The sequence below is a fragment of the Dreissena polymorpha genome, chromosome 1, assembly GCF_020536995.1.
Source record: "Dreissena polymorpha isolate Duluth1 chromosome 1, UMN_Dpol_1.0, whole genome shotgun sequence".
NCBI lineage: Eukaryota > Metazoa > Mollusca > Bivalvia > Myida > Dreissenidae > Dreissena > Dreissena polymorpha.
In genome coordinates this window covers 181,783,737-181,855,825 of record NC_068355.1, presented here as the reverse complement: position 1 = coordinate 181,855,825, position 72,089 = coordinate 181,783,737, and the positions used below count along the sequence as shown (strand labels likewise).

At 36.1% G+C, this 72,089-nt stretch overlaps 1 protein-coding gene and 3 long non-coding RNA genes across 4 annotated transcripts; all 4 read right to left on the bottom strand.

Annotated features, from left to right (window-relative positions):
* Positions 1 to 6,029: 6,029 nt before the first annotated feature.
* Positions 6,030 to 9,195, bottom strand: LOC127864162 (uncharacterized). The gene is made up of 3 exons (XR_008041545.1): positions 9,158 to 9,195; positions 8,322 to 8,460; positions 6,030 to 7,662 (listed from the first exon to the last, which is right to left on the bottom strand). It is a non-coding gene; the product is annotated as an uncharacterized LOC127864162 (long non-coding RNA).
* A 67-nt stretch (positions 9,196 to 9,262) lies between these two features.
* On the bottom strand, positions 9,263 to 12,602 carry LOC127864160 (uncharacterized). Its single transcript, XR_008041543.1, has 5 exons — positions 12,015 to 12,602; positions 10,765 to 11,072; positions 10,520 to 10,667; positions 9,941 to 10,013; positions 9,263 to 9,578 (listed from the first exon to the last, which is right to left on the bottom strand). It is a non-coding gene; the product is annotated as an uncharacterized LOC127864160 (long non-coding RNA).
* Positions 12,603 to 28,998: 16,396 nt separating this feature from the next.
* LOC127864159 (uncharacterized) lies at positions 28,999 to 29,582 on the bottom strand. Its single transcript, XR_008041542.1, has 2 exons — positions 29,375 to 29,582; positions 28,999 to 29,212 (listed from the first exon to the last, which is right to left on the bottom strand). It is a non-coding gene; the product is annotated as an uncharacterized LOC127864159 (long non-coding RNA).
* A 9,216-nt stretch (positions 29,583 to 38,798) lies between these two features.
* LOC127864801 (myosin-11-like) lies at positions 38,799 to 68,324 on the bottom strand. The gene is made up of 11 exons (XM_052404679.1): positions 67,710 to 68,324; positions 62,829 to 62,887; positions 62,235 to 62,437; positions 59,567 to 59,620; positions 58,255 to 58,407; positions 51,915 to 52,064; positions 51,381 to 51,503; positions 49,988 to 50,073; positions 46,509 to 47,017; positions 45,250 to 45,437; positions 38,799 to 38,891 (listed from the first exon to the last, which is right to left on the bottom strand). Exons 1-11 carry the CDS (start codon positions 67,970 to 67,972, stop codon positions 38,799 to 38,801), a joined length of 1,881 nt encoding a protein of 626 aa, XP_052260639.1. The 5' UTR covers positions 67,973 to 68,324.
* Between the last annotated feature and the right edge of the window lie 3,765 nt (positions 68,325 to 72,089).

The window sequence follows — 72,089 nt, the reverse complement described above, 5'->3', positions numbered from 1 at the left end:
CTCATATGATTCATGCATCTTCCAATGCCTAGACTGTTGATGATTTTTCTAGCAACATCCGCTTAAACATAGTTTTCGCTCTTCAAAATACATGTACATACTTGTATCAGCATAAATGTTACAAGAAATGTGTAAACATTTTAGACCGGTATATGCATTCGTTAATTCCTCTTTTGGGCGTGTGCATTTCAACGGACTGGAAAAACGTTGTTAAATAAGAATTAAAAATTTAAAATTTAAATTAAAAAAAATAATAATTTGGAGTAATTTAATATGACGGAGTAGTGTTATATGATTTAAGTATATCAGCACCGATCATAAAATTGTTATTGAGGAGCTCTACTGAAAACATAAACATCAAATAATACACTTTACATCCATGTAAAACTTCAATATTTTGCATGTATCTGCTTTTCAGTGAACATCGTACTTACCAGGATCTCATGCGAATTCGAAATTAGAGATTGTGTTACACTGCTTCTTTCACGTTTCACAATGACCTGTGCTAATATCAACAAGAAAGGCAACCCAATCATACTTTTGGTAAAAATGCACTGTGATTACAACCCTTGCTATATTACATATACTTTCGTACATTTGCAATCTTCAAGATGAAAACATGCAATTTTTCATCGCTTCTTGTTTGGTCATTTATTAATCAAAACTAAATGTTTTCGCCTTAGCAGTGCAACCATAGTAAAGTCATGAAGAACAACAAGAAGTCTGCAAAAACGTGTCAATATTAATAATAATATAAATTAAATAATGTGAAATGACTCGTTACGTTTTAAACACATCAATACAAATATCTTCACAATACAGAATGTCTAATGACCATGCATAATTGTTCGATTTTCTATGACACTTCGACCATGTGTTGTTGGCGAAGTCTGAAATAGTCTTATTGTTGTGCCATGCCATATCTGAAAAAAGTGCTTAGATAGCACAAATACCATCCTCCTACGTATCACCAACATCAGCATCCCCACGTATCACCAACATCATCATCCGCACGCGATCACCGCCATCATCAGCATAAACATAATTGACGTCATCATCATAGCCCTCATCGTCGTTTTTGTCCTTATTATCATCATACATGTACATCATCTTGTATATCATCATCATGTTCCCGAGATTATAATAATCCGTTTGTGTCGGTACCGAGTAGAGCTAGTCGGTGTAGAGCTCATATTGATGTCTTCATTCGGTCATCTGACTTGCTCATGATGAAAAGATTGGTTGTGGTCCATAAAGAGAATTTCTGCAGATGAAACCTAAAGTACAGATGTCATGGTGTTTTTTTATTCGTTGATATTGGGGTCTTCATGTAAATCAGGATAGAAACATATCAATATTAACATGATACATATGTAAGTGTAAAGCATGTAAACTACGTTATGAAACATAGGCGATGCAATACATGTCATGCAGACATTTCACGGCTAGTTTAGTTCGTGAGGATAAATTGTGAAATAACGAATGCGTTACAACTTTCACATTAAAACATCTTAACTTTCATATTACTTAAACTTTTTCTTTACTTGTATTTTTGATTCCATATATACAAACTGGTTTTGCGATTGGCAAAGTCGGTGGTTTTCAAAGCCGCAAGTCATGCATTCACTCCAATCAACAGAAAAATAACCGTGTCTGCCACATTGCTTGTATAACATTTCGTCAATGTTGGTTCGATCAGTGAAATTCATAAAATTTCCCCTGCATATGCGTCAGCGCCCTTTCGTCTGTACGAAATGCCAGACAACGGAACAAACAGCTCACGCTACAAACATGTGACGAACACAATTCTATTTTGCCTATATTGTATATACATGTACAATTTTAGCGAACAACTTAAAATTTCAGTGGTGTAGTTGATCGGAGATCGTTCTTATTACTTTCCTAACAATACGTCTCTACACAGAAGTGTTACAATAACGTGGGGATTTCTTCACAGTTTACTAAACGGGTTCAAGTAAAAAATAATCATCATCTGTCATCTATTATAATGTGCTATCGTTTAATCTGTATATGTTGTATTTCATCCGTTTTTTTTTTCTCTTTCGTCTTGATCATAACCTTAAACTACTGCACTGGTTCAATATATAAATAAAACTATTTATAAAATTATTTTATATCTTTAAAGTATCTTTACGCTAATATTATTAACTAACAAATAATGGATATTGCTCTTGACATGTTTCCTCATTTGAAGAGCGAGCTAAGGTGTCATTGTTTTATAATTATTAATAATTAAATGCCACGACGTTTTGAAAATGTGTTAAAAACTTTTGCGACATCAAGTGGTTTAGTTGATGTGGTGTCTGCCTAGGGGTCAAGATGTTTTGAGTTCAACCCCTACCAATTTACATGTTTGCGGTGAGATAAAATTTCTCAAAAAGACGACTAGTTCTGGTTATTCTTGAACTTGAATGCGTCTCAATACACGCGCGCTTTTGACGCAGTCAATATTTAATAAATATTTTTATACTTTATTCTGCATGGCCTAGGCTTGAGAATTCCCAGTTATAAACACTCCCTTTTCCCGATGAGAGATAAGAGTAGAAAAAGCTCTAATTGTATAAAACATAATTCTGTTGTCCAATTAATACAGAACGTATTTTATCCACAACATATTTTCGAGCCTTAGCTAATATATGCGAAACTAATAATTATTTATTTAATTTTCATTTATCAGGATTCTGAGATGTCGCAGTGGTGTAATGGTGTCATCCATACGATATTGAGGTCGTGAGTTCGATCCATACGAAATTAAGCACTTGAAGGGTCTTTGTCAACACTTAGTTATTGTTTCACACAGAAAAGAAACCTCTTTCTTTTGGCTCAATCTATCGGTAGTCAGTGCGTTTACTCTTAAACTTACGGTTAATACTTGAGACGCTAGAAAGGACGTCATACTTTGGAAGTAAGCATAGATATAAAATCTTGAAAAAATTTATGTGGCACTTCAATAACGAAAAAAGTGTGTTCCAAATTTACCGGTATCCAGTAGCAATTGGCCTTGTTTCCGCAGCAATCGATTTTAAAGACGTACGCCGGCGAAGCGAGATACAGTCTGCACGAGATCCACTAGAACGGTCATATTGGCGACCAAAAATCTCAAAACGGACAAAAATGTCGATAGGAGACGGATCAAGTTTCTATTTTTAGATAGCTTCATTCATACATTTGGGGTTAAATAACAGATACATCAACAAGAACAGCATGTATCTGTATTTGCTCACTGTTAAACACACATATCTTTAAACACCGATATGCGGTCATACAATTTGTGAATGCCTGTGAAATAGAATCAGCTATATCAATTAGATCAAATATCGCGGATGATTGCTTTCCCTGCGCAGTTTTTAACTGCATAAAACCCATATCGAAGAGTCCTAAATAAAATGGTGAAGTTGATGGAATAATTGTAATTTAATCAATACCAAACGTTATCGCTCATTGCAGGGACTTTGTTTGTATAGGTCCCTGTTCATTGTAAACACATTAAGACTGTATTATGTAAAACGCCATGTTATTGGATACGACAAATATCTTTTTACAATAGATATATGGTCAAGAAATATTTAAAGTTTCGCCTTAACACGAAAGCGTTCAAATGACGATTTCCTAACAAGCTACCCCGCGCATTGATAGTGATTTCGTGCGTGATGCAATGCAATGCATTTAAAAAGAGATCATGATGGTATTGCTGAAATCACGGCTCATGTAAAACTCAATTCGTTACAGGAACTTATTCACAGAGCAGTGAGTGTTTTACGTGTTAGTCAATTCGCTCAATTGCTGACTTTTAAACACAGGACTGTAGAGCTACGTTTAAACGACACGAACATAATTTAAGAACAAAAAGACAGAATAAGATTGACCGTGGTGGGAACGAGAACATAATCAGTCACACTTATTACTCGTAACTATGGTTTCAAGTTTGTAAGGCTTTATAACTTTATCAATATTTATTGATTTATATTCATTAACGATGTTGTCGATGAGGCCTACCGACATTTGCCAGTTTGCTAAAAATAACACAGTATGACCTCAATTTTCTACCTAAAAGTATCGTTGTTTGATGTACAATTTACAAGACGCAATTATATTTTTAAAGACCTGCGTTTTGCAAACATGGGTCTTATGCACTATGCTGCATGCGTTGCTCCAGTTCAGCCTGTGCATAAGCACGGTCTTGTCAGGACATGCATACTGAATAGGCTACTCCAGAGATACCACGAAAACTTGTGTGTTTTATAGCGGAAAGCGTAGCCCCTGACCAGAATGCACAAGTAAACATGCTTGACTTGAGCTACGTTGGCTGCTCGTGCCTTATGACCAATATACGCATGACGCTGATGTAACAGTGTTATTTGAATGTATGGAAAAAAAACGATGTCTTAATCAATCATAAACATGTTTTGATTACAAAGGAATATATTTATAATTAACCGTGTGAGGACACATATGATGTGATCTCCTGTAGTACAATCTCTATCAACGAACACTGTTTTCTGATGTAATATACCTGCACTTCAAACATTTCATGCGGTGGATATGCAACTTTAAAGTGAATAGAAAACAAAAAAATACATAAACCTTTGTTTTTAATTAAATAACACACACACGTCAATTTTCTACCTGTATTTCAAAGTTAGGAAATATGCCGAATTTCTTTTCAAATGATGTCTTGTTTATCGATATAGTCTGAATGTACTTTTAAGTTTTGTTATAGACGTTTATTAAGCTTAAATTCCTATGCATACAACTACGTCATCCAATAAATGGTGTTGGCTGTTTAAGAGAAAAGAAATTGCAAAACTAAAATATTTATTATACTGTAACTTCTACGGACAAAACACTGGTTATAAAAATAGTGAACCAAAACAAACATGAGTAGTGGAAAGTGCTTTGTTTTTATCAAAACAACCACAATGCGACAATTTGCACAATATTTAATTTAATAAGCCGGACAATATAAACACATCTCAATAAATTAAACAGACACCCGGTTACAGTTTAACTATAAACATACCATTAACAATAATGTTACATATTGAATATATTTACAAAAGCAATTAAAATTCATTGGGGGCAGTTTCAATAGAGTTTATACAACCAATATCTGCTAATGAAAAATGTTTACTTAAAGTAGATGAACAAATCAATACGTGATTTAAACATTTCATCTTACAGTATCATATAGTCCAATACTCATATGCTTGTATGATAACATTTTTTGGGCTAAACATGCATACCAATTATTGCACATTTTGTATTTTGTTTTCTATGTATCAATTTGATATATCTAAAAATTAAACACAATGTACACATTTAAAGCTATCTTCAGTTGTTCAACAACAGAACAAACATGTTTTATGCATTCAATACAAATTCAAGATAAACAACCACACTGTTATGTAAATCTGGATTTAAGACATACGTGTATGCTGCAGTTTTAAATCAGAAGATTTACAGAAACTAGCCCCAGTGAATTCACTCCACTGACAGCTTATGTTGAACGGTCAACGTTACACAACTGGAATAAGACTAGTACAATTACACAATTATGTATCAGCAATACATCAAAACTATTCAAGTACTTTGCATACAAGTATACCATTATTATTGAAATATACACATTTCGTATAGAGGTATTTTTTGCAGAATATTCACTTATAATCGTCACAATTACAAAACTCAAAGCACTGAGTAGTCATGTAAATTTAAGGAATTTTAATAAATGTCATTACTGATGCATTTTGTTATTACACATTGTGTTTGTGTAACAATTAGTACCACATTTTACCTTAACTTTTACTTCATGAAACAAGCAAATAATTTGCAAATTGTTTATTCCACAAAATCCTTTTAGACTTTCACTTATTGCCGAGTATATTTTGCGAAATAATTTGGAATTCTGTATGTATTTACTCGTTATATCGAGTTGTAAACACAATTATTATCTAACAAAAAAGACATCTTAATTTGTATTGTTTAAGCAAATAATATTGCCTCCAATAGAGGCAATTGCTATGCCTGACAATTGTAAACATATGACATCACTCTCCCTTATTTTGTAATTGACTCATTTCTTATCTCAAGGTACTATCGTTGTATTTAGTAAAAATTAAAGAAGAAATAAATTCATTTTAATAGTTGCTCAAATTCATTCGATGAAAAGCATAGCATATTACAAGGTGTTTCTATTGCCGTAAATATCCTTTTCTCTTCAGAATATTGAATGCTGCATTATTTAACAGTTTTTATACATATATGTGCATTTACACAAGCAATGTTGTTTTATAACAATGGTGTGTACGAATAAATGTAAACAGTGAGTTTATGTTAAACAATAGCAACACTAAATGAATGATTTACATCGAAAATACAATCGCTTTGCAGTTGCTCTATGTATAAATGGCAAAATATACCTATAAACAGTTATCAAGAAATCTGGGTTAAATTACTCACTGATTTAAGAAGGTACAATCTGGTTGTGTAAATCTACATATGCATATATAAAGCATTATAAACTTTAACGTCCAAAATCGAATGTTAACACTTATGAGCATGTAAGTCTATGATCTTACAACACAAATTAACAAACATAAAATGTGCCATTTTTCATAAAACTTATCTATTTTTTTAAATATTGTTTTCAATTCCGAGTTTTATTAAAAGCTTTCCAAATAAAACAACAGTCATGCTTTAATTATTTAGCAAACCATAGCAATTGGAAATCAACAAAGTACTGGCGGTTAACAAAGAATCAATTCATTTAAGTAGATACAACACTTTTGCCCAGAATTAATTTATATTCCCTTGAAATAGTATGCAAGTTAACAAGATTTTGGATCAAATACCGACCCGAATGAGCAAATTGACAAGTATTGTGTTCAGAAAGATTGATATACAGAAAAGCTGAAGTTTCATAACTCTCAACCTCTTTGAAGAATTATTTTAATGAGCACATCTATATTACTGGTAAAACAGAAAACTGAAACATGGACAATACGCCAATATATTTTCAATTGTGTCCAAGTTACCATAAACGTTTAAACAGCTTTGACAATCTTAAAATAACTTTGTTATGATTGTATTTCCCTTAAATTTACCATATCCGGATCAAAATCTGAAGTGAAAGGTTCATAATACAGACACAGACATTGGATATACCTGCAATATGTGTGCTTCAAATAATACATTTTGTAACATACTATATTTAACTAAAACGTCCAACATAACATGACTGACAGCATCATAATTCCCATAAAAACATAAACTATTGCTTTTCATTAAATACAACATGGTTGGTCACAAGAAAATATAAAGTAAACTATTGTGTCTCTTTGAATACAACTTTGCTGGTCACATAACAAATGTGGCTGTTGATATGACTTTTTGGCATTTGAAATATGAATTGTTATTCTGAAAATTCGACTTGAACAAGGTCATTTATTTTCCACCAGTCAAACAATTATAAGATGAAACCTGTCAGAGTACGTGCTCAACATACCACAAGGTATGTAGAGAATAGAACACCATAAACAGTATTTATCTCTGAGCTTCTTTTGTTTGACTGGGGTCAATATGGTAATAACTGCTGCAACAGGATGTGTTTCTGATTGGATGGTTTGATTTCGTCATTGGCGTCTGAAAAACAAGAAAAATGCATACGAGTAAATTTTGGTTTTTCATATTATTTTTGATACCAATGACAAAAAGAACATGAACCGCACTGTCATAGAGTGTTACAACTTCTCTGATTTGAATCCACAGAGGAAATAATGGTCCTGAAACTATTGATGAAATAAGCATCGATAATACATATTAAAGGTGAAATATAACCTCTTTACCTACTAATACGTTTGGATTGGATTTAATAAAGATTCGTTTTTGGCATTGGAAAAGTAGTACCTAATGATTAATGAAAATAGGCAATGGTCGACTAGCTGATGGCCCGTTAAACATTCATTGGGCAAGAGTTTTTCTGAGAAAACTCATATCTCTTTGGTGAAGTAGGAAAATGTTGGTGACCATGGTCATGGATGCACCCACATTTTTCTTGTGTCACAAAACTCGACTGACGTCAAACAAAAATGAACCAAAATACACAGCAAGGCAAGTTCATATGATGGTACATATGTTTGGTTTCATCACACAAGAAGCAATAATTTTCGAGTTTACAGTAGACAAAACATACGAGAGTTGCAGCGAACAACATAAGGACGGACAAGGGTAAATCTATATTTACCCACCTAACACTCAAATTGGGGCCATGCAAAAAGCATGCGCATGACTCGTTAACTCACCGAAGGTTCCCTGTGTTCACAGACTGAGGGTCCTGCACCATAGAGATGATATAATCTGAAGACGATGACTGCAGCGGGTTCATGTGCTGTGTCTTCAAATGCTTCTGGAGCAGACTCTGCATATTGCAATCAGGGTTTTCTGGAAATAAAGTCAGTCATGTGTCAAACGAGACACATTTTTTAAGACAATTCTGGCTTGATTTTGACATTCTTCAAGACTCCCAGGAATGGTTCAACTTTTTCAACCAGTCACACGTGTGAGTCCCTTAATAAGTCATACACATAAAATAATCAGGCTTATCTAAAGCCTTTTGTCCACGATGTTCTAGAGTAGGAAGCCTCTTAAAACTTAACATACAGTCAATTATATCAAGACTTAATTTTATAAATAAGTATTTTATTTGTTGGTAATGACCAAATTGTCTGCAAAGTATTTATATAAAAACAATTTACAATTGCCGCAGACACAGGTTGAATATACTTTTTTGTGACAAAAGTTGTATACATAGTTGATGATTCACGAAATGCAACACAATTTGAAAAGTTGATTGACATAAGTTTGGGACAATCAAACAGAGGGGATAATTACTTGATAGTCAAGATGGTTGTGTCCGGGCTGAGTAATAGGCGTTATTTTGTATTAATACTCGCTCTATATCTCTACTCGCTACAAAATGTTTTAGCGGGGACACAACATTACAGATCATGCTAAACAAATTTGTAGAGAGTAAAGTCGAGATATATGTGTATATCAATACGAAACAAACGATCATCACTTTCTTACGGCATTTCAGAATTAATAAAAGTAATAATTAATATAAAACAGCAAACCATACCAGTCTCGTCATGGACGTCGCCTTCTTGACTTGCACGTATGCTTTTTGCATACATTTTGAGAAAGATTGAGCAATATTTAAAGGAAAATATTCAAAGATGTTCTTGTAAATGCCTGTTTTGTAGTAATTTTGTATATTGTTAATTTTACACATTTAAAGGGGAAAGTATGTAGATTTTCTTGTGATGCCCTGCATTGCAGTCATTTCGTTTATACATTTGGAACAATATTAAATAACTTGGTCATCGAGTTGGTCAACAAGTCCCTTTATGATCTTAAATTTTCTTACTACCATGGCCATATATGCTGATTAAACCTTATGTGACCTTTAACCTGACGCCCACGTGAGTACAATAACCAGGTCAAGTTGGTAGCAGAAAAAATCATCGCTAGGCACCAAGTGGTTTTGGGTGATCCTCGACCTGTTTAGGAGAAGAGAAATCATAGGGAAAATAAATCAAAGCGAAGTCTAAAACATCAATATGTTTAGATATATTTTGAAAGACATATTGTTTAGCTATATTTTGAAACAAACTTAATGTGTTCTTCATACATTTTTTGAAGAAAAATATAAAGAATGTATGTTTTGATTTTTGGCATTAATAATTCTATTAGTTATCATGCATATGCATTTGTGGTGTTGATGTATTGTGCTAAAAAACATTTCCATCTTACACGAAAATCAACAAATATTTCCATCACTACATTAGGTTTTATTTAAAACAATCCGTATTGAGCAAAAGACTGCGGCCCTTAGTACTCTTAAATGTTGAAGACAACTTACTTGACTGCTGTTATTGCTGCTTTGCTGACGTGGCTTGGTCATTAGAATACTGTTAGACACTGAACACGAACCGCTGAAAGAAAAATATATTCTGGTAAACGAGTCATAATAGTCATACTAATTCACAATGGTTCCTGCATTGACAATTTTTTATCTCAAGTGATTCTAGTGACTCTATGCTTCCTTTGTTTTAAACAAAGCTATTTACACAGTTCTGTGGTCAAAATGTTAGTTAATAACTCTGAATACAATATAAGTTACACAGCCTCTGAATTCCCATGTTTGGTGAGATACAGAGTCAGTACATTAATATTGTGCAAGAGACTGACTTGGCCAATGATAAGTTAGAGCTGTGTCACAAAATGATTACCATACCTCAACTCGCACTTCATGGGGTTCACACAATTGAAGATATAATAAAATCCCTTGAGAAATGTAGATTTGGTTTGAAACAAATATGTTGACATTTTATGCAGACAAAAAGCCCCTCTTACTGACCAACGTACAGACATTGACTCCAATAAACTATCTCCAAAACTTGGTGTGTGGGATTTAATTATCATTAGTTCTTATCCCCACCTTTCAGGTCATGTTGATCTACTGTTGCTGTGAGATTGAGAAGTTCAGGGTGCTTCATAAACCTGTCCCCCACGGCTGAGGCTGCTGCTAGAGGTCATGTTGATCTACTGTTGCTGTGAGATTGAGAAGTTCAGGGTGCTTCATAAACCTGTCCCCCATGGCTGAGGCTGCTGCTAGAGGTCATGCTTCATAAACCTGTCCCCCACGGCTGAGGCTGCTGCTGGAGCCCAGATTGCTTCATAAACCTGTCCCCCACGGCTGAGGCTGCTGCTGGAGCCCTGTTTCATAAACCTGTCCCCCACGGCTGAGGCTGCTGCTGGAGCCCAGATTGCTTCATAAACCTGTCCCCCACGGCTGAGGCTGCTGCTGGAGCCCAGATTGCTTCATAAACCTGTCCCCCACGGCTGAGGCTGCTGCTAGAGCCCAGATTGGCACCGATTAGATATTTGGCTAGGAATTCCATTCTCTGAAGGGTCACATATGGCGCAGTTGCACTGTTCATTAGCTCGGCGAGGTTTTCAGAGAAAGGTGCCTTGTTCATTGACATGTTGTCCTGTGAAATACAATATCAACAAATGTAACTTCAGTTGCATCAGCAGGAGATCATTCTATTTGTCACATCTACACAGTTTTAAGACAGTTCATACACCAAATAAACAAGAATGCCAACAATACACCTGCTAAAAAGACTGGGTTATATTTATCGCGAGTGAAATGGCAGACATGTTTAATTTGGTCAATTTTTCTTCATTAAACAAAAACATATGTTGGAGGTGCTACATGAGATCTGGTTGGTTACTAAATTTGGTCTAGATATTATGATCAAAAACATTATCAACATATTTCATGATGATCAGATGTTTTGAAATAGAGAGCAGACGCAATAGTGTGTGCAAACCTCTCGACAGCACACTTACAGCTGCCATAGTCTTAAGTTGGGCGCAAAACAATAATGTGCTATTGCAACAAGGAAATGGAACAATAACATTGATCAGTGAATTTGTAGATAAAGTGGGCTCATCAAGTTATGAAAAGGTCACATGGACAGCATATCAATGTTATATTTATAACAATTCACAAAATTGCGCCTCACTCTGTGAAAATGGTTAAATGTATGTGTTTAAAGTATCGTCTCAAATAGGCCTGTGAAGTCCTTGCAGGCTAATCGCTGACGACACTCCGCCTAAACTAGATTTTTTCCAAGAAGAGACTTTCTTTATACAAACATAAGAGCTGTGATTGTGAAACACAATGCCCCTTACTGTGCTTTGAAGCCGCACAGCAGCTATTTTAGAAACAAGGTTATATTCGATCCGGAGGCATAAAACACCATTTTAGCAGAAAGTGTCTTCCCAGATAAGCCTGCAAGGACAACACTTAAGGCACATGCCTTATCTCACAGCTAGGTTCAACTGTAATTACCCAGTAAAAGAATAAAGAAAACATTCAGCAAGCACAGGTGAGTCTCGATAATAAGTATTCTCAAGTCTCATACATTTAAAAGCGCTCGTCAATGGAACTGTTTATTGTTGAATTGTGAGTGTGTTGCTTCTGCCACTGCCGCTGCATTTCATATTGAAGCTGAAGCAGCAATGTGTGCATATTTTGCTATTTAAACATCTCGATCATTCTCCCGCCAACTGACAGATATCTTTGAAAATAGAATGAAAACATAACATGCATTTTAGTCTGAATTTAAATGCGATACACATGTAAGTATTTTAAGTACACTGAGCAAAAAAAACAATATTCCTTAAATGTAACGATTTTCTTTAAATACAATCTTTAAGTTCTTTAATTGAAAACAATGCAAAATATCGTTTTTTGAAAAATATCTGCATCCTGCTTATTGTAACAAAAGGGTCAGGATGGCCCTGAAGACTTAGTTCGACTTAAAACTTTGGTAGAAGACTTGCCCTTTTGACATAGTTGTTGACCGCACTTAAGCGAGTTTCGAAAATGGCATTGATTATAAGATGATATTGTCAAGATAAACATTATGCCCTATTTTAAACATGACTGAGTCATAAATGTGGCTTCTAGAGTGGTCTGAGATTTAACTTAAAGACCTAGTTTATGGAAAGATGTGACCGAATTTTAAAATTGGTCTAGACAAAATAAAAAAGATGAAGTTTTAACAAGATTGAGTCGTCAATGCAACCTCTAGAGCGGTAACATGATATTTAGAACATTTTACCTAGTTACCCAGTTTTTGAACGCACATGATGTGATTTCAATATGCAGCATTCAAGATCAACATTCTGACCAAGTTTGATCGATTTTCAGTGGGAAGAAAGATTGCACCTCATGACCTAGTTTTTGGGTACATGTGACATAGATTCAAACTCAGACTTGAAAATTGAAAGATAAGCATTTTTCATCAAATTGAGTCATAAATGTGGCATCTGGAGTGTTAAGAAGGCTTTTCTAACTGTTGACCTAAATTCCAAATTGGCTTAGACATTGTCAAGATAAGCATGCTTACTAAGTTTTTATAGAGATTGAGCCCCTATAGTGGCATGGGGTTTTGAAAGATTTGATCTGATGACATGGTTTCCTAGTTTTGGGCCAAGTTTCATGAAGATCTGATCAACAAATTAGGCATCTAGAGTGTTAATGACAAAAGTTGACCTCACGCACACAGCACATTGATTGACATAGGGTTATCACAATTTTTTACCAGAGCATTTTCTGCTCAAGTAAGCTTGAAAAAGATCTTTAAATGTGTAAATATGTACCACATATCACTAACAATTCTTCTGGGGGCTATAGCCATAAGGCACATTCCTGATGCAGTCAATACAACGCTTCTTATACTACTACTATCATTTACATATAATTACAATTACAATCACAGTATTGGTGATTAAAATTGCTATCCAGATCTCCGCAAATATATTGCTATCCAGATCTCTGCAAATATAACACCCATCTAACACAAAGGCACAAATAACATTGACCCCTTTGATATAGAAATGGCAGTTTCATTACGATCATTACATTTGATATAGAATGTGATTTTGGTAAAGTGTTAAAAAGTCAGTTTGGTTGGTACCTACATATAATTTGCATGCTATTGACATTTTTGAAATAAAGCTCTGGATGTTCAATATAACCCATAATTTGAGGGTTGAGCGTGAAGCTGTCTATCTTATTAACATTTGTATCGAAGATGCACTAGTTTCACTTTTAACCCTTAAATTAATAAGATATTCGTGTCAATTTATTGAAGAGCAGGAAACCCAGTTTTGTGTGCATTTTGGTTTAACCAATTTGTAAAAGCTTGATTGCATCAAAAGTCTCAGGCTTATAAAAGCCGCATTAAGGGAAAATTTGGCTTAATGCATGTGCACAGGCACAGGCTAATCAAGGAAATTTTTCCGACCAAGACAGGATTTTCATACAGAAGAGACTACCTTGGCATTTTAAGACAGGACATTGTGTTAGGTGCTCACAACTGTGCCACAGTGATCCCTTTTCCAATGATAAGGGAACTTACTTCAGTTTTATTTTTTTATTTTTAATATTTTGGGCTGTTGTTCGGTCCCATTCCAAATGTAACAAAATATCCATTTTTCCAAAATGACAGATTGAAATTAACAAGTGAAGGTTTCCAAAACAAAGAAAAATATATGCCATTTTCAGTTCAAGTTGAACCATAGTAAATGTAATATTGAACAAACTTTAATCCTCAATATTAAAGTATTTGTAAGCAAAAACAACCACAACACCTATTTCTCAATTTTACTTAAAACAAGCAAATTTGTTGAATTGATATCCCCCATCAAATAAATTTTGTTTATGGATGGGCGTAGAACAAAAAGAAAAGGTATAAATGAATTGTTGTGCCTTTTGTCAATTATTGTTTATAACTCATTTGTACCTGTGATGGGTTTGCAGACAATAAAATGCAGATAGCATATTTTTCATGAATCAATTTACTATGGAAAGTTATTAAAGAATTCGTTTAATGCATAGTAAAGGAATGACTAAATAATGAATAATTCATCAAATTTGTGACCTTTGACCTCAATGTATGACCTTGACCTTAACACCTAAGATTATGGGTGTTGAATGTGAAGCAACCCCAGATGATTGAGAACAACATGGCAAGTTTTATGGCTCTGGCTCATCTGTTAATGGAGATAAAGCTCTAAGCTTATATTAAAAAGCATTTTTTTAAGATACAAAGGGCCATAACTCCATTATTAACAGATGGTGTACAATGCCATTTTGCATGCATCATCATCTTATCCATATATATACTCATACCAAGTTTCAATGAAATCCACCAAAGCACTTCCAAGATATGGCTCCGGACATAAAAGTGCCGGCCGGACAGAAAGACGGACGGACTGACACCGCCAATCCCTTCGCCTATGGCAGGGGATAATAACAACACAGTTTTTTTGGCGTAGCTGTTTAACGTCACTTTTGACCTTACCTGACCTGACCGCAGCTATACACAAATTAATACACTTCATTTATTCTATTGGCTGATTTCAGCATACAACCAAAACATTGAAAACATGTCCGCGTCTTTTTAACACTGTTTTACTGCGTGTTCAGCATGAAACAACTGTATCTCTAATGAAAAGGCTTGATAAATAGAACAGTTTTACATTAAACTCTTGACATCAATACGGTTTGTGCGTGCACCTTTTATTTCCAGAGGATTGTCAGCCCCATAGCATTTGTTTTTTTAAAGGCTGCGTTCTCATATTTAGTTATTACTACCGTATTGCATTCTGTGATCACGTATATTTTAGATCATATAAATATTGTAATTCCATATCCTGATATTTGCTTTGACCAAAATATGTTAAATTGTTTTCGAAACAGCAAAAATAATATGAAAAAGTATAAAGCTGTAAACAAACCGTCATTCCAGCAGTGAAATCGTGACCTCACTTTAACGCATTGCATTCCATCTCACATGGTATAAAGTTCAGTTCGCGGTCAGTACAAGACTCATTATATAAACTCTATCGCATTAACCCGGTGAACATGACCGGAAATATCTTCATTGCAGATATTCGCGTTATATAATTATGGTATGTCAATAAAGGATTGTTTTTCAATAATTCCATGATATGTACTAGTTTTGATTAATTTAATAAGATTTATTCCACCATAGCAACCAATTTACTAAGCATGAGCACAATGATTCACGATACTATTAACAATCGAATCAAATAACTATGTCCGAAAAACCACTACAACAATACATGTCTGTTCGAAGAATGCGCGTATTAATATTTCAAATTTGTACGGTTGATCCGTGTTTGGCCATATACTCGTATATCATCATTTAATTTATATTCTTCTTGTATATTTTTGTTCTTTATCAATAGAATCGAGAGCTTTTATAAGCCTAAGGCTTTTGATGCAATCAAGCTAAAATAAATAGGTTTAAACTATGGATATATGGTCAACAATATCTAATAATGCAAAGTAAGCCACAAAATCTGGCGCAATTTTATTGATTTGCATGTGATGCTGCTAAGAACTGCTTAGAAAAAGGAATTTGCTGTCTCATTAATATAACTCTTTATCTTTTATCAACCACAACCACAATCAACGCCGTATATCTTTTTGAAAGATAGTTCTTGTTCGAAATACAAAGAGTCCAAGCCCCATTCTAAAAGTGGTGAAACAAACTATTACTGTTGAGATGTAGTGGCTGGGTGCAGTTGAGAAGCATGGTTTCCTGGGCCTGAACTTGTGAGGATAAGGACCCTATAAACATATAGAAATATCTTAACAAATCCCAAAATTATATTCAATGAATTCAGAAATGTCATCATTTACATGGACCAAATATGAACCATAGGGGCTTTGCTGTTAACACAATGTTTTTATGAAGGTTTTACCAGGATCAGTCAATGATCACTAGGACCAAGTTTATTAATAAAACAAACTGTGTAGGGGACCTCTACATTATGCTCCATATCAAATATAAAATCCTTGTAAAACTGGGAAATCCTGGGGGTAAGCCAGTTTTGACCAAAACACATTATTTGGAAACATTTGTTGATGACTCACTTTACACTGTTGCACAACAAACATTAAATCTCTTGGCTATGCAGTTTCAAACAAGAGATGTGTTCGTCAGAAACACAATGCTGCCTACTGCGCCGCTTTGAAATAAAATTTATATTTATCATTTGGCAGGTATAGAAATCATATCCCTTTAAAGCTTTTTACTTCCCTTGGATTTTGTCCAATCCAACCGGGGGGTGGGGGGGGGGGGCCTGTAGACTGTCACATATGACCAAGTCAGACATCACTGACAACCAAGGCTGTGTTTTATCAAAGAGACCATAGCCAGATTTCATCATGTATCTATGGACATAAGTCCACAGGTATGTAATGAACCATACCATTCACACATAAGTTCAGGAAAGACATGATAATTATATCATTTAAAAAAACTTTGACAAATCAATCATTTGAGTTATAAATAATCAAAATAAAAAATCTGTACAGTAACTGTGAAAAGAACTTAAATTGTTGGTAAGAAAATATATAATCTGACATTTACAATTATATAAATTACTTCCCTTGACATTAATTGTCTGAAACAAATCTCTATGTTTAGTAGCAAATAATTAAAAGCCATTACCATGACTGTAGATTCACCTCTCAAAATGTGCAGCTCCATGAGATACACATGTATGCCAAATATCAAGTTGCTATGTTCAATATTGAATAATTATCTCCCTTTAAACCTTATTACTCCCCTTGGATTTGTTTGTTTGACCTTAGACCTTGAAGAATGACCTTGACCTTTTACCACCATGTGTTTGCGCCGCTTTGATTTTTTTAACAAAAATATATAAATTGGCAGGTCAGATAATTATGTCCATTTAAAGCTTATTACTTTCTTGAATTTGTTTTTTCGACACCGTGACCTAGTTTTTGACCCTGCACGACCCATATTCGAACTTGGCCTAGATATTGTCTACCCTGCACGACCCATATTCGAACTTGGCCTAGATATTGTCTAGATACAACTTCTGACCAAGTTTGGTAAAGATCGGATGAAAACTATATAAATTAGAGAGCTGACAGGAAAAGTGTGACAGACTGACAGACGGACAGTGCTAAACCTATATACCCCTTTTTTTCTTCGAAAGGGGGCATAAAAAGATGAATAAATTGAACACCCAAGGAACATTCCTGTGAGGTTTCATTAAATTAAGTTCAGTGGTTCGGGAGGAAATGTCCTTTAACGAAAACGAACACGTCACCAACGGATGGACTGTGGATTCCAAAGTTTCCAAAATTCATCTAAAGTTTCAGGCCTCTAGTAGCGAAAAGTTTAAGTTAACCGCTACACGATTTAAAAAAGGGGGTTATCTCTCCAACTATGTCAGAAAAATCTAAGAAAAATATGAACTTTCACAAGTTCACATGCATTGTTAAATAAATGCAAAGATTGAATCCCTTTAGCACAATACGTTTTTAGTTAGGGCGGCCACACAAGAGTATGGGATAAAAGAACGGATGAAAGGATGGACACAATCACGAATAAGGGTAAATCGTTATACCCTCCTTACCTCATATAGTGGAAACATCAATATATCCGTAGTATACCAAAAATTATCTGAATGACTGTGAAACGTTTTGCATTACAACCTACCTTGTAGATGAGATAATCTCTGCCCCTGAGCAGGGAAGTGTGGAGCCCCAAGGTTAGATTGGCTGTACCCTGGGGGTAGGACTCGTTGAGCTTTGCCCCGAATTCCTGGCCCAAGAGCTTGACACCTGTACTCAGGAATCGTCCTTGGGCGTCCAGCTTCAGCTCACCAGAGAGCATGTAATTCAGCTGAGTACCAAACTGTGATTGTATGGGGTCCTGTAAGAACTAGAAAAATTAGATTCCAGTAATGTTATCAGTTTTTTATAGACCCCTACACATAAAAATACATTTCAGTCACAGTAATGGGGTCAGTTAGCTATTCTGTTCCTGGCTTATTTAAGCGCATATACTGATGCCGGCAAATGATAACTGCCGTACCAGAATAAGAGAGAGAATGGTCATATAATTTTTTTCATGACCATTCAATTAACAAGATATGTTCCAAAATATGGCTTTTTCAAAATTCTTAAAAGAAAACAACATCTTCTAATCCTATTAAAATAAATTGTAATTTACATATAACTGAAAATGCTTAATCATCTATAAAAAAGTGTAATTGCTGTCTAGTCAAACACGAATTTGTAACAATTGTGACGTAGAATATCCCCCAATGCTGCAAGTCAGAATATGTAGCATGATGTTATAGAATGTCTCAGTTTTGTAATTTTTAGTGTAGAATGATACAATGTACATTCACAACCTCATATGAGAAGGAACAATACCTGAAAGTTTGAAAGCTGAACGTTGAATTGTTAAGTGAACGCCCACAGACAGATGGAAAGACAGACAGATAGACGTCCGTCCAAGGGGATTCCTTTATACCCCAATTAACAGGGGGTATAATTAATAAATATCTTCAGGGCATATCATCACTCCAGTTGCATATTTGTATACTGAAAACCTGGACAGGTGGTAAAGTGTAGTTTATAGATATTCTTATTTAAAATAAATGCAGATAATTATTTCATATAATGTTTACTGCATTTCAATAATTGTTTAACTTATCTTAAACAACATTTAATAAGTATCATGTTTAATTTATGAAAAGGGATTATTTGTAATATACAAGTGAAAACAAAGAAACAACTTTTGGTTTAGAGGCTGAATTTTGGCACAAAAATGTATGAAAATATGCCCTGACCTTTTATGATCAAGATGTTCATGGGTGACATGCTGAATTGCTTGAGTGACTTGTAGTATTTGTGGGAGATGTTAATGGGTCACATGCTGAATTGCTTGATTGACTTGTAGTATTTGTGCAAGATGTTCATACCTGGCGTGCTGAATTTCTTGTGCGACTTGTAGTATTTGTGAGATGTTCATAGGTGACGTGCTGAATTTGTTGAAGACTTGTAGTATTTGTGGGGGATGATCATACATGGCGTGCTGAATTTCTTGAACACCTTGTATTATTTGTGGGAGATGTTCATAAGTGGCGTGCTGAATTTCTTGAGTGACTTGTAGTATTTGTGGGAGATGTTAATAGGTGGCTAGCTGAATTTCTTGAACGACTTGTGGTATTTGTGGGAGATTTTCATAGGTGGCGTGCTGAATTTCTTGAGCTACTTGTAGTATTTGTGCGAGATGTTCAAAGGTGGCGTGCAGAATTTCTTGACCGACATATAGTATTTGTGCGAGATGGTCATAGGTGGCGTGCTGAATTTCTTGAGCGACTTGTAGTATTTGTGGGAGATGTTCATAGGTGGCGTGCTGAATTTCTTGAGCGATGGTAGTATTTGTGGGAGATGTTTATAGGTGGCATGCTGAATCTTGACCGACATATAGTATTTGTGCGAGATGGTCATAGGTGGCGTGCTGAATTTCTTGACCGACATATAGTATTTGTGCGAGATGGTCATAGGTGGCGTGCTGAATTTCTTGAGCAACTTGTAGTATTTGTAGGAGATGTTCATAGGTGGCGTGCTGAATTTCTTGAGCGATGGTAGTATTTGTGGGAGATGTTAATAGGTGGCATGCTGAATCTTGACCGACATATAGTATTTGTGCGAGATGGTCATAGATGGCGTTCTGAATTTCTTGACCGACATATAGTATTTTTGCGAGATGGTCATAGGTGGCGTGCTGAATTTCTTGACCGACATATAGTATTTGTGCGAGATGGTCATAGGTGGCGTGCTGAATTTCTTGACCAACATATAGTATTTGTGCGAGATGGTCATAGGTGGCGTGCTGAATTTCTTGACCGACATATAATATTTGTGCGAGATGGTCATAGGTGGCGTGCTGAATTTATTGAGCAACTTGTAGTATTTGTGCGAGATGTTCATAGGTGGCGTGCTAAATTTCTTGGGCGACTTGTAGTATTTGTGGGAGATGGTCATAGGTGGCATGCTGAATTTCTTAAGCGACTTATAGTATTTGTGCGAGATGTTCATAGGTGGCATGCTGAATTTCTTGAGCGACTTGTAGTATTCATGCAAGATGTTCATAGGTGGCGTGCTGAATCTTGAGGGACTTGTAGTATTCGTTCGAGATGTTTATACGTGGCCTGCTGAATTTCTTGAACGACTTGTAGTATTTGTGCGAAATGTATGTGGTGTGCTGAATTTCTTGAGCAACTTGTAGTATTTGTTGGAGATGTTTATATGTGGCGTGCTGAATTTCTTGAGCAACTTGTAGTATTTGTTGGAGATGTTCATACGTGGCGTGCTGAATTTCTTGAACGACTTGTAGTATTTGTGGGAGATGTTCATAGGTGGCGTGCTGAATGTCTTGAGCGACTTGTAGTATTTGTGCGAGAAGGGGGTTTGGACTGTTTTCAACATTTACTTCAACAATGTTCTTCTTCTTGGATAATAATGTTATCTGAAAAGGAAATGGCAAGTGAAATAAAAATAGAGTGTTTTTAGTAACAAACGAATACGTCTTGAATACATGTACAATGTATATATGCTGTAACACCTTACTTAACACACCTGTTTGTTTAATGCAAAACATTGTTTCTATAATTGATATTTAGGATAGCGAAATGATTTTTGTGCAAATTAGCACTCATAATAGCATTGTTTAAATGAATAACGTGAAACCACTTGAAATGTTGTAGCAATTTGCCATAATTATCTTTTTTTAAACTAACATAACTTCAACAAGGGACAAAATTGTCACAAAACCAGGTTTTCATTGTGAAAAAAAAATCTGATAAAGGGAGAAAACTCAAACTGAACTTTTGAAATGACCAAAAAAAATTAACCCCCTTTGTAAGTTTTTTTTTTTTTTTTAAATCTATTTTTAGTCGTGGCGACCTTGAAATTGGAGATATTGACGTGATTCTTTCGTGGGACACACCGTCCCATGATGGTGAACAAATGTGCCAAATGATTTTAAAATCTCACAATGAATGACATAGTTATGGCCAGGACAAGCTCATTTATGGCCATTTTTGACCTTTGAACTCAAAGTGTGACCTTGACCTTGGAGATATCGACGTAATTATTTCGCGCGACACACCGTCCAATGATGGTGAACAAATGTGCCAAATGATTTTAAAATCTGACGATGAACGACATAGTTATGGCTCGGACAAGCTCATTTATGGCCATTTTTGACCTTTGAACTCAAAGTGTGGCCTTGACCTTGGAGATATCAACGTAATTATTTCGCGCGACACACCGTCCAATGATGGTGAACAAATGTGCCAAATGATTTTAAAATCTGACAATGAACGACATAGTTATGGCCAGGACAAGCTTATTCCGCCAGCCCGCCAGCCAGCCAGCCAGCCCGCCCGCATTCGCCAATCTAATAACCAGTTTTTTCCTTCGGAAAACCTGGTTAAAAATGTGAGACTATACCACTTTAAATGTTACACAATACAACTTTTTGCTAAGAAATACTTAACAAGAGCTACGCATATCGAGTGCAAACGCTCGGCTAGGGTATAGTTTTGAATAAATGAAAGCTTGTCAGAAATTATTATTATTTTATAGAGGTTACAGTGACCTTGACCTTTGACCTAGTGACCCAAAAATGGGTGTGGCATGTAGACCTCATCAAGAAGCATCTACATATGAGGTTTCAAAGTTGTAGGTGGAAGAACTTTGATTTAAGAGCAAAATGTGAAGGTTTTAGCACGACGCCGGCGGACGACGAGCTGGCTATGACAATACCTATAGTTTTCTCCGAAAACGCCGAGCTAAAAATTAAGATTAAGTGCTATCAATATAAAGTGCATTACTATTGTAAATTTAATATTAACGTTCAACTTATAGATGTTACAACCTATTAAAATCAAAGAATTGTTTTAGCCAACCGTCAATTGTGAACTTAAGACAGTAATTATGGAAAAATTTGGAATAGACTTTTTAAGATTAGGAATTGGGCTGAATTGTTGCCCCAACTTTGACAGTATAAATAACTCTTTAAGGTCATAACAGATACTCAAGAAGCTGAGATGACATGCAAGCCTAATTGATATTGCTTATGGCCAAGTTGAGAGTCGAAGGGCATACTGGTTGACACATCCAAACTGCTGTCATTTTTTTACACCTTGTCTATTGCCAATGCAATGTGTGGTCAATTGGGCTTGGAGTGCAAAGTAACAAACCCTGATGGGTAAACCTTTAGCACCTCATTTCAGATGTCAGAATTCACGCCTGAGGCATGCCCAGGGATGTACCATGAGTGTTCAAAACAAAGTCGTAACTGCCTTTGTACAAGTTATCCAACTTTTTATTGTTTTGCTATTCTTTCTGGTGTCCAACAGCCAGAACTGATTGTTAGCTTTAACATAACTTTTGCTATAACTCCTCGTGTCTTGAACACTTGTTCCTATCCTGGCTCTCAAGCTGAACTAACTCAGGCTCGAGTGTGGATCACTCAACAAGGACATTGCAGTTGTTGAGAACAGTGCACGAGAACTCAACGTGCTCAGAATTTCCTGCAGAATGGAATCGTTCGACAAAGCTGACCTTTTGAGGCCGTAGGTCAAGGTGAAGGCGCTAGGGTCAGGTCGAGTGGAGGGTCGTCGTGGACTGAGGCTGCTAGGGTCAGGTGGAGGGGAAGGTTCGTCCTTGACTGAGGCTCATGCAGGCTGGACTGGTGCTGTTGCCGCGCAAAATCAATATCGATGATGGTGCTCTTCTGAAAACAACACAATGGGTGATATGAACTTGAAACAAAGGTTTGTATTTCAATTTATAAAAAAACTAAGCATTTTGATTGGATGTGAATTTTTCAAACAGAAAATCTTCATTCTTATGAATTTTTAATCTGGCATATCCTTGGTTCCATGTCCAAAATAGCATACACATGAATCAAATCAGACCATTATATATTTAAACATTAAAAGTGTTGGCAAGTGCTATATAAACCTGTAAATTCATAAATATTTTTTTCTAAACTTGCAGAGATTTAATTTCATAAGCCATTATGTGGCTCATAAATATTCAAAACTCAAACAAATTTCGCATAAGCTAATCAGAGAGGACACTTTCCGACTAGACTTGATTTTCATAAAGAGGAGACTTCCTTTCAACAAAAAATACTTTGAAAGAGTCAGTGTTATCCCTGATTAGCCTCAAAGACTGCACAGGCTAATCTGGGACAACAATTTAAGCACATGCATTTAGCCACATTTTCCCACAACACAGCTTATTAATCTTTTAGCAGCTCCTTACCTGCATAACAAAAAAGGGAAAATCAACTTGTACAGAATATATAGAGGATATTTGTTGGATTCTATGGGATATCAATTTTATTTCACGAGTGATCATATAAAATAATATTTTCACAAGTGGTGCTGCCACAAGTGAAAATATGTATTTTTATGATCACGAGTGAATTAAAATCGATATTCCATCGAATCCAGCACATTTTCTTTTTATTTTATGCTTTTTTCACCGCTTATTTATATTGTAAAAGAATTAAACTGGATAATTTCGTTGGATTTATTACGTCATTTCGTCGAAAAAAATGACGTCATTTCACAGTAAAACAGTGAAAAATATCGATATTTTTCACTGCTATTTTTCAATGTTTAAAACAGTGAAATACCAGTTTTATTTCACTGATATATCTCTATAAACCACCAGAGAGCATAAAATAAAATGTTTTTATTGGTTCTCATTCTATTAATCACTTTACTTTTACAATGCTTTCACAGATGTTTTACTGTAAATATATGTTTCAATAAATGGGAGGCAAACATTTGACATTAATGTCTTCCTAAAGTTGCAAAAACATTCATCTATTTTTACCATGTCTTTACAGATCTTTGAATGTTAAAATCTATTAAAATTCACAAAAGACAAAAAATCAAAAGTAAATAAACATGTAACATCTTCTTCTTGGCGTTCGCTCTACACGATCACACCAGTTTCTTCGATAAATGATGTGGTCCGTCTCAGGTCATCCACGTCTCCATAAAGTTTCTGATGGAGGGTTGTGTCCTGGGGCCACTTTGTAGCTCGCTCCTGGTCGTGACGTTTACATCTTTGGAGGATGTGTTCAGCTGTTTGGTCTTCTGTGCCACACGGACAGGTCGGTGACGGGGCCAGTCTGTATTTTTTATGCATGTGTGCATTGAGTCGGTTGTGCCCTGATCGGAGTCTGACCATTATCACTTGCTCTGCCCTGCTTAGGAGATGATATGCATCTGCCTCTTGTCTTGGCCGGGTAAGTGATTTAATGATGGTAACTTTCTCCTTGTAGCTTACTTGCACAGGTGGCTGATCTAACTGAGCACCTTGTTTTGCCAGTTGGTCAGCATCTTCATTTCCGGCCACTCCACAGTGTGCTGGGATCCACTGGAGGGTCACGTTTAGGTTGGTGCTGATTCTTTGTAAGGCATTTGCAAGCTGAGGAACCTTGTTGTTGGTCAGGGCTTCTAATACAGACATGGCATCTGTAAAGAAGACTATCGAGTTGACATCTTCGGTCGAGTCTTCAATCATTGACACTGCCTTCATGAGGGCTAAAGTCTCTGCTCTGTAGTTGCTACAGTGTGGTCCGGTTGCTGCATGATGTGTTTCTCGTTTTCCGGATGGGTACAGAATGACGATGCCAGCACCTCCCTTTATGACTGCTCTAGTGGCAGAACCGTCTGTGTAGACATGAGTCCATGCCTCTCTTGGGTATTCGTCATCGATCATGGCAAGTGTGAGGCTCTTTCTGATATGCCCATCCTCTTGTTTACCTGGCTGTAGGTGAGGAACACTGGATCTTACTGCAACATTTGACAGGTCATTTTGTAATGGATCTATGATGTCTTCTTGACCAAGCGGAGTGGTGGGGATGGTCAGATCCGTTGCATAGGCCTTGTCCAGCTTCTTAGCTTCGTGTACAAAGCTGCTACGCTTGATCCGATTTTTGGTGTACCCTTTAACTCTGGCTGACATGGGGTGATCCGTTAGACATGTATACTTCTCTGTCTGAAGCAGGATTTTGACATCTCTTCTTTCTTGAAGTGGTTGTATTCCTGTTATCTTTTCCATGAAGGCAATTGGTGTGGACTTGGTTGCTCCTGTCATGATGCGCAGAGCTTGGTTCTGGATTTTATCCAGAGCCTGGCGATTGGATTTGGCTGTGGAAGACCATGTGGGGGAACTATACTCTAGTTGGGGTCTCACTGTGCCTTGATAGACTGTCTTGAGTATGTGCTCATTTGCCCCCCATGTAGTTCCCGCAAGCTTTCGCATCATTGCAAGTTTTTTTCGGGCCCTTCCTTCTGCTTTCATGAGGTGTGGCTTCCACGTTTGCCTCTTGTCAAAGGTGACTCCCAGGTACGTGGTCTCGTCTGCTTCAGTCATAGGAGTGTCTCCCATTCTCACCGTCCCTGCTTTCTGTTTTGATGACAATGTGAATAGTGTGGTGGATGATTTCTCTTTGTTGATCATTACACACCAGTCTTCAGCCCATGCGGTAAGTTTGTCTATTGCTTCTTGCATTCTGTATGTGGCTGTGGTGGCATGCTCTTCTTTGCACCATAACACAAGATCATCAGCATAAAGTGCCGCCTTCACTCCCCTTGGCAATTCAGACACAAGATCGTTGATGAAGAGTAAGAAGAGCGTCGGGGACAGGACTCCTCCTTGTGGGACACCGTGCCGTAGAAGGAACTTCTTACTGCTTCTTTGGTTCAAGCTTACTCTTGCCCATCTATTGAATAGATAGGACTTGATCCACTTCAGCATGTTTCCTCCAACTCCATTCCTCATCAGTTTGACTTGGAGTCCGTCAGTCCAGACTTTATCGAAGGCCCTTTGAAGGTCTATCCATGCTGTCAGGACAACCTTCTGTTCCTGGAAAGCATCTTCAATTTCTTGTGCCAGGTAGGTAGTCTGGTCCTCGGTGGAGCGGAATTGCCTGAATCCAGCTTGTTGTTTTGCAAGTAAGTCGTTCGTCTCCAGATACCATTTAAGGCGTGCATTTACAATTCTCTCCATCGTCTTCCCAACACAGCTAGTGAGGCTTATTGGACGGTAGCTTCCAGCCTGCTTCGGATCCTTGCCTTTCTTGTGGATAGGTATCATAATGGCCTCTTTCCAGACTTGGGGAAGTTGGCCTTGTGTCCAGCTGTGGTTGAAGATGTCTAGGAGTTTGTGCATTGCTGAACTGCCTAGATGGGTGATCATTTCATTGGTCACTTTGTCTGGTCCTGGAGACTTCTTTAATTTCAGCTGCCTGACTGCTGTCTGTAGTTCGTGCAGGGTCAGGCTTTGGCTCATGCGGTCTGATGTCACATCATCTGTTTTCCTGTCCCTTTGTTCTCTTCTTACTTCTCTCTGTCTCTCTCTACTGACAGGAATGTCACTGACATCTTTGTAGTTGCTGGCAAAGACATTTGCCACTTGTTTGCCTGTCAGCAGCTCTCCATTCTCTTCCAGAGTTACTGAGCCTCTCGCTTGGACTTCATCGTCATTCAGCTGTTTCGTTAACCTCCACAGCTTACGGCCATCTCGCTCCAGGTTGAGTGATGCTGTTTTGTTTCTCCAGCTCTTTCTCTGGGCTTCAAGTTTGTGCCGCAGGAATTTGGCCTTGGCTCGCTGTAGTGAGAGGTTGCTTTCTTGTGAGGGGTTGCTTTCTGCTTCCACCCTGGCTACTGTCAACTTAGTCTGGAGGTCTTCCAACTCCCTACTCCAGTATGGCTTGTATTCTTTTCTGGCCCCACGTGGTATCGCCTTCTGTGCTGCGTTTAGTATGCATGCATTGAAGTCTTTCACAACTTTGTTTATATCTCTACCATCCACTCTGATATCTCTGCAGAGGTCATCACTCAGACGTTTGTATAAGGTCCAGTCGGCCTTCTTGTAGTTCCATCTGGGGATGCTTGAGGATGAAGAGGTAGAATGGTTTATGATGAGGTGAACTGGACGATGGTCGCTTCCTCCTAGTTGTTCACAGACTTCTCTCTTGATATGCCCTTGGATATCTGCAGTGCAGAAAGCTAAGTCAGGGGTCGACGTTGTGTGCCATCTCCTAGAGTAGAAAGTTGCCAGATCTTCAGGCTGGTTGATAAGATTAAGCTTGTTTTCATCTTGCCAGTTCTCCACTTCCTCACCGCGTCGGTCCATGTGGTCATATCCCCAGCTTTGTGAATGACTGTTGAAGTCGCCAACAACAATGAAGTTAGATTCTTCTGTTGGGATACTGTCTAGGGAAAGAGCTTTGTCATTTGGAGAGTAGAGATTCACAAGCTTCAGATTGAAATCGTTCTTCCTGAGACTCAGAACCTGGAATTCAGAGTCATCCATATGCGTTTTAGTCTGGACTACATTGATGTTGTTCCGGACTAATGTCAGGATGCCTCCTTTCTTTCTGCCTTCTCTGTCACATCGGAAACTCTGGTATCCTCTGACCTTGAAGGATTTCACTGGCTGCAGATGAGTTTCCTGAATGCAGCAGACATTTATGTCCTGTTCATGAAGGATATGTTCTAGCTCTGTCTTTTTGTTAAAGACTCCTTCTGCGTTCCAATGCATCACCTTGAAAGGATGATGTTGGTCTTTTCTCCTCCTAGGCTTATTGTAGCCAGCTTTCTTTCCTCCTCTTCTCTTGGCTTGTTGTGGAATGAAGGAGGGACCCCCAGTAGCTGTGGGTGGACTCTGTCGAGGCTCAGAGCCCGGCACTGAATCTCCCTGGTGGGATCTCAGAGACTCACCACCACATCGAGTAACACCGGTTGATTGTGTAGACATAGCGATGTACATGACGTCATGGTTTGTTAAGGGAGTGCCAATGGCCTAACGTCTCCGATTTCAACTCCCTAGGTTTTCTGTCGGGGTTACCTCACCCTTAGCCTTTGCCGATCCAACGACAAACCACAAGGCAGTGGTTTCCTACTTAACCCTGTAGGCGGGGAACCTTATATCCCTGGGAACACAGGGGCCATTTTACCCTTTGGCTGGGGGTCTGTTCATGGGCATCAGGGCATTTCCATACGCCGGTGGGCCTGGCATGCCGCATGTCTGGGGGCAGACCACCTCCGAGTCCCTGTAGTTCAGCCTGAGGCCGCGAGGTACTCAGTTGACGTGTGTCGCCACTAGGAGGCACTACATAGGACTTGTCTGTAGAGAGGCTATGTACTGGCAGTGAAGACTTACGCACTTCAGCTTCATTTTCGCACAGGGCTAGCCAGCGGTATAGGCTGAAAGCGAAGGTGACAAGCACGCAGGGCCCAACACTACACACAAGACGCATCAACAGACCATTTGACACACCATGTAACATGTAACAAGCTGTATACATGGGTGAAAGTAAAAAAAAAAAGAACAAGGGACAAAATTGTCACAAAACCAGGTTTTCATTGTGAAAAAAAAATCTGATAAAGGGAGAAAACTCAAACTGAACTTTTGAAATGACCAAAAAAAATTAACCCCCTTTGTAAGTTTTTTTTTTTTAAATCTATTTTTAGTCGTGGCGACCTTGACATTGGAGATATTGACGTGATTCTTTCGTGGGACACACCGTCCCATGATGGTGAACAAATGTGCCAAATGATTTTAAAATCTCACAATGAATGACATAGTTATGGCCAGGACAAGCTCATTTATGGCCATTTTTGACCTTTGAACTCAAAGTGTGACCTTGACCTTGGAGATATCGACGTAATTATTTCGCGCGACACACCGTCCAATGATGGTGAACACATGTGCCAAATGATTTTAAAATCTGACGATGAACGACATAGTTATGGCTCGGACAAGCTCATTTATGGCCATTTTTGACCTTTGAACTCAAAGTGTGACCTTGACCTTGGAGATATCGACGTAATTATTTCGCGCGACACACCGTCCAATGATGGTGAACAAATGTGCCAAATGATTTTAAAATCTGACAATGAACGACATAGTTATGACCCGGACAAGCTTATTCCGCCAGCCCGCCAGCCAGCCCGCCAGCTAGCCAGCCCGCCCGCATTCGCCAATCTAATAACCAGTTTTTTCCTTCGGAAAACCTGGTTAAAAATAAGGAAATATTTTAGCTGGGGGCCGCAGGGCCGAAGGCCCCCGGAAGCTCCTAAAGGATAGCAAAAATGATTTGCAAATAGGAAGCTATCCTCAAGTATAAGACCAACATATGTTGGCAGTAATTCTTGCAGCTTACTTAACATGCATACAATGGAAAACAAACAATGTTTTTGTTTGTACATGTACAATAACTTTATTCAGTCATTTAATCTATTAATTTTGTTTATTAAGCATACACTCTTAACTTAAAGAATTACTATAAATGTTTAATTATGAACACTAAAAATTGAAAAAAGACTAGATACGTCTGGAATCGATCGTATTTTGTTTATTTTGTGTGTCGGCATTGCTGGACACATGGCCTACCCCCCCCCCCCCCCCCCCCCCCCAACAAAATCTTATCAGATTTACTTGATTCACGAAAACGACAACTATCCTTAGTTGTAATACACTGTAAATATTAGCTGCTGAATATGTTATAATTTTTAGAAATTTGATATTATGCTTTTTTTTGAACAAGTCCAAATAGGTTCTCTCCATATATGTTATATTGTATTATTGCATTAAATGTTCTGACTGTCTTTATTTAAATAAATTTCTCTCTTTATTAAAATAAATTTTGAGTCCACACTCTAATAAGAATAAGTGTCCTAGCTTGAATAAAGATTTACTTTCATGGCTTTGATAAAAGGTTAACAAAGCATGAGAACCATGCAATGTTAGCTCTGTAAATTATAAAATAAGATTGCTTAACAACTATTGTAGCTCTGCAAATTATAAAATAAGATTGCTTAACAACTATTGTAGCTCTGTAAATTATAAAATAAGATTGCTTAACAACTATTGTAGCTCTGTAAATTATAAAATTAAATGGCTTAACAACTATTGTAGCTCTGTAAATTATAAAATAAGATTGCTTAACAACTATTGTAGCTCTGTAAATTATAAAATAAGATTGCTTAACAACTATTGTAGCTCTGTAAATTATAAAATTAAATGGCTTAACAACTATTGTAGCTCTGTAAATTATAAAATAAGATTGCTTAACAACTATTGTAGCTCTGTAAATTATAAAATTAAATGGCTTAACAACTATTGTAGCTCTGTAAATTATAAAATAAGATTGCTTAACAACTATTTTTAATTGGCATATTCACGCACGTCATTGTCTTAATAACCACTGTTTGTTATACCATATTTGTTCTCATCAGAATTTTGTATAAGACTCTTAAACAAACTGGAAGCAGAATTAACTTTAGCCTCGTTCTGGGAGAAATGGGCTTTACTAATGTGCATAGTGTGGTCCAACATTAGCCTGTGCAGTTCTGACAGGCTAACCAAACACAACACTTTTTGCCAAGACTTGATTTTGGTTGAGAAGAAATTTCCTTTTAACAAAAAGTCCCTCAACAGCGGAATGAGCTGTCCCTGATAAGCCAATGTATGCAATGCAAACGCTAATCTTTGGATGGCACATAACATGAATTAAGCCCTGTTTTCCCAGAACAAGGCTCACCTTGTATCGCCTTATAAAACCCTGTAACAGCTTGTAGGCAGACTTACTTTGAGCCTCATTATGAGATAACAGGGCTTACTGTAACAGATTTTAGGCAGACTTACTTTGAGCCTCATTATGAGATAACAGGGCTTACTGTAACAGATTGTAGGCAGACTTACTTTGAGCCTCATTATGAGATAACAGGGCTAACTGTAACCGATTGTAGGCAGACTTACTTTGAGGCTCATTATGAGATAACAGGGCTAACTGTAACAGATTGTAGGCAGACTTACTTTGAGCCTCATTATGAGATAACAGGGCTTACTGTAACAGATTGTAGGCAGACTTACTTTGAGGCTCATTATGAGATAACAGGGCTAACTGTAACAGATTGTAGGCAGACTTACTTTGAGGCTCATTATGAGATAACAGGGCTTACTGTAACAGATTGTAGGCAGACTTACTTTGAGGCTCATTATGAGATAACAGGGCTAACTGTAACAGATTGTAGGCAGACTTACTTTGAGGCTCATTATGAGATAACAGGGCTTACTGTAACAAATTGTTGGGGGACTTACTTTGAGTCTCATTATGAGATAACAGGGCTTAATACATGTTGCCTTATGAGTATTCCTAGATTAGCATGTACAGCAGCACAGGCTAATCAGGAACAACACTTTTCGCCTAGACAGAATTTTCGTTTACAAGATATATTTCTTATACAATATATTCAATAAAAGCGGAAAGTGTTGTCCCTGATTTGCCTTAGTGGACTTCTTTGCTAACCAATATTATACAATGGAGAACACGTGTTTTAAATATTATATTTACTAAGGTTCAAGTTATAGAGCTGTATAGGATGATGAACTTGAAATTGTGATTTATTTCTTTTTCTTTATCTTCAATTGGAAATTTAAGGATATCGTTTTGAGAAAAATACATAGTTTTGGGTGGGAATGGGGTCAATTTTGGACCCAAAATTTGACAAAAAACAACAACACTGTAAACCCACCAAGAACTAAACACCTCCTCGCAAACAGGCTCTATACAACCAAGGCATTGGATTGAATAGATACATATCTAACAAGACTACACTGCAACGCCGATATATCGCGGTTGGTGGGGTCCAAAGATCACGAGCGCGATATATCCGGCGCGCGATATAACTCTAGAAGTGTCTAACTTTTTTTATTGCAGTTAATTTGTCAAATTTCCCAATGTTTTAATTTTATATACGGCGCTGCTACATATTTGTATAGTAATACATGTAATTGCAAACCAATTCTACAATCAACATTTTCATAACTACATACGTACCGGTTTCTGTAATTATCATGAAAACCAAAATGTAAATTATATTTTTTATTTTCACGTAAAATATTGCTCGCGAATCAGCTAAAAATAAGAATTCTTGCCATAAAAAAACGTATAAAATACAATTGTGCATAGATTCGAATTTACCCTTATAAGTAGTCCTAATTAAGAAACTGAAACAGCGTAACGGTAACGATACAGCCTGTTTGAATTTTAGTTTATTAAGAGGAAATGTCAACGTCACATAATTCGCGAGATACCGCGGTACTGTAGTTGAAATTTACAACGAAACTTTCCATGGAAATTAAATTATCTCAATGTTGTACCCGCTACGAAATTATTATTTACAAATAAATACACTCACGCCAATTTTCGCGAGCTTTTTATCACGACAAAGAAATTCATGACTAGTACCGAAATTTAACGATTTATATACCAGTAAACTGCCAATATTACCTTTGCAATGACACTTGTATTGGTTATTTCTTAAGTGTTAAAAACAACCCCAGCCGTGTGTAAACAACACTATCACTTATCTACTGTTGTTCACGCTTCACTGCATGCCATAGTAAGCCGCGACATCAATTGAACCAATGTTTTGACCAACTTTCATGATGATTGGGCAAAAATTGTGACTTCTAGAGTGTTAACAAGGTTTCTCTATAGCCAAAGAAGGAAAACTGCCCCGCCCACTGGCGGCCATGTTTTTCAACGGATCGGAACCACTTTTGAACTCATCCAATATATCATTAAGACAAATATTTTGACAAAGTTACATTTAGATTGGGCATGAAATGTGACTTCTACAGTGTTTACAAGGTTTTTCTTGTTTTTGATCTAGTGACCTAATTTTTGATCCGGCACAACCCAGTTTCAAACTCGGTCGAGATTTCATTGGGACAAAGCTTCTGACCAAGTTTCATGAAGATGAGACAAGAAATGTGGCCTCTAGAGTGTTTAGGAGCAAATGTTAACAGACGGACGGACGGACATACGATGGACAAAGACCGGTCACAAAAGCTCACCTGAGCAATCAGGTGAGGTAACAAAAAGTCAAAACAGTAAACATGGACTCACCAAGGCTCTGCTGTTCGAAGTGTTGATGTAGCCAACATTGGAGAAGATGTGGTGTGCTAAGCTGCTGCAATACGTCTTCGTACTTAATTTCTTGAGCGAGTTGTAGTATTTGTTAAAGAAGGGGTTGCCGCCGATTTCCATCGACATTTACTTTAACGATGTTTGTATTGTTGGCTAATAATATTTGCTGAAAAGGAAAACATAACATGTGAGATTAAACAACTTCAAACGTGAGACTGCATAACTTTTAAAGGGGCCGTCCAACAGATTAAATTGGTACATTGACAAAAAAGTTGTTTCAGATTCGCAAATTTTCGTTTTTTTATGATATTTTTGAGGAAATAGTAATACTGACAATTTACAATGCTTTTAAATATCCATTGTATGCATCTTTTGACGATTTGAAAAGACGAATTAAAAAGCGTAGTTTGACGCAAAACGATTGAATAATTTGGAAAGTTCTGTTGTTGTAGTTATATTTTGGGAAACTACGAGGATTGCTTATATAGGTAAAAATACATCGCTCTAAGCAGGCGCAGGGATGGTCAAGTGGTCTAGGCGGGAGACTTTTAACTCCAGGACTCCAGGGGTCAGTGGTTCGAGCCCTGTTGAGGGTTATTTTTTTCTTTTTTTTAAAGTTGTATTCTTGTGTTTTTTTACAGGAGATTTTTAGGTCAAATGTTTAAATTTATCAACATAAAGCATTTAATGACATGCTTCATTCAATAATGCCAAAATCTGTTGGATGGCCCCTTTAATAAGAGACTGAGCAATACAACTTTAAATGTGGCACTACAAAACTTAAAACATGAGAATGTGCAGCTTTAAAAGTGAACATATACAACTTTACATTTGAGACTATACAACTTTAAATGTGTGACTAAACAAATCTAAATGTTACAATGTACACCTTTAAAGGTGAAACTATACAACTTTAAATGTGAGACTACATGTATACAACGTTAAATGTGAGACTTTTTTCAACTTTAAATGTGAGATTTTACAATTGTATAGCATATCTTAAGAAACAAATAGATGTGAGTTGAATACTGTAAGTTTATGAGTACTTGATCACACACGTTTGGCTATGGATTAGACACAGATAAAGAAATACAGATTGACGTCTGTGGTGAATTCAGTGTACCACATCAGGGCTATAGATTACAAGCGTATGTGCGTTATTACTTAATTAAAATAACCAAAAACGTAATTAAATTCAATATCAAGCGTACAAAAACGCAAATATAAAGTTAATTACGTATTTCCCATAAGAAAACCTTGCGTCACAAAATGCAATCCTTACAAACACGGGACGTCTTTTTTTAGACTGGTTATTTCCCGTACAAAAATGTACCGAATAGTATATACATGTATGCCGTCCTATGCAGAAAAGAAAGCAGTCTTTCCAGCGGTTATCAATCTTTACTGTAATTATTCGTACACCCATCCGACTTCTATTTTCATTTTCTTAAAAATATCAAAATGGCCACTCGTGGCCGTAGAAAGAGAATCCTCACACAAACAAACACTTTCGACAGGTATTTAGCCAGAATATTGGGGAAACCGAAAACTTTTGTGCAGCTTTGCTGAACGATCTGTTGCAAGATGTGATCATTTCTCCAGAGAATTTAGTTCGCCCGTTATTATCGGAGATTTTGAACGAAGTTGTTAAACCCAAAAAACACGTTTATGGGGAGTGTAAGTGAAAAAACTTTAATAGAGTGGCGAAACAAACACCCGTTGCTGGTGATGGATATGGAAAATGGAGTTATGAAATGTACATTATGCACAAACATGAAAAGTAACTTAAAACTAACTAATGTTGCTACAAATGTTGATTTATTTTTCACCTGCACATAATTATATAGTAATCTTAATAGATATTTATTATATTATATATGTCATTCCCTAAATCACCCAATTGAGTTAAAAAACCGGGGGTGAAAAACCCAATTAAGCTCAAAAGTAGGGGGTAAAACATTTTGCTGAAACTCTATTGAATTTACAAAAACCCTATTGTTGTCAAAACAAGGGGTGAAAAACCCAATTACCCAATAAAATTATCTATAGCCCTGCCACATCTTTCTACAGGGGACTTTTATAATTTTAATAGTTATTATTGCCTATTCTGGCTAAAACTATGCAATGTAAGTGATATTCAATAGATACAACATGTATTTATACAGTGTATCTACATTATATGGCATCTTTTTGTAGGACACACCTTATATTTAAAGTTCCACTTCAAGTGTTGAAATTGTGTGCATTAGCATATAAAAGCAATAAGCCCCATTGTTTCTTGCAAACATATGGGCTTTGATTTAAACAATAATCAAATCCAATTACAACCCAAAAGCTGTATCAAAAGCATTGACTTCACTAAGGTACAATAGTAATGATTAGCGCTAATTGTTTACAACTGTATTATCTGTTGTGTGTTTTCAAGTGTTGCAGGCAAACGGCGGATCTGGATCAAATACAATAACGCTTTATGATCAACAACTGACTGATATACATTCTGAATTTTAATTACAAAGAAATAAAAAACGTATGAATGTGTGTTTGATTGTTTGCGTTTACCTACATTTACTATAATCTAATGTTTGTGTATCAATTCAAATGTGTTTAATTAATTGACATTATCGTCTGATATACATGTAGTTAAACTGTCTGTCATAAATTGCTAGAATTAAAACTAGAGCTTTGTCACAGACTATACCACCACATGCAGCATTGCCACAGACTATGTTGCATGCTGTCTTCACAAAACAAGATAATCTAATTTATGTCGATTTTTAAGAATCATTATGCCATTATTATTTATGGCCATTTTTACCTTTGAACTCTTGAATTCGTTTGCATGACAGGCCGTCCAATGACTGTGAACAGAAATAATGTAATGAGTCATTTAAAATCTCACAATGAAAGACATAGTTATGGCCCGGAAAAGCTCATTTATGGCCATGTTTCACTTTAGAACTTCAAGTGTGACCTTAACCTTGGAGATATTGAAGTAATTCTTTTGCATAACAAATTATCCAATGATTGTGAACAAAAGTACCAAGCAATTTTTAAATCTCACACTGAATGACATAGTATGGCCAGAACAAAATCATTTATGACCATTTTTGACCTTTGAACTCACAGTGTGACCTTGACCTTGGAGATATCGATGTAATTCTTTTGCCCGACACACCGTCCAATGATGGTGACCAAAGGTGCCAAATGATTTTAAAATCTCAAAATGAATGACAGAGTTATGGCCCGGACAAGCTGATTTATGGCCATTTTTGACCTTTGAACTCAAAGTGTGACCTTGACCTTGGAGATATCGACGTAATTCATTCGCACGACACACTGGCCAATGATGGTGGACAAATGTGTCAAATGACTTTAAAATCTCACAATGAAAAACATAGTTATGGCCTGGACAAGCTAATTTATGGCCATTTTTGACCTTTGAACTTAAAGTTTGACATTGACCTTGGAGATATCAACGGAGAATTCTTTCACGTGACACACCGTCCAATGATGGTGAACAAATGTACCAAGTTATTTTAAAATCTAATGTTAAATGACATAGTTATGGTCCGGACAAACTTTTGGTTTAAAACACACCAAGTGACCCCGTGACCTATTTTTTGACCCGGCATGACCCATATTCAAACTTGACATGTACATCATCTAAATACAACTTGTGACCAAGTGTGGTGCAGATCCGATGCAATTTCGGGACAGACCAACAGACCAACCGACAGACCGACAAAGTGATTCCTATATATAGCCCCCATTACTTATTAGTGGTAATGGAGGTATAAAAATGATGTAATTATATTTAATTATAGGATATATATTTATCGTAGAAAAATAATATGTAAACAGTTATTCAGTCCCACCAATCAGCTTAATTCATAACAATCAACTTGTTAATGGCATACAGTAATAAGGGCCAGTTATTACAGGGACCTTAAATAAATAAAAAAATCATTCACCTGATAATAAAAGACTAGTTAATTTACATGTGCTAAACATGGTCTACCTCCTGCAAGTTAATCTCACAGATTTTCCCATTTTGCCCACGGCAATTTATCGCGGATATGTACTTCAAACAAATCGGGCATTGACTTACACAATTTTGTTGTGTTTTTTTTAATCATAAGTTACATGTAATAAATTAAAGTGCTGATGCAATAGTCATTTTTCTTCAACAAACAATTTCGAGCTGACGAAAATAAATGGTTTCACAGTTTTTGTGAAATAAACAACATAAACAATTTTTAAACATCTATAACTTCAAAATAGTAATAAAACTTAGTAAAATAAGTATATTAAGCCAGTAATTCTCATAACGCCTTAAAACATGTGCTAGAACTAGGGGCTAGCTCTGTGAAAAGTGTCCTTTTTATGGCAAACCGTCAATTGGGAATTTTAACCAGTAATTATGTTAAAATATAGACGTTAAGAGATTATGAATGGGACTTGATTATTAGCCCCTATTTTCAAAATAAATAAAACTGTAAGGTCTCACCTGAGGCTCAAGAAGGTGAGATGACATGCTGGCCTCGCTGTGATTGCTAAGGGCTGAGTTTGAGTTCTACCTAATGTTGGGTTGGAGTCAAAAGGCATACAACAAAACTGCTGTCATTTTTCAACGCTTTATCTAGTGTCAGCTCAATGCGAGGCTGTTTTGTCTTGGAGTGTGAAGTGCTCGTAACAAACATTGATGGGTACACCTTAAGCACCGTGTTTATGTTGTTGGGAAGAATTTGCGTCTGAACCACACCCGATGTATTCATCGTGCTATGAGTGTTCATACAAAGTTTTTTTTGTCAGCAACTGCGTAAAAAGCACGTTCACTTTGAACATTTTGGATGCATAAGAGGACAAACCAGGATGGTCCATAATGCTACTACTATTGAAATTAGAAGTAGACCCCGTGGATAGCTTATGCTTCGATCTATAACTCTTTAACTGTTTCTAGATTTTCTACCATTATTCCATGTGTTGCTCTGTTAGTCCAACAAAGCATGGAAAAAGTTATCCAACTTTTTATTCTTCGTACTATTCGTTGTAAAGTGCACAATCAGTGACTGTTGGTGTTACCATAACTACTGCTATAACTCCGCGTGTCTGAAATACTTGACCCACCTCCGGCACTGGAGCTTAACAAACTACTTAGGCAGGAGTGTGGATCGATCAACAGGGACATTGCAGTTGTTGAGAACATCTTGTAAAAACTCAACATGCTCAGATATTCCAGCAGACCGGTATTGTTCAATGAAGCTTTGAAGCAGGAGGTCAAAGGGGAGGAGTTAGGGATCAGGAAAGGGGAAGGGTTGTCCTGCACTGAGGCTCCTGGGGGTCCGACTTGTGCCGTTGCCCGGTCAACTCAATAACAATGCTCATGCTCACCTGAAAACAGCAGCACCATGGGTGATGTGAAACAGTTACAAAAGTGTTTATACAACAATCTATAACAAACTAAGCCTCTTGATTGGATGTGAATGTTTTCAATAGAAACATTTCATTCTCATTAATCTTTAATCAGGCATTTCATTAGTTCTTGTCAAAAAAAACATGAAATTTAATTCAATCAAACCATTTCGTATTAAATCATGAAAAGTTTTGGTCAATGTAATATTAACATGTAAATTCATAATAACAAATTTGTTCACAACTTGAAGAGATGTAATTTCATAAACCAATATGCAGCTCATTAATATTCATAATTGTCATCTCAGATAACATGTCAAGTCCACATAAGCTTATCAGGTAGGACACTGACTTTACTGAATTTTTATAAAAAAGAGACTTCCTTTCAATAACAAAATACCTTTAAAGAGGAAAGTGTTGTCACTGATTAGTTTGTGCGTACTGCACGTGCTAATCTGGGATAACAATTTAAGCACATAAATTAATCCCCATTTTCCAAAAGTGCAGCTCATTTATCTTTTAAGCCATTTCTTTCCTACATAACAATAAATAAAAAAATCAATTTGTTAACAATTTAATAATTTTTAATGGTACTCATTCTATCAATCACTTTACTTTTGAAATGTCTTCACAGATGTTTTACTGTCAACATATGATTCAGTAAATGGCAGGCAACAATTTAAAATTAATGTCTTCCTGAAGTTTTAACAACACACACAACTTTTTTAACATACCTTTACAGATCTTTGACTGTTAAAATCTGCTTAAAAATTTAAAATAGACACAAATTCAAAAGTAAATCAACATAAAACAAAAGTAGTCTTCTGTGCTGAGCAGTTGCTGTAATGTTGAGAAAACCAATCTGAAACATTTTGTCCCAGTCAGTCTTTTGAACTAGTATGTACGAAATACACCATGGATTTTTTCCCAATAAGGGAAAGTACCTGTACCGCGTCCATTAGGACTAATTAGTTTGATAATACCTGACCTTAAACAAATTTGCAGTGTGAAATCTTTCAAATGGAAATTATAATGGATCTTTTTAATAGCACGATACTTACTTTCACAAACCCATCAAAATATTATTTTACATGCGTTGTTGATTAAATGTTTAATGTAAACTGGCATATACGGAAATGCATTTTAAATGTACTTGTGTGAAAAACTGCCATTCCGTAGAATGAAACATAGCTCTGAATCATGTCCATTCCAGACAGGAAACTATTTAAAAAAAGGCGCTGACTGATACAACAAATTGGGTCGCCCAATGGCAATCAAATATCTGCTAAGAGCAAGGCTTTAATCGCCAATTCAATGGAATTCTGCATCCCAGATACTGTAAAATCATTTATATTCGTTGGCATAATTTTTCTTCAATTACTTTTTCGTGGACATGTACATTTGTGGATGTCTGATTCTGGATAAAATATGGAATTTTCGAGGGTCATTTTCCTGTGTTTGAATAAAATTCATGGATCAGTAAACCCACAAATTCAATATTAATTAATGTCCCAAAAATAATGATTTAACATATGTCACATTGTTAAGAAAAGTGTTTGAAATGCTTAATTTTTATATTTTTTTATATTTTGATATATGACCAATAATTTCATTATTTTTCTAAGTGTATACTTTCGTTTTAATACTTTGTAAAAATAACCTACTGAAAATATTATAATTTTTTGAAAATTGTAATTATGATAATCTGTGAACAAGTTCCAACACATGAATTAGGTTCTCTTCATACATTTTTGACTGTATTATTTCATTTTGTTCTTTCTTTATTCATTTAAATAAATAAACATTTCAATATCTAATTAAAATACATTGAATACCTTTTAACGGCAATGTATAAATATATTGAGATTTTACATGAAATTTTATATCTGTAAATTATATCATACATTTCTAAACTTAGTATAGCTTAACAATTATTTTTAATTTGCATGTAGATGCATGTCATTATCTCATTAACCACTTTTTAATCATCTTGTTTTTAATACCATATTTGTTCTCATCGGAGTTTTAAATAGCACTTTACAATAGACTGGAAGCAGACTTAACTTAAGAAATGTTCTGGGAAAATTGTTTTTAATGCATGTGCATATTGTGTCATCCCACACTAGCCTGTGTAGTCCTCATTGGCACACCTGAGACGATACTTTACCCTTAGGCTTGACTTTTGTTTACAATAAATTTCCTTTGAAACATACATTCCTCGAAAGTGGAAAGTATCGTCCCTGATTAGTCTGTGTTCACACTGCACAGGCTAATGAGGATGGCACTTTAAATGCATTAAGCCCCATTTTCCCAGATCGATGCTCACCTTGTATCACATTGTAAATCTATGTTACAGACTGCAGGCGGACTTACTTTGAACCTCATTCTTATATAACAGGTCTGTATAAATGTTGCATTTTGTGTCGTCCTAGATAAGCCTGTACAGCAACACAGGCTAATCAGGGACAACACTTTCCACCTAGACTGAATTTTATTTTAGAAGAGACTTCCTTTGCACAGGCTTATGTGGGAAAACACTTGATACAAATACATTCCATCCTGCTTTTCAAAGCGAGACACATATGTTTTTTGAAAAACACTCAATAACAGACTGGAAGCAGACTGAAGGTGAGTAGAATACTGCTGGGTTTCTTACAGTGCGTAAAATGTTGCTGAGTTTCTGCCTTGTTCTGGTCCATCTCAACTGACTTCGACGACTGATTGATGGGACGGCCTCTTGTATTTGGTCAAGCAACTGACGAGTACAAGGGACAGTGATAGGGCTCAAAGGCTAACGAAATGTAAAAAACACTTGAGTTGTTGTTAAAACAGTGATTGTTCACTCTAACTCAAAAGCAAATTTTGGTAAAAATTGGATTAAAAATTGTTGCAGAGTGAAACTTGGTAGCAATTAGTGACAAGAGATAAATCTCTTATTTAGTTTATGACCTTAATTTTCTAGGTAGGAAATCATTTGACCTTACATTGTTGCAGTTGCATGCATACAAAAAACTGACTGTAAAGCTCTTTTTTACTGTTTTAGGAAAAAGGGCGGGGCCCTTCCAATTGGGAAAAATTGATTTTTTTTCCCAAAAATTGGGACATTGGTGTTGCTGGTTTTTTGCTTAGAAATACTATACACTTGAGAATAAGGGTGTTCAATATTATATTAACTAAGGCTCAAGTTAGAGAGCTGGATAGGGAGACAAACTTGATATTGTGATAAATTTCTTTTTCTTTGAGTGGCATTATACACATCTAACAGTATATGCTATGTTTATAGGTGTCTATCGCAACCGTTGTTTATTTTTGGTGTTTCACTTCATATACACTTAGATTTGTTAATGCAGCATCAAAATACTAAAACAATATCCCAGAAAGATAAAAATAATGCATTTTATTAACAACCGTATTTTTGTTTGACAACTGACGACAGAAATGATTCGTTTTCCTGCAACAATATATCTATTTATATGACTCACGAACACTAACTCCGATCCTTATAAAAATACAGTTCCGCTCACCTTAGATGACTGGGACAGTCATGTAAAATATCGAATATAATATATATTTTTTATAAACATCTAGTAGCAAGATTAGTTGCAGATAATTGGTCAGTTACCAAAATTTTAACTAACTCTTTTGAACTGTTAATTCTTTTCAGCTCAATTCAACAGTGAAAAATGCCCATAATTTCACTTTTACATTCAATTGAAAATTTTAGGCAGTCATTTGAGGAAAAAATATAGTTTTAGGATTGCGAATGGGGTGGAGTTTGGACCCCAAATTTGACAAAAAACAATACTGTATATACACCAAGAACTTAACACCCCCTGGCAAACAGGCTCTATAAAACCAAGGCATTCAAAGTAATAGATTCCAATCATATTAACCATCGCACAACTGTGTAAAACCTCAAGGCAACATGGCAGGCCTTTCCCAGAACATTTTGGGAAAAAATGCTATTTCAGGATTGAGATTTTTTGCGCTAAACATCCAAAGGCCTGCATGGGGATGACGGAAATTCTTCAGGTTTTGTGTTACCGTCAGAGGTTTGGAAAGCTTTAGGCTGAAGATGGGTTTGAGTTATTGATACTCAAGTAAAACAAGTACTAAGAAGTAAATTAGTGCTATTAACAGTGATATACACAAGAATAGACGCCATTTTACCTTCTATGATATCATGCAATTCTTATCCACTTCATTTTTAGTATTCTTAATACACAGGTACACTGTCAAATCAGTAATATTTGTGGGACATTATGCTTTGTTGATTTTAAGGGTTGACCGATCCACAAATTTAACACAAACACATGGGAATTTAACTGACACAAATTCCTCATTTATTTTTCCAAACTGAGCATACATGCCTTACGTCCCGGATTGTCCGGGACAGTCCCGGAAATGAAGAATTTGTCCCGCTGTCCTGAAAATCTGTCAAATGTCCCGGAATTTACAAAATCCATAAATACATGTACCTTATCTTAGACTTAACTGCACCCCGAATCAGTGTATTTCTGCAGCGTCTCCATGACAATGCCTACCCGAATAGGCAGACAACGCTTTGTGTCAAAATCGATCAATTAACAGGGGTCCTATTATCATATCGATTGTCTCACGTTCGCGGTCAAACCGAAAAGGCGGCATTGTTTAATGTGGTTGTTAATTGACTTTAATCTACTACGTCATTATTTCCCGCTGCGTAAGGGCAAAGGATAGTTGTTCACACATCTGAAGTCCAACCTTGCTGAGTAAAAAATTAAAAGCAGTTTATGTTCGTACGTTTAACCGACAAAGAAGTTGTATTTGTTTTATTGTGATTGGTTGTATGTATTGTGAATTGATTTGAGTTGAGGATCTAACCGCACTGTATTGTTGTATTTTTTATTATATAAATGTTATAAATGAATAAAGGCGTATCAACAACTACGCGTTACACACCGGTCTTAATAACAATACCGCAGTGACGTCACCATCTATGTTTAGAACGCTTACACTGAAAACACGTAGCTTGTATTAAGTAACTGAAGTAGTAATGTTTAATTTGACGTTAATAGATCAAGTGTATTTCGAATAGGCTTTCGAACTTTTGCAATTAACGATGCGAAACACAAAAAAACGTACCAAAAATGCATATGTCTATAAATAATGCTACTTTCTATACATGTCCCGGAAAATCGGCAAAAGTCCCAGACAATTTAACTCAATGAAATCCACGAATATAAATGATTTTAAAATATAAAAAAAACAATTATAGAGAATATTGTATGTTATGTAAATTCATACTGTTCTTTTCCACCTCATCTTTTTTGCATTTTTAATACATAGGAAATACACAAGCAGGCCTTTTTCTGGCATATTTATGGGTCTGTTAAATAGAACCATACCCAAACGTGTTCTTTTTTAAGATAAGTTCCTCATGATTATTATATCTCAATTATATTTAAATTAGATGTAAACAATATAGTACTATCATTATATCATTTTATTATTATAATTTGAAGTATAAGAAAGAGTTATATAAAATATTTTTTCCAAATCAATGGATTTTTCGTGCGCAAAAAAACTTAAATTCCACACTATTTGCATTTTCCCCCAAAATGGCAAGGAAAAGGTCTGACAAAGGGTCTATGTTACCTTCTGTGTATTCAGGTCATTCTTGTCCACCACATCCTCAGCAACCTTGTCCTGACTCAGAAGCGACTGGAGCAGCAGAAATAAGCTTGATGTATTGTTTGTATGTATGCTTAGGATTCACACACATTTATATAAATGTAATAACAATCAATAACACATGTTAAACAGCATAAAACAATTAAAATTAATAAATCTCACATCCTGTGTTAATATCCGGTAAACATTACACAAAACATCAAAATATATTCCTCCAAAGATTACTTAAACTATTTCATATTTAAAAAAAAACTATTCATCAATATACATTTCTTACATGGCATGGTGTTTATAGAAATAAAAGTCTAAAAATAGCCTCAGTTGCTATGTACATGTGCATCTATGTACAGATATTAAATTTTTAGTCGAAATGCTTTGTTTTTTCATGCATAGTTTACATTAACTAAATTTTAGGACAATAATGACACAAATATTATGAATACATAACATAATATGTTTTAGATGTGATGTTCAACCAAAAACCCTTACAGTGTATAAGCATATAACAATATGTGTACATAAATTATTTGTATCTTTAACTAAACACTAAATGTTGTATTGTAACATCACACACTACTATGTTCGTATGATAAATAACACATTGTCATTGAAATACTAATCACTAATAACAACAACTAATACATACATGTACACACTATTCCACTCTGAACACCAGGATGTTTTCGTCCTCCCACAGTCCCACAATGATGGATGATGTTGTGCTGCTGTAGCAGACTAACCATGGCCTCCACACTCCATCCTCCCGAGTAGCCAGCGTAGTCAGCATACTCTGCCCCTCCCTGTCCACCTGTAGTACAGTGTGCGACCAGGCTCCACAGACCAGCACCTGGCCTGCAGGGGTCACATGTAGACCAGATGGGACACGTAGTGCTGGGTCTGTGTATGTAGCCAGGAGTGTGCCATCCCTGGCCAGGGTGAGAAGCTTGTTCTGCCATTTGCTGGTGATGTACAGCCTGTCTCCTGTGGGACTCACAGCACACTTGTATACTGCAAAACAGAGTAACATCAAGATATTGAATTACTGTAAATGTTAAATAATCTTATTAAACATACTGCAGTGATATTGTAGTACACATGTGTTGTTACATGTATGCATCAAATTTATTAATAATAAATAGTTTTGTGTGGCATGAAGGTTCTGTACAAGTTTTTTGTGTAAAGGTTTGACATGTTGAAATGGGACTAATGAGTTAGAAATTAAATGTTATGTACAATTACAAACATGGAAAAAAATTACACAGATGAAAACAAGTACACAGTTCAATCACCATGTGTATATTATGAATGATACTATATGCACTAATAATAGATTTCCTAAACATGTACAAATATGATAACAGTGTACTCACATAAGTGAAATTGACACAGGCAGACATACTGAATAGATGTGCAGTGTTACGACTGTAGTTGTGTTTGTCAAGTGTTCGTAAAAAGAACACTAATGTTTCAAACAACCAATTTTGAAACTTTTCCTTTATATTGTTTTTCACTAAACCACTTACAGAAGCAAGTTGTTAAAAAATAATATTTAATTATCGACATACATACGTTTAAATACTTCTTATCATCCAACTAGCATAATTTAAACAGTATCTATTTTATATTATGTATTTTTAATTGATAAAACATATTATACATGTGCAGTAATTGACAACCACAAAAAAATGAAGACCAGTTCAGAAAGTGTCTCTCTCCCAGGAACTCAGTTTCTATTTATAGACATGTCATGTAGTGACACTCAAAATACTGCATTACTCATGTTAATAAATCAATAATAACGAATAATTTTCTTGCTGTTGTAACAATATATTGACACATAGATTTTTTAAAAATATGAAGTTTCAAAATAATTGTTAATACATATTCCAAATGATATCAGGATGAATCCACCATAATTCTTACCTGATATACTCTCATTAAGTCTGCAGACCTGTTTGCCACTCAGTGTGTACTTGAACAGTTCTTCACCAGAGCAGATAAACAGGTCACCCTGGTAGTGCGCGATACCCGTACATTTATGTTGTAACCTAAACTTCCTGCCAGAAACTAGCTTGCTCTGTGTGACTGTGATAAACTGGACCTCAGTTTTTGTACTATCATCAGACACAGCCACTGCAACCTCACTGGGTGTGATGAGACACATGTCCTTTACATAGTCAGTCACACCACAGTGACTAAACACCTGGTACTGCTGGTCCAGCAGCTTGACTTTCTTATTCCTGTAGTCTGCAACCAGGACCTTTCCATCTGGGAGGACACAGATGGCGTTGATTAAGCATGTGGCTGAATCACTTGGTATTCTCACATTGTGGGTAGACTTCCACTGGACAGTGAATACCTTGTCTGGATTCCCCTGCACAGACCTTGTGGACTGCAGTTTTAACCACTCAGGTTTCTCATTATGGTAGTCTCTGAAAGGATCATATTAACATATAAATCACACAAGAAAAAACATTTGTAAAATGTATGTACAGTTTTTATCATAGTATCCAGATAAAAAGAGATAAAGAGTTTTTTTGAATGAAATGCCACACATATACGTTAAGTGTTTTAACAACAAGAGGGCCAAGATGAGAGGAGTCGGTTCATTCAATCTTTACCAAATGTCAAACTTGACCTAGATATTGTCCAGACAAACATCCTGGTCAAGTTTCATCATAATTTCATTTGCGAGTCATGATCAATGTACCTATGAAGTTTCATGATCCTAGGCGTAAGCATTCTTGAGTTATCATCCGGAAACATTTTCCTAAGTTGAGTCATCGTGACCTTGACAGCCATGAGTGAATACGTTTTTTGGCACTGTGACCTTGACCTTTGACCTAGTGACCCGATAATCAATAGAGGTCATCTGCGAGTCATGATCAATTACCTATGAAGTTTCATGAACCTAGGCATAAGCGTTCTTGAGTTATCATCCAGAAACCATTTTACTATTTCCAGTCACCGTGACCTTGACCTTTGACCTAGTGACCCGAAAATTAATAGGGGTCATCTTCGAGTCATGATCAATGTACCAATGAAGTTTCATGAACCTAGACATAAGCATTCTTGAGTTATCATCTGGAAACCATTTTACTATTTCGGGTCACCGTGACCTTAACCTTTGACCTAGTGACTGGAAAATCAATAGAGGTCATCTACGAGTCATGATCAATGTACCTATGAAGTTTCATGATCCTAGGCCTAAACATTCTTGAGTTATCATCCGCAAACCATTTTACTATTTCGGGTCATCGCGACCTTGACCTTTGATCAATTAACCTGAAAATCAATAGGGGTCATCTACGAGTTATGATCAATAAGCCTGTGAAGTTTCATGATCATAGGCCTAAGCGTTCTTGAGTTATCATCCAGAAACCATTTTACTATTTCGGGCCATCGTGACCTTGACCTTTGACCCAGTAACCTGAAAATCAATAGGGGTTGTCTGCGAGTCATGATTAATGTATCTATGAAGTTTTATGATCCTAGGCATAAGCGTTCTTGAGTTATCATCTGGAAACCATTTTACTGCTTTTGGTCACCGAGACCTTGACCTTTGACCTAGTGACCTGAAAATCAATAGTGGTCATCTGCGAGTCATGATCAATGTATCTATGAAGTTTCATGATCCTAGGCATAAGTGTTCTTGAGTTATCAATGGAAACCATTTTACTATTTGGGGTCATCGTGACCTTGACCTTTGACCTAGTGACCTGAAAATCAATCCTCATGATCCTTGGCATAAGCGCTCCTGAGTTATCCGAAAACCAACTTCCCCACTCCCATCAGCCATGTTATTCAACTGACCGGAACCATTTTTTAACTCAACTCTTGTATCAAGGAAACAAATGTTCTGAGCAAATTTTATGAAAATTGGGCCAAAAATTTGACTTCTACTGTGTTCACATGTTTTCACCATATACAAATTGAGAAAAATGCCCCGCCCACTGGCGGCCATGTTTTTTCACCGATTCTGACCATTTTCAAACTAATCCGAGATATCAATAAAACCAATGTTTTAACCAACTTTTATGATGATTGTGCAAAAATTGTGACTTCTAGAGTGTTTACAAGGTTTCTCTATTGCCAAATAGGGAAAACTGCCACTATATACAAATAGAGAAAAATGCCCCGCCCACTGGCGGCCATGTTTTTTCACCGATCTCGACCATTTTCGAACTCGTCCGAAACATCAATTGAACCAATGTTTTGACCAACTTTCATGATGATTGGGCAAAAATTGTTACTTCTAGAGTGTTAACAAGGTTTCTCTATAGCCAAATAAGGAAAACTGCCCCGCCCACTGGCGGCCATGTTTTTCAACGGATCGGAACCACTTTTGAACTCAACCAAGATATCATTAAGACAAACATTTTGACAAAATTACATGAAGATTGGGAATGAAATGTGACTTCTACAGTGTTTACAAGGTTTTTCTTTTGTTTGACCTAGTGACCTAGTTTTTGACCCGGCACAACCCAGTTTCGAACTCGGCCGAGATTTCAATGGGACAAAGCTTCTGACCAAGTTTCATGAAGATGGGACAAGAAATGTGGCCTCTAGAGTGTTTACAAGCAAATGTTAACGGATGGACTGACGGACGGACTGACATACGACAGACAAAGACCGGTCACAAAAGCTCACCTGAGCAATCAGGTGAGCTAAAAATGTGTACCCACCTAAATATACATAGAATTGTAAAAATTAAGCACAAAATTTTTCATGTAGTATTATACTATATATGCTAAACCGTATATGCTCAACGAAACAGTCAAATGCTTTGTATTTCACAAACAATGACATTGTACATGTACAAACCTTTGCAGATGGACTTTATTGATGTACCAAGTTATTCTTAATTTATAACACGTTTTTATAGACATGATATCAATTAAGTAAATGTCAGCAGATAATTGAAAGCCTTACCAGTCCATATTCTATCCAGTAAATCTATTATTTTATCAGAACAACAGGTTTCTTGCTCATTAATGTGAGTTTACATGTGGTTTCGGAAAAGATTTTATTTATTTTGTAATTTAAATTTATACAAATATTTTACAACATTTGAAACCCTAGTGGCATGATTTGAAACAAAAGCTTAAAGTTTAACGAACCAATTTTAGTTATTCCGGTCCTTGTGGTTTCATCAAAAAAGACGTTATTTTTCTTATAAAGTATATGCTAGTATTACCCATTTGACCCGGGAGCAGGTTTGACCCCAGGGACAGGAATTTAACAAAAGTTATAGGGGTCCACTATACATATCTTACTATGTTACATACAAAGGATTACACATCAGGTCTTTATCATTCATAACATATTTTTAAAAGTGGCATCACCCAAGGTGTGCCCCTAGGGTTATGAATTATTTAAACAACTTTGTAGAATGCACATACTGTTTCTCTGTGGACTCCCTGGAACGCAGGTTGCCTGCTGGATTCCAGCTTGCCCCCTCACTGGATGCATTATATGGTTTGAGGCTCTGAAATAAACTTCTATACATCATTTGGCCTATAATGAACATGTCTTAGTATTATTGAGAGGTCAGTACAAGGTGTCAATTTTTCCTGTCATAATAATGCTTTCACTTTGATTTAATATTTCTGTAGTTGCTATGTTAATTTGATACTATCAAAGTGTAACATTTCAATCAAAATCCTTAAAATAAATATTTCATTTAACATACATTTTAATACCTCTGCCTCTGCCTTTTTCTGTTTCTATTTAGGTCACTAAAAACCCTTCAAATGAATGTTAAAACCACCTTTATTTGTATAAATTATATGATTGACCTTGAAGGATGATCTTGACCTTTCACCACTCAAAATTTGCAGCTCTATGAGATACACATGCATGCCAAATATCAAGTTGCTATTTTGAATATTGCAAAAGTTATGACCAATGTTAAAGTTTTTGGACGGACGGACAGACTGACTGACAGACAGTTCAAAAACTATATGCCACCATTCGGGGGCATAAAAATAAGAAACAGAAGAAAACATTTAACTCAAGGCATCATTAAGGGTATTAAATAAACCAGTAATTGTTACATTTGTTACAATAACAATTGTAAAATTACATCAGAAATAAATGACATTAAAGTTTTATAATCACAAAGTAGAGAATGAAATCACCCATAGTAGATGCATAGTGCCTACATGGGTTTCAAGCAACAAGAGGACCAGTTTACAACACCCAACACATTTAACCCTTTGAGCGCTGGAACCGGAATTTGAAGGCCTTTGCAAACAGTTTGGATCCTGATAAGACGCCACAGAACGTGGCGTCTCATCAGGATCCAAACTGTTTGCTATTCTGATAGTATTCTTTGAAAAAAATCCAAGAAAATGCTAATTTTAGAAAATCAGCAGACGACATTTTAGCAGAAGACAAATTTCCCAGCATGCAAAGGTTAAAGATGAGTAACACACAACTTGTATCTGTGGCAAGGCCAGGTACACTGTACGGAACACAGTTACAAGTTATCTACCTTTCCTTGCATAGCTGGTACTGGGGGAGATTTTATCTGTGGCAAGGCCAGGTACACTGTACCGAACACAGTTACAAGTTATCTACCTTTCCTTGCATAGCTGGTATTGGGGGAGATTTTATCTGTGGCAAGGCCAGGTACACTGTACGGAACACAGTTACAAGTTATCTACCTTTCCTTGCATAGCTGGTACTGGGGGAGATTTTACTACATTCTTTGCCATTTTCTTGGGCTAAAAAGGGCAAACAGCAAGCATGCTAACCCTTTAGTTAAGGTAATTCAATTTGTGGCATGTGTACCTGTTCCAGCTCCCTTCTTTTCCGCTCTATCTGTTCCTGCTGCTTTCTCAATTTCTCGTCATCTGCTTCTCGCCGCTTCTGTTCTGCTTCCTTCTTCCTTTCGTCTGCTTGACGCTTTAGTACCTGGATCATACAACGAGCCAGCATATACAGAACAGTGTGCTGATCATAACAATATGACAATCAATTGCAGACTTTTTCTACTATTTTTTTAAGTCATCAAGTCCGTATAAATGACAAAATATTGATACTTCTAATAATATTTTGCCAGAAATATGTTCATCAACAATCGAACCTTTTTCATAATGTTTGTGTGTGGAAGTTAAGCTCAATTTATCTCACATCTACACTGACTTCAATTAACAACATAAAAAAAAACAATAAATGCTGAACCTAGATATTTTTAGCATTTTGTAAAAACTGATCTATATGCCTTAATCTTCTTCTGCTCTTCTTAATACTCACACTGCATACATACTCGCTGCCCCTACCTACCCTTAACCCCCCCCCCCCCTCTTCCTCCCCTCTGCCTACCTCTGCCTCTCTAGCCTTAATCTTCTTCTGTGCCTCTTCATACTCGAGCTGCATACTCACTCGCTGCTCTTCTAGACGACGTTTCTCTCGCTCCTCTTTCCTCAACCGTTCTTTCTCCAACTGCTGCAGATGACGTTCTCGGTTGTTCAACTAAGACATGGAAGTACAAACTGTTAAGTTTGCGTAATAAAAGTATAGTATACAAATATGACAGGAACAAGTAAACCCTAGGGCAGGGTCAACTTTGAACCCAAAGGAATGATTTGAGAACCAACCTATGATCGTACACACCAAATATTGAACACTTGACCCTTGTGGTTTCAAATGAAAAACAATAATTTATATAATTTATACTATAATGTTATTATTATTATTTTGAAAAGCGTAGGGATATTGTGGTTATCTCCGCCGCCGTCTGTCTGTCTGTCTGTCTGTCCTGGCCACTATCTCCTCCTACACTATTTTCACTACAACCTTGAAACTTACACACATCATGTCATGGTAGCTATGAGCATACAGGGTTTTTTTTGGCCTGATTTTATAGCCGAAATTTGGCTATGTTCCCAATCCCAAAAAGTATACTTTTTTCCCAAAATGTGGCAAAAAATTCCCAATTAAAAAAAAAACAAAAAAAATTTTTTTTTTTATTTTTTTTAGAAAGAAGTCTAATGTGTATTTTATCTCAATTTTAATTCAATTACATCTAACAAAGTATTATATGATTTTGTTCTTTTGATTTGAATGATTATAAAAAAGTTATATCAAATTTAGTATTTCCCTAATCAGTGGACTTTTCATGTGGAAAAAAAGGCTAATGAATTTATTTTCCCAATTTCATGAAAATGCCGATAAAATTCCCAATTCCAAAGCCATGGGCTATGTTCCCAAAAAGTGGAAAAAAACCTGGCATATGTGCGACCCTGCACTATATGTAATTTTGATCTGACCCCTGGGTCAAAAGTTATGGGTGTTGGGGTGGGGCTGGGTCAGAGAATTTCACTCATATCTTTAGGTTATTTTACATTAACTTCTTCATTTCTACAGCGATTCACTTCAAATTGATACTGAACCTCTCTAATGACAATACGGTCAATCTCAACTATGAATGGCCCCATTACCAACCCTGGGGCGCCCCGCCCACATAGACCACGCCAACCCAAAATTGCCTTTTACTATTTTTTCTTCATTTCTACACGGATTCACTTCAAATTGATACTGAACCTCTCTTATGACAATACGGTCAATCTCAACTATGCATGGCCCCATTACCAACCCTGGGGCGCCCCACCCACATAGACCACACCCACCCAAAATTGCCTTTTACTATAATTTCTTCATTTCTACACCAATTCACTTCAAATTGATACTGAACCTCTCTTATGACAATACTGTCAATCTAAACTATGCATGGCCCCATTACCAACCCTGGGGCGCCCCGTCCACATAGACCACACCCACCCAAAATTGCCTTTTACTATAATTTCTTCATTTTTACACCGATTCACTTCTAAATGATACTGAACTTCTCTTATGACAATACAGTCAATCTCAACTATGTATGGCCCCATTACCAACCCTGAGGCGCCCCTGGGTCAAACATGCCGCGTGGCGATACGCGTCGGCCTTTGCCGCGGCATTTCTAGTTAATAAGATGAATTCATATTGGCTTTGTTATCGAGCTCAAGACAGCCGTATTGGCCTGAGGCCGCATGCCGAAGCACCATACGGCTGTCTGAAGCTCAATAACAAAGCCAATATGAATTCAACTAATAAATGACAATTTTATTAATTAACTTAATAATATTATTCTAATTTCAGCAAGAAAAATCGGTCCAGTAATCGGACCCATTCCCAATAGAAATCAAAGTACTGACAGTACTGGTGTGACGATGCTTTTGAAGAGGATGGATATAAAAGCATCAATTAAAGTTTATCTACATCACCACAATTGTGTATGTGGGTACGAAAATTTTGGGTACAAAAAAATGGGTACGATAATTTTGGGTACACAAATTATGCGAAAAAAATGGGTACAAAAAAAATTTGGGTTCGAAAAAAAAAAATTGGGTATGAAAAACAATTTGGGTACGAAACAAAATTTGGGTACGAAAAAAGAATGGGTACGAAAAATGTTGGGTACGAAAAATGTTGGGTACGAAATAAAATTTGGGGGTACGGGGAAGTAGTACACATGGGGAACTTGATCCATTCAGCAAAACTGGGAGGCGGGTTACATTCTCGATCAAATATAACAAGAAATATCTTTAAAAAGATATTCAACGTGTATTTTCTGTACCATTTATATTAAAAAAACGTTCTGTTACAGTAAAACGTTTGTGGGTTATAACATTACGTTACGTAGTAGATATATTCAAAACCTGACATGCTCTTTAATTACACCATGCTCTTTAATTTCACATGTATATCAAACCAAACTTTATTTTTCGTTGTTTCCTTTCCTAAGTTTATGATGTTATGTGTACAGACGTGATTTCACCTGCCCATGTGCATGAACATATAATTTTTCTCTTTTGATTATTGTTTTTTCTCTTATCATGGTTCAAACAGAATTCTCAAACCTAAATTCAAGCACTTTTTAAGGACTTTTCAAGGCCAAATTTTCATTTTCAAGGCCGAGAACCGTACGTTAGTTTCCTTAAAAAAGCGCATTTTCAAGCAAGTAAATATCATTTATTTGCTCAAACAAATTAAACTTATTCCACAATAACTCATACATGTTATTTCTAGTTATTACATACCGGTTATCCATCCTTAACTCAATGAGTCTCACATACAGTTTGTCAACCAGTTCTGGATATTCAGCAGTTCCGATTAATTTGTATTTAATTTTCCATAATGCCCCAATAAAAACAAAATGATAAGTGTCTAAGGTATACATTAGGTAAAGGAATAAATTAACAAAGTTTTAGCAAGAAATCTTTTGTAAATAGCTTACAGGGTGGAAAAATGCAGCAAAAAGTTAACCGGAACTGATTGAATGAGTTATGTTTTGAAATGTGCATATGGATATAGAAGGCTTTACTATTTTCAAATAAACTTTTTGCTGATTGAAAACAAATGCTATGACAATGATTTGAAATACTAATTCTGTAAGCTGAATGTTTTTTTCATAATTTTCCTAAGGTTGAACTTTAATTGGCTATTTTTGACAAAAAACTGCATATGCCGTCTGACCTAACCTGTTATCATACAAAATAGATTATTACCCTTTATTTTAACATCTTCTCACATTGACACTAAATCCCGATAAAATTATTGTGGTAAAAAGAATAAATGTTTTTGCCGGGCGATTCTAAACTGGTGTACTGACTGTATGTATTTACTTTTTAAAGTTATTACAAACAAACACATTGCTTCTCAATTTCATGTTTTCTTTGTGGGTTTCCCCTTTCTCATGGCTTTTCAAAGCGCTTTACACCATCCCCCGACATCAACGGTCCTCATACAGACAGCCGAAAATGTGCTTTTTGAATGTCATTTGTTTTCTGTACCCAGGAATATTCAGTTAACCACCCTGGTTTGAAATGACACTTTCCCATCGCTGCGTTTTCACTCGCGAAAATTGATCACAATGGAGAATCTCTGACGTAGTACACATAATCTGTGACGTGCACACATAACGTTTCGTACTCAATAGTGTACGAACTTATATTTCGTACTCAACTTTTTGCGCGAAGGAATTTATGATAAATTTTCGTAATATTTCCCTTAAGAACGATTTAAGTTTATAATTAAAGCAATGATACATGTAATTTTGAGCAGAAATAAACATGTTCAAGGCTTTTTTACATGAAATAAGCACTTTTCAAGCACTTTTTCAAGGCCAACCTTTATTCAAGGGCTTTTCAAGCCTAGGACTCGTTTTCAAGCACTTTTCAAGCCCTGTGCGAACCCTGTCTAATTCAATAAGCTTAGGCGTGTTTGTTTGTTAAGTACGGCAATAATTTCATGATGATTCCCGAAAGGAGGTATGAGCACATAGTCGAATACGACTTGAATACGTGAGTTCGCCCATGAACACATGGTTCAGGTTAACTAAATCTCCGCGATATGACCTAATATGTGTTTAAAACAGCAAACACTATCCAACAAACAAATGAATTATCAAACATAGTGTGTGCACTGATGTGGCTCTGTAATTCCTGTTTGAAAAGTTTATAAAATATGCAAAATGAGAGAGCACGCAGAAGAGCGAGTTTTTATAGATATTGTACAGCTATTATGCTGTTTATATACCATACTCGCTATAACGTTTACAAATGATCGCGTTAAACGTTAATTATACACGTCTTCATTCGCAATGTATTTACAGAATCACGACAAGTGTCAAATACAATACAGAAAATGCATAGTTGTTTCATTGATCTATAAACATATAATGGATTGAATATAACGGATTTAAAATTAACGTTTTCAAACTATTATTAAATCTTTTTCCCAGAATATGCTGTCCTATTTATAGCTGAGCTTCCTTTACCTTTATCAATGATAATCAGCGAGGTATGCCGATTAGAAAAATCGAGCTATCTCAATCGGACTGGCTTGGTCTTTTACATAGGTCGCCATTGTGAAGAATTTTTTCATGGTATGATTACTTAGACGAGCTGCTTCGCAGCATCGTCAAAAAGTATATACATTTTTCCCAAATGGGAGCTAAAAAATCCCAATGGAATGTCTCCTTTTTTTTTTTAAATCTTAATATTTTGTTCATCTCCCATCCCTATAAGTTCAACCTTAATTAATATAATACTGTGCACACTTGAACCCTTATTTTTGAAGCATTTTTTAGCAAAACAACAACAACACTAATTTTCCCAATTTTAGTCAAAACGCCGCAAAATTATCTCAATCCAAAGGGACCCGGGCCCATTCCCAAAACGTTGAAAATAAAACACTGAATCAAGTATGAAGTTTTGAAAAGTAGCAAAAATTCTGTTCTATACAACTTTTTTCCTGTTTATATTCCCATGCAAAATGCTTTGAAAATGTAATGTACACCCAAATACCTTTTAAGAGATATCTTGTTAATTTAAAACGAATATTGAATATTGTTGCAAGAGGCAACATATGTTCCATGCATTTAATTGCAGAAGAATAATTATTATTTCATTAATATTGTAATATGAAGGCGATATTACTGATAAAGCATAGGAACAATACCATTTAAACTTAGTATGTGACAAAAGATGCTTTCGACACATTACATAATGGAAGAACACAATTTGTCAGGTCGCAAAATTATGCAAAATTTACCTGAATAACATTCCAGCCACACTGGATTCACTACCATTGTTTTTAATACAACTCAGAAAGACATTAAGGATTGAAAACTTACTTATTGCCATTAGGAATTGCATTTCTAATCTGTAAATCCTCCATGATTTTGAATTAGTTTTGCTTTCGGCGCTCATTGTAGCTTGAAAATATACAAAGTTGTTATTTATGTACATATGTTCAAATATTGAACCTTACTGTTGTGGTTACACTGCACAATTGTTTTTGTCGAAAAAGGGAGCTAAATATATAAGGGGCCGAGTGCTTTAAGTAAACTGCAATATTATATTTTTAAAGATTAAAACTTTTGCACCAAAACTAAGCATACAACTTCAAAATGGTGTCCACAATTGTCGAAATTTTTGATTCTCATATAAGGCAGAGTTTTTCCTGGTTTCTGATTGGCTGAATCTCGTATTGGCCGACCTTTTTCAGTATTGGCCGTGTTTTTCCATATTGGCCGCCTTTTTCTCGTATAAGGCGAGTTTTGAGTTTTATTGGCGAGGGTCAACTTGTATGGGGCAATCAAATTGAACACATTCTCGTCTAATATTATAAAGTAACTTAATAAAAGTCCATATAAAGCTTGTGACCCTTGAAAAGTTTTGACCCCCAGGGGCATGATTTGAACAAACTTGGTAGAGAACAACTACACGATGTTACATGTCAAATACCAAACCTATCACCCTTGGTGTTTCAGAGAAGAACATTTAAAGTTATTTTCTTGAAAAATCTAAGACAATCTAGTGACCCCTGGGGCGGGGTCAGTTTTGACCCAAGAAACATGATTTAAACAAACTTAATATAGGACCACAAGAAAAATTACACCCCAAATATTGAGCCCCTGACCCTTGTGGTTTCCTAGACTTTCAAAGTTTTCTTTTTTAAAATATTTTTCAAGCTCCACTGAACTCCTTATTCATCAAGTTGGAATAATTTGAACATATTTGATAGAGTGTCACTTCTTCTGCGCCTGCCCATATTCACACTGCATACACACTTACTGCCTATACCTATCCTGTACCACCTTTCTCCTTCTGCCTACCTCCTCCTCTCTAGCCTTAATCTTCTTCTTCTCCTCCTCATACTCAAGCTGCATTCGCACTCGCTGCTCCTCCAGACGACGGTTCTCTTGCTCTTTCTCATTCCTAACCCGTTCAACCTCCAACTGCTGCAGACGACGCTCTAGGTTGCTCACCTAAGTCATGTACATAAAAACTGTTGTCTGCAGGCTTTATGATATTAGCATAAAAACTGTTATGTGCAGACTTTATGATGTTTGCCTAAAAACTATTATGTGCAGACTTTATGATATTAGCATAGAAACTGTTATGTGCAGACTTTATGATGTTGGCCTTGAAACTGTTATGTGCAGACTTAATGATGTTTGAGTAAAAACTATTATGTGCAGACTTAATGATGTTAGCGTCATAACTGGTATGTGCAGACTTAATGAAGTTGACCTTAAAACTGTTATGTGCAGACTTAATGATGTTGGCCTAAAAAGTGTTATGTGCAGACTTTATGATGTTTGCTTTAAAACTGTAATGTGCAGACATAATAATGTTGAAATACAAATAAATAAAACAAGAAAACCCTAAGGCAAGCCCAATTTTGAACTCAATGGAATGATTTGATGACCAACCTATAAGGGTTACACACCAAATATTGAACACCTGACCATTGCGGTTTCAGAGATTTTTTTGTAATATACGATATAAGTCTACATAAATCTTGTGACCATTTGATGCGGCCAGTTATGAGTCCAGGGGAATGAGTTGAACATCCTTGGTAGCTAGAACAAATATATGCCAAATACACATGCTCTTGCCCTTTGACTTTTAGAGAAAAGGATTTTAAAAGTTATTTACCCCTTTGAAATGTAACCCCTGGGGATAGCCAGTTTTGATCACAAAAACAGTATTTGAACAAACTTAATTTAGGACCACCATACAAAGTCAGACATCAAATATTAAATCCCTGACCCTTATAAGATTGTCAAAGTATTCTTTTTCAAAATATTCTCTTGCACCTTTGACCTCAATTTCCAAAATAATTTGAACAAATTGCAAAGAGATTCAACCAAGGATGATTCCTGTGAAGTTTGGTATAGATCTGCAGAGCAGTTATGGAGAGGCGTTGAGATGAAAAAAGTTAATGGGTGCAGACTGACGAGCAACAGAGTCCTTTAATCTCCTTATCAGCAGTATATGTGCTTACATGAGCAACAGAGTCCTTAAATCTCCTTATCAGCAGTATATGTGCTTACATGAGCTTTAAATAAACAGATTAAGATAAATAAAAGTCCAACTTAAATTGAATTTTTTCAACAAGTCAGAAAATGAAAAGTTTTATACCTGATTTCGAAGCTCGTCTTTAAATAATTCTGACTGGTCTTTCTCAGCATCCGTCTGCAATAACAATCATATGTGCTTAACTTCATTCTACAAAGCTTGCCCAATATATGTGTAACCTTTTATAGCATATGTGTATTAAATTTACTGCAGTTATGGATATATTTTGTTCACAAAATTTTGAAATGAACTTTATATAAATATTATTAGTATGCAATATTCTAGTTGATTTGTGGGTAATTTTCATAAAATGTTACACCACAATTTTTTTATATACTATTTTATAAATATATGACCATGAATCATACGAAACAAAATATCAAACTTTGGTCGTTATATTTGTTGTCAAATTTTGTTTTTCTTTAAACATCAAAATAATCGATTATATTGATTGTGTCCAACCGCCATATTGAAAATAATGGTTCTTCTTAATATGTGGATTCTGAATGGCTGTCCCAATTTCACGATTTGCGTGCTATAAATAGCCTTTAAACTGACATTGAAGGTGAGAGGTTAATTTCTTGCAAAAAAACAGATTTCAACAGACGATGTAGCATGGAAATACTCATAAATAAACTATTTTTTGTTACTTAAAAACACTATATAGACAATAAATTAACGAGGCAATATTTGATAAGAACGTATGGAGTTATGATGTATCACAAAATTCACCTGATTTTGTCACATTTTTGATCAGCAAAACGATGGTGACTGTGTCGAAACTTCTTTCTGTAACGAACTTCATCATATGCGAACGTTCTATCTATCAAGGGATTTCACACAATCTCTATACCCACAACTCAAAAAGAACGCACGACTAAACAATAACTTACCATATCATTTATCTTTACAAATAATTGCCATCGTTCATGTACATATTGTCATGGTTACTTTCGTTTCACTACTGTACTTTAACGTGTATTATGCGCAGTGTGGTAACCCCTAATTTCAATATTATACAACACTGCTTATGAGTGAAAAATTCATTTTGCAAGCGTATTTATTCATAATAAACACCATGTTTTTTTCCAGAATACTTCACCCTATTATCTTGCTGGTTGAAAGGGCTGTTGTTGACATACCAAACAGCGGGTAACTGTAGGTGTGAATGAGGTTGTAGCAGTTTGTATAGCAATAAAACTATTTGAATAGATATGAAAAACATGTTTTCATTTGAGTTTCACTTTGTAATAGACAACACTTGTGGAGTAATTTGAGACTGAAAGTGACACTTGAGAATATGAAATTAATGATCACATTGATTAGCGTGTGAAAATATTGAACGTTGAATAGTGTTGGGTTAAAATAGTATCTGCACAGCAATCAAAGTATTATTAACCCTTTGCATGCTGGGTAATTTGTCATCTGCTAAAATGTCGTCTGCTGAATTTCTAAAATTAGCGTTTTCTTCGATTTTTTTAAAATAATACTATCAGAATAGCAAACAGTTTGGATTCAGATGAGACGCCACATTCTGTTTGCAAAGGCCTTCAAAATTCGGTTCCAGCACTGTAAGGGTTAAAATCCCCATAAAAGCGGGGTTGTTAATCTGTTCACACAATGGTTTTTAAAGTAAAATACCCTGATCAGTAAGTGTTATTTTATAAATTGTAATTTTAAGAGTGACGATTATGGAGAATTTTTTTGTCTGGATGCTTAAGACATCAAATTGAGACCACTGTGACGAAATACACATTAACTTACTGAAAAAAACTATCCTTTACACAGGAACTTGAATATTCTCGAGACAATTTTCAAAAAATGTGTCAACTGTTCAGTGCCACATAACATATGCTCATGATCATAAAAAGGCTTCATGTTTTGAATATGAAGTAACAGTTATCCATTAAGTGACACTGGTCAACGTTTTAGTCACAAGATCAACTGATTTCAAGTCCACTTTGCAAGTTTTCTTTATAAGATATCTGTAGTTCCTCCATTTTGGCATAGGGAGGTCACACACAAGGAGGTCAGAAAAATAGCTGGATGGACAATGTGAAAGGGTGGACGTCCCTACCATGGATCAGCTACTCCCAGAAGCCCACAACAGATCTTCCTAGCTGAGGAGCTCTGTGTGGTCGTGGCTCATTTCCTCCCAAAGGATTAGGGAATGATGATGATGATTTATGTGCTATATATCTTTTGAATCATTGACACCTTTAACATTTAAACTAGTTTATTAAATAATGTTTCATCTGATTGTTATTTGCAGATGACTTTTATAAAAATATTGTACTCTTAAATGCAATTGAAAGCATAACAGGTAAAGATAAATTACATAAGTAAGTCATAAGATAAAGATACATGCAAATGCAGGTTTATTGAACATAGAAATTTACTTTTACTTTGTGCATGTTGCATTCAATCTAAATTTAAATTCACTTATCCCTTTGTTGTTAAAATTTAATTAGAACTGTGCCTCACGCCCTTGTGACCTTAAAAATGCATGAAATCTGAACATGCACAATCTCAAAACATAAGAACCATTGAATGAATGCTGTATGTTTAAAATTTTAGATGAATATCTTCGGAGAACTCTGTGTCTGCTGACAAACTGACAGACAGATGAACATGCTGATTCAAGTATAACCCCTTTGATAACTACCTTTGTAGAGGGCGTGTAACAGTAACAATCATTACAGCAAACATTTCGTCCATATAAAGTCCGTACCCTGAATGTGCCTTCTCTCATTGGTTTTTTCTTGTCATCATTCCAGCCTACCCTCCTACCCGACACATTGTCGCTGGATACGTGCCCTTGTGCACCAGCTGTGGAGGCGTCCCTGCTTGGCCTGATGGTCTCCTGACCCTGGGAAGGTTTCTTGGCAGGCATTTCTACTGCTTTAGAAGTCTTAGAAACTCGCTGCTTAATGGCTAAGGAAGTTAAAAGAAGATTTAGAAATGTGAAATACATTATTTTCAGAGACAACACCCAATTCTGTGTGTTCTGCTTTTTTTTTTAATTTGTTAAACTTTAGTTTTACTAAACGGTGTGGAAAGTATGAGCTAAATAAACAGTCTTTTTGAAGCCACGTCATAATTTAGAATCACAGAGCAACTTTCTACAATGCAGATGCCTAGGTGAATAGTATAGTTTGCATTTTCAAACAAAATTCAACCTCACGATGTCATACAGAAAAATTTCAACAAAAATGTGATTTTTTCCCCAGAAATACATTTTATCTACTGGCCATGAATCAACATCAAATATTAACTTAGCTGGGCTGAACAAAGACATATTGAAGATATAAAAAGATTCTGTTACCTGCACTTTTGTTCAACACAAGATTCTTTGAGGGGTCCTTATTACCTGGTTGAGGTCTACTAAAAAGATACAACATACATTTAGCATCATTATAGTTACTTTTCCAAGAATCTAAACTTTTGCGACATTTTCAACATACATGGCATATGTATCGAAAGGATTGCCTCGGTTTTGCAAGTTCTGTCCCAGCATCCCTCTGAGATTCCATTTGTCCGTATCAACATAAATAAATAATTACACAATGCAGTCTGTACAGTTAATACCTGTATCAGTCCTAATCAAAATAATACCCATTAAATATGTGTCAAAGTCAAGTTGAAATGATACCCTGCAAGCAATTGTTTTGTCTATAAGTGTACTCCATATTTTTGCAATAACAAAACATTCATTATTTATCAGATACAACTATAATGCCCTACAGATTTATGCAATGCGCATCTGTAATAAAGGCATTAAGTTGCCTTTGTGTAATGTAACCCACAAAAGAGGGTGTGTTTGAGTGTTCTCCCTTGTGAATGGGTTTGGTAATCTTACAACTGTGTTTATATCAGTATATTTAGTGATATTTCTTGGATTTCTTGATTATTTTATATTTCACAAATATTTTTTTTTAATAAAAATTATATGTAAAGTATTTTTATGCTTTTGATTAAAATTTAAAATGCAATTGACTGGCAATTCTAATGAAAAGTCTACTATTTAAATTACCAGATCTAAAAGTTTTTGCTTTTTTTGGCAGAAAAACAATTGTATTGGCAATCTTAAAGTGTCCCGCTCAACAGGCAAACATTCTGACTAATAGTGCATTGTCCTGTTTTGGCCTTCAATAATTATGGCATTTATAGTTGAACCTTAAATTATGAAATAGTTGGAGGATGTCCAGTAAAAGTAGCAGTGTCAATGCTACATTCTTTTGTTTGATTAACACTCATTGATGTGTAAAGCAATCTTTAGATAACAGACTTTATAAAGTTTGGATGAAAACTGTTGGCCAAAATGACTTTGCTTTAAAAAAAACAATGTAAGCAATAGTACCATTACATAAAAGTCCCTGTGTTGATGAGATCATCCTTCACACATAGCTAGCATATAATAAGTCAACATTCTCAACAATATTGGTAAAGATTTAATAAAATCAACTCAGAATGAGGAACAGTCAAACCAGCTCATTTTAAAAAATTCAGAGTTTGCTGCTTATCTGACATACAAAGAGTTTTGTGAACATAGTTCAACTGTTAGGCAGTGAAAACATCTATACCATTAATTCCATGAAAACCATTTTTATTTTACTTTTTAATTTTGTTATGAAGTATCAATTGGTAAATGAGTTATTTTAACAAGATAGTTATATTGAGTGCATAAATCTGTCACCCTAAAATAATATTCAAATTTGGCATGTAATGACTGAGTTGAAAGTGATACTGTTGCATTACCCATTTATAAGATACACTAATTCCCAACTCCACGCACACTTTGTATCTTATTAGCCCGGCTGTTTTCGGAGAAAACCCGAGGTATTGTCATAGCCAGCTCGTCGTGTCCGTCGTCGTCCCCTAAAACCTGAACATTTTGTTACGGTTTTGAACATTGCTTCTAAACTAAAAGTGCTTCCACCTACAACATTGAAACTTCATGTGTAGCTGCACCTTGACGAGTTCTACACACAACACCCATTTTTGGGTCACTAGGTCAAAGGTCAAGGTCACTCAGACAAGCTTTCGCATTCGAGCGTGGCACCAGTTATGCGATGCTCTTGTTTTACTTATAGGTGTGAAGCTTTCTTCCGTTATTGACAAAAACATTTTTAGGAAATCATGTTCTAAAAGGAGCAACATTAACATATCATGGAGTGTACCAATATTTTCATTTGAGCTGTTTCAATTATAATGTTTCAACTATATCTGAACTAACATGATTAGACTACTCATCGCTTTTCTTGAGTTTATCCTCCTGAAAGATCAGATTTTAAGGGAATTAATGCCCTAAAACCATATAATCCAAATTTTCTGGTAGGGTAACTGTGTCCTTAGTCAAAGTTTCAATTGTTTAAATATTGCATGTATTTAACAAGAGCACCGCCTTGCGGGTGCAGACCGATCATCTATTTTCCTTTTAAAGGTTAAGAAAACTATCTCAATACTTCAATAAAAAAAGATGGATGGGTGGGGTGGAGAGGTGTGTATAGTGTGGGGTCATTTATTACATTATCTTCCAAAAATAAGAAATAACAAGGGCTGTTTGTAAAACATGCATGTCCCCCATATGGGCTGTCAGTTGTAGTGGAAACCATTGTGTGAATACGTTTTTTGTTACTGTGACCTTGACCTTTGACCTAGTGACCTAAAAATCAATAGGGGTCATCTGCGAGTCATGATCAATGTACCTATGAAGTTTCATGATCCTAGAGAGAAGCTTTCTTTTGTTATCATCCGGAAACCATTTTACTGTTTCAAGTCACCTTGACCTTGACATTTGACCTAGTGACCTGAAAGTCTGCGAGCCATGATCAATGTACCTATGAAGATTCATGATCCTAGGCGTAAGCGTGCTTGATTTATCATCATGAAACCGTTTTTCTAAGTTGAGTCACCGTGACCTTGACCTTTGACCTAGTGACCTGAAAAATCATAAGGGGTCATCTGCTAGTCATGATCAATGTATCTATAAAGTTTCATGATCCTAGGCATAAGCGTTCTTGAGTTATCATCCGGAAACCATTTTACTATTTCGGGTCACCGTGACCTTGACCTTAGACCTAGTGACCTAAAAATCAATAGAGGTCATCTGCGCGTCATGATCAATGTATCAATGAAGTTTCAAGATCCTAGGCAAAAGCGTTCTTGAGTTATCAGCCGGAAACCATTTTACTATTTCGGTTCACCATGACCTTGACCTTTGACCTAGTGACCTGAAAATCTGTAGGGGTCATCTGCGAGTCATAATCAATGTACCTATGAAGTTTCATGATCCTAGGCATAAGCGTTCTTGAGTTATCATCCGGAAACCATTTTACTATTTCGCGTCACCATGACCTTGACCTTTGACCTAGTGACCTGAAAATCTGAAGGGGGTCATCTGCGAGTCATGATCAATGTATCTATGAAGTTTCATGATCCTAGGCATAAGCGTTCTTGAATTATCATCCGGAAACCATTTTACTATTTCAGGTCACCGTGACCTTGACCTTTGACCTAGTGACCTGAAACTCGATAAGGGTCATCTGCGAGTCATGATCAATGTACCTATGAAGTTTCATGATCCTAGGCATAAGCGTTCTTGAGTTATCATCCGGAAACCATTTTACTATTTTGGGTCACCGTGACCTTGTCCTTTGACCTCAAAATCAATAGGGGTCATCTGCGAGTCATGATCAATGTACCTATGAAGTTTCATGATCGTAGGCCTAAGCGTTCTTGAGTTATCATCCGGAAATCATCTGGTGGACGGACATACGGACCGACATGAGCAAAACAATATACCCTCTCTTCTTCAAAGGGGGGCATAAAAATGCAAAAACAAAATAAAAATACTTTTTTTTTGGGGGGGGGGGGATTCTTGGGTGGGATAGTTGGACAGTCTTTCAAATATAAAATAATAAAAATGAATATTTTTTTTTTAAACCATGTTTCCAAACAAAAAGGTGGGCAGGGGGGGGGAGGTTGGGTTGGATCGGTGGGGGTATAGTGTGAGGGTGTGGTCATTTATAAGATGATCTTTAAAAAAAAATGAAAAATAATTTATTTGTATTTTTTTTTGGGGGGGGGGGGGCATCGGGGATGGTTGGTTTGGGTGGAGCCTATCGTAGTATGTCATGTATGTAAGAGTTGTTTTGTCAAAGTATCAATCAAATCTGATCATAAATAACGAAGTAATGGCAATTTTTGCAAAATTTAATTATTTGACCTTGAGAGTCAAGGTCATTCAAAGGTCAAGGTAAAATTCAACTTGCCAGGTACAGTTCCCTCATGATAGCATGAAAGTACTTGAAGTCTGAAAGCTAATGCCTTGATACTTTAGAAGTAAAGTGGATGTAAACACAAAATTTAACCATATATTCAAAGTTACTAAGTCAAAAAAAGGGCCATAATTCCATCAAAATGACAACCAGATTAATGCAATTAACTTGTTCCATATAGTCCCCTTATGATAGTTTGTGAGTGTTCCAAGTCTGAAAGCAATAGCTATGATACTTTAGGAGTAAAGCGGCCCAAAACACAAAACTTAACGAAAGTTTCAATTTTCTAAGTGTAAAGGGGCCATAATTCTGTCAAAATGCCAGTCAGAGTAACATAACTTTGTCTGCACCGTCCCCTTATAATATTAAGTAAGTGTCGCAAGTATGAAAGCAATAACTTTGATACTTTAGGAATAAAGTGGACCTAAACACAAAACTTAACCAAATTTTCAATTTTCCAAGTATAAAAAGGGCACATAATTCTGTAAAAATGCATGCCAGAGTTATCTAACTTTGCCTGCCCAGTCCCCTCATGATAGTAAGTAAGTGTACCAAGTTTGAATTCAATAGCTTTGATGCTTTATGAGAAAAGTGGACCTAAACAAAACACTTAACCAAATTTTTAATTTTCTAAGTATAAAAAGGGCACATAATTCTGTCAAAATGCAGGCCAAAGTTATCTAACTTTGCCTGCCTAGTCCCCTCATGATAGTAAGTAAGTGTACAAAGTTTGAATGCAATAGCTTTGATACTTTATGAGAAAAGTGGACCTAAACACAAAACTTAACCGGACGCCGACGCCAACGCAGACGCCAACGCCGACGCCAAGGTGATGACAATAGCTCATATTTTTTTTTTCAAAATATAGATGAGCTAAAAATGAGATTTATTATAAAACTTTACAAACAAAGGCTTTTTATAAATACCTGGAGTCCACTTTCAATTTCTGTGATGTTCTGTCTTTCTCTTTGGATACAGACCATTTATTTTCATGTTCCTTTCCAAGAACATTATGACCTGTAAACAACTGGTCATGTAAGCCACAACACTTCTTACAGAATAACTTGTCACACGTTTCACAGTAAACCTCAGCAACAGTGCTCTTGTCTTTGCAGGCACTACCACTACATAAATATTCACGAACGAAATCAGAACCCTTCTCAATAGAAGACTGAGAAAATGATGCCATTTTGTAGTGTATTAGTAAAACGCAAACTGCAATTTGTATTTGCAAGTAAAAATACTCAATGTATCTCTGTCAATATAGAAACCTATTCCACAAACACAGTGGTTGATTTAAAGTTTACCTTTTTTAAAAAGGTGTTTAACTTAACAGGAACAAATCCGATAAACAGCTAAGAGTGCTATGATCTCTGTACTAATGTGCAGCCCAATTTTGTGTTACCAGTAAACAGTGTAACTATGTTAACTGACTATCACATGATTATGAAACCAGTAAAAAGCCAATCAATATTCACTGAACTATCACGTGGGCATTTGGAAGGTGTTAGGTTTCCTAAAACTGTACTATCACACAGACCATTTTACATTGAATAACATTTCATGCATGTTCTTTGGTTTAATAGTTTACAAATTTATTTCCCAATTGATCACACAATTCAATCGGGAACCTAATTGACACTTAATAGGGTACATTACTTTATAAAACAAGTCCATCTTTGATAAAGTATGCATTAAATTGTTGCTTAATTGACACTTAATGTCTTGTTTTTGTTATTGCTTATATAACATTGATTTTTATCAAACTAAAACATTATCCCAGGAACACTAAATAGCAGCAGGAAAATCCAAGGCAGTAATAAACAAGGGCTGTTTGTAAAACATGCATGCCCCCCATATGGGCTCTCAGTTGTAGTGACAGCCATTTTGTAAATATGTTTTTTGTCGCTGTGACCTTGACCTTTGACCTAGTGACCTGAAAATCAATAGGGGTCATCTGCCAGGCATGATCAATGTACCATGAAGTTTCATGATCCTAGGCATAAGCGTTCTTGAATTATCATCCGGAAACCATTTTACTATTTCGGGGTCACTGTGACCTTGACCTTTGACAAAGTGACCAGAAAATCAATAGGGGTCATCTGCCAGTCATGATCAAAGTACCTATCAAGTTTCATGATCCTAGGCATAAGCGTTCTTGAGTTATCATCCGGAAACCATTTTACTATTTCGGGTCACCGTGACCTTGACCTTTGACCTTGTGACCTGAAAATCAATAGGGGTCATCTGCAAGTTATGATCAATCTACCTATCAAGTTTCATGATCCTAGGCATAAGCGTTCTTGAGTTATCATCCGGAAACCATTTTAATATTTCGGGTCACTGTGACCTTGACCTTTGACCTAGTGACATCAAAATCACTAGGGGACATCTGCGAGTCATGGTCAATCTACCTATCAAGTTTCATGATCCTAGGCATAAGCGTTCTTGAGTTATCATCCGGAAACCATTTTACTATTTCGGGTCACCGTGACCTTGACCTTTGACCTAGTGACCTGAAAATCAATAGGGGTCATCTGCAAGTCATGATCAATCTACCTATCAAGTTTCATGATCCTAGGCATAAGCGTTATTGGATTATCATCCGGAAACCATTTTACTATTTCGGGTCACAGTGACCTTAACCTTTGACCTAGTGACCTCAAAATCAATAGGGATCATCTGCAAGTCATGATCAATGTACCTATGAAGTTTCATGATCCTAGGCCTAAGCGTTCTTGAGTTATCATCCGGAAACCACCTGGTGGACGGACGGACCGACCGACCGACAGACCGACCGACATGTGCAAAGCAATATACCCCCTCTTCTTCGAAGGGGGGCATAAAATATGAATAAAGCTTTGCTTAAAGTATGCATATTTATAAAATAAAAATCTTCAAGAAAGAAGAAATGTAGTTTGGAAAGTAAGAAAAAAAATAATATTCCAAATTATAATTATTTGTATTTGATTCAACACACCAACTTCGCAAAGTTTCTATATGAGCTGGAAAGAGATTTGCATTTAAACCCAGTAAAACACAACGGTCAACTTTACATGACTATAACTGATGAATAAAATAATGTAGAAACATAAGTTTACACCACAGGAAAGGAAATTTTATTAGCTAAAACTTTCTTATTGAGTGTTTTTCAATAATATTTCAACTTTTATGTGAAAATCAGGTTTAAAGGCAATGACGGTTGCGTTTCCAAAGTGGTAGATTTGCATTGAATCGCAGTAAAACACACAACGGTCAACTTTGCATGACTATAACTGACCAATAAATTAAGGTAGAAACATACCATTTACACCACAGGAAAGGAAATTTTATTAGCTTAAACTTTCATATTGTGTATTTTTCAATAATATTTCAATTTTTATGAGAATATTAGGTTCAAAAGCAATGAGGGTCATAAAACAGTGTTTTTCCAATAATGCCTGTAAAGATGGGGTACTGATATTGATAAGATGGCTATCAGCCACTGGTCAGCAGGCAGCTAGGTCTTGTGGTAACTGGAGAGGCTTATATTGGCTAAATGGCTGTCAAGGAAAGGGTTAACTGAATTTCACAATGTGTACAAGTTCGCAACTTGTTTTTTCACAATTTTCACAAGTTTGCGTCTCATTCTTTTACAATTTTGAAAAGTTTGCGACTCAATTTTTCACAAAGTGAGGCGGCCAGGGCCGCTTCACAAAATCAGGAAAAAAAGCCCTGCATATGTCTATAAATTCAATGCAGCTTGTATTAAAAACTTAAAAAGCGTTGAGAAAGTCCTAAATGTTGTTATTTTTTAGCCAGATTTTGTTTACAGCTTTTTTCTTACTCGCATCATGTAATGGAGGAATGGAGAACACTATCCTGATACTTTTCATACTTTTGGGAGCTCCCTTCAACACACAACAGTTGTATGCAAGTTAAAATCTATTAGTAATTCAAATTATTTATATATCTGCAAATGTGAAATTATAATGTTCAAAAGCTATTATAAATTATCACTATGACGCCATCTTAAATGGATCGTACAGATTGCACATGTTTAAGGTATTGAGTGAACAAATATTTCTACATCAGTAAACTTGACTTGCGCTTTGGCCAGACCCACACATTATGGTCAATGCACAGTGCCATTACGCTAGCATGCATATATCAATCTAAATTTATAGAAAGCAAACCATTTGTGTACTATGAGTTATACTCTTTAAATTCACCATGAATTCAGCCACCTACCCAACATGAATTCATAAGCATGATCATAATACAAAATATGAATGAATAAAGTTGCTCAATTTGTTGCAATTGAGTAATTGAGCATACAAGATATTTTTTAGTTGTGATGTAAATGAATGCCAGAATTTGTATCTGGATATCCGTATGTAATATCTGTATACTATCATGATAACCATATTAATCAGTAATATTGACCGAGATATAAAGTGTTATTTTTATATTCTTTTAGCAAAGATCTTTAATAAATAGTAAGTCATACTAACTGTATATGTATATCACTTTTGATGAATTATTACCCATCAATTTACTAAAATCATTAGGAAAGTGATAGGTAAAGTAAAACATTACCACTATGCTACATGAAGGCTTGCCTGCACTGGGGGTTCAAAACCCAGGACAAAAAGAAGCAAATACTAAAACATAACCACTATACGCCATTTAGACTTGCCTGCCCTGAGGGTTCAATACCCAGGACAACAAGGAGCAAATACTAAAACATACGGAATCCTGATAGTGCCATATATAATATTGCACTTCTTTCATCAAGGGCGAAACTAGACACACGAAGCAATACTTGATATTTTTCTTGACAGTCGTGGCCACCCACGATATTTTTCTTAAAAGTCGCAGCGACGCGTAATATTTTTCTTGACAGTTGCGGCGACGCATGATATATTTAACACAATATATTGACCTTGTGTAGGTGATGATGATGTGGTCGATCTGGTTCTGGGTCCTGTTGTCTGGTGATGTCCATGTCAGTTTGTGGATCTCCTTGCGCGCGAACAGGGTCCCTCCTATGACCAAGTCGTTCTGTTGGCAGAAGTTGACTAGTCTCTTCCCGTTGTCGGTGATCACACCCACTCCATGTCTTCCCATGGTCTTCTCTCTGTCTTTGTTGACACAGCAAACCTTAGCATTGAAGTTGCCGAGCAACATCAGCACGTCATGTTGAGAGATGTCCTCTAAAACACTTTGAAGGGCGTCGTAGTATGCATCCTTGTCCTCTTCCTCTGTGTCGTCTTCTTCATATGATGATGATGTGGTTGATCTGGTTCTGGGTCCCGCTGATAAGG

What these genes read in the sequence shown, in the direction of transcription:
- LOC127864801 (XM_052404679.1), bottom strand. Translation starts at nt 67,972, where the DNA reads ATGGCATCATTTTCTCAGTCTTCTATTGAGAAGGGTTCTGATTTCGTT. An exon ending in TGAGAGAAGGCACATTCAGG is followed by an intron (nt 59,621 to 62,234) that starts GTACGGACTTTA and finishes TTGTTATTGCAG; the next exon opens with ACGGATGCTGAGAAAGACCA. An exon ending in TTAAGGCTAGAGAGGCAGAG is followed by an intron (nt 51,504 to 51,914) that starts GTAGGCAGAGGG and finishes TGTATGATCCAG; the next exon opens with GTACTAAAGCGTCAAGCAGA.